The sequence below is a fragment of the Triticum urartu genome, chromosome 1A (genome assembly GCF_056163025.1).
Source record: "Triticum urartu cultivar PI428250 chromosome 1A, HENAU_Tu73, whole genome shotgun sequence".
In the NCBI taxonomy this organism is placed as follows: Eukaryota; Viridiplantae; Streptophyta; class Magnoliopsida; order Poales; family Poaceae; genus Triticum; species Triticum urartu.
This window is the reverse complement of record NC_141873.1, coordinates 299,604,052-299,676,140: the sequence shown is the minus strand read 5'-3', so window position 1 is coordinate 299,676,140 and position 72,089 is coordinate 299,604,052. Positions and strand designations below refer to the sequence as shown.

The window sequence follows — 72,089 nt, the reverse complement described above, 5'->3', positions numbered from 1 at the left end:
CGTTTGCTAGAGCTTTTCCAATGTCAAGTATCATTTCCTTAGACCATGAGATCGTGTAACTCCCGGATTCCGTAGGAGTGCTTTGGGTGTATCAAATGTCACAACGTAACTGGGTGACTATAAAGGTATACTACAGGTATCCCCGAAAGTATCTGTTGGGTTGACACGGATCGAGACTGGAATTTGTCACTCCGTATGATGGAGAGGTATCTCTGGGCCCACTCGGTAATGCATCATCATAATGAGCTCAATGTGACCAAGTGTTTGGTCATGGGATCATGCATTATGGTACGAGTAAAGTGACTTGCCGGTAACGAGATTGAACGAGGTATTGGGATACCGACGATCGAATCTCGGGCAAGTAACGTATCGATTGACAAAGCGAATTGAATACGGGATTGATTAAATCCTCGACATCGTGGTTCATCCAATGAGATCATCGTGGAACATGTGACAGCCAACATGGGTATCCAGATCCCGCTGTTGGTTATTGACCGGAGAGTCGTCTCGGTCATGTCTGCGTGTCTCCCGAACCCGTAGGGTCTACACACTTAAGGTTCAGTGACGCTAGGGTTGTAGAGATATTAGTATGCGGTAACCCGAAAGTTGTTCGGAGTCCCGGATGAGATCCCGGACGTCACGAGGAGTTCCGGAATGGTCTGGAGGTGAAGATTTATATATAGGAAGTCCGGTTTCGGCCATCGGGAAAGTTTTGGGGGTAATCGGTATTGTACCGGGACCACCGGAAGGGTCCCGGGGGTCCACCGGGTGGGGCCACCTATCTCGGAGGGCCCCATGGGCTGAAGTGGGAGGGGAACCAGCCCCTGGTGGGCTGGTGCGCCCCCCATGGGCCTCCCCCTGCGCCTAGGGTTGGAAACCCTAGGGGTGGGGGGCGCCCCACCTGACTTGGGGGGCAAGTCCCCCCTTGGCCGCCCCCCCCCCTTGGAGATGGGATCTCCTAGGGCCGGCGCCCCCCCTAGGGGCCCTATATATAGTGGGGGGAGAGGGCAGCCGCACCCAAGTCCCTGGCGCCTCCCTCTCCCCTCGTAACACCTCTCCCTCTCGTTGGAGCTTGGCGAAGCCCTACCGAGATCACCGCTGCTTCCACCACCACGCCGTCGTGCTGCTAGATCTCCATCAACCTCTCCTTCCCCTTGCTGGATCAAGAAGGAGGACACGTCTTCCCCAACCGTACGTGTGTTGAACACGGAGGTGCCGTCCATTCGGCGCTCGGTCATTGGTGATTTGGATCACGACGAGTACGACTCCATCAACCCCGTTCTCTTGAACGCTTCCGCTCGCGATATATAAGGGTATGTAGATGCACTCCCCTCTCCCTCGTTGCTAGATGACTCCATAGATTGATCTTGGTGATGCGTAGAAAATTTTAAAATTCTGCTACGTTCCCCAACAGTGGCATCATGAGCTAGGTCTATGCGTAGTTTCTATGCACGAGTAGAACACAAGATGTTGTGGGCGTCGATTTTGTCAATTTACTTGCCGTTACTAGTCTTATCTTGATTCGGCGGCATTGTGGGATGAAGCGGCCCGGACCGACCTTACACGTACGCTTACGTGAGACAGGTTCCACTGACTGACATGCACTAGTTGCATAAGGTGGCTAGTGGGTGTCTGTCTCTCCCACTTTAGTCAGATCGGATTCGATGAAAAGGGTCCTTATGAAGGGTAAATAGAAATTGGCATATCACGTTGTGGTTTTGGCGTAGGTAAGAAACGTTCTTGCTAAGAAACATATAGCAGCCACGTAAAAATTTGCAACAACAATTAGAGGACGTCTAACTTGTTTTTGCAGCATGTGTCGTGTGATGTGATATGCCCAAAAGGATGTGATGAATGATATATGTGATGTATGAGATTGATTATGTTCTTGTAATAGGAATCATGACTTGCATGTCGATGAGTATGACAACCGGCAGGAGCCATAGGAGTTGTCTTAATTTATTTATGACCTGCGTGTCAACATAAACGTCATGTAATTACTTTACTTTATTGCTAAACCGTTAGCCATAGTAGTAGAAGTAATAGATGATGAGACAACTTCATGAAGACACGATGATGGAGATCATGGTGTCATGCCGGTGACGATGATGATCATGGCGCCCCGAAGATGGAGATCAAAAGGAGCAAAATGATATTGGCCATATCATGTCACTATTTGATTGCATGTGATGTTTATCACGTTTTACATCTTATTTGCTTAGAACGACGGTAGCTTAAATAAGATGATCCCTCACAATAATTTCAAGAAAGTGTCCCCCCTAACTGTGCACCGTTGCGAAGGTTCGTTGTTTCGAAGCACCACGTGATGATCGGGTGTGATAGATTCTAACGTTCGAATACAACGGGTGTAAGCCAGATTTACACACGCAATACACTTAGGTTGACTTGACGAGCCTAGCATGTACAGACATGGCCTCGGAACACAGAAGACCAAAAGGTCGAACATGAGTCGTATAGAAGATACGATCAACATGAAGATGTTCACCGATGATGACTAGTCCGTCTCACGTGATGATCGGACACGGCCTAGTTGACTCGGATCATGTATCACTTAGATGACTAGAGGGATGTCTGTCTGAGTGGGAGTTCATTAAATAATTTGATTAGATGAACTTAATTATCATGAACTTAGTCTAAAAACCTTTGCAAAATGTCTTGTAGATCAAATGGCCAACGCTCATGTCAACCTCAACTTCAACGCGTTCCTAGAGAAAACCAAGCTGAAAGATGATGGCAGCAACTATACGGACTGGGTCCGGAACCTGAGGATCATCCTCATAGCTGCCAAGAAAGCATATGTCCTAGAAGCACCGCTAGGTGAAGCACCCATCCTAGAGAACCAAGACGTTATGAATGCTTGGCAGTCGTGTGCTGATGATTACTCCCTCGTTCAGTGCGGCATGCTTTACAACTTAGAACCGGGGCTCCAAAAGCGTTTTGAGCAACACGGAGCATATGAGATGTTCGAAGAGCTGAAAATGGTTTTCCAAGCTCATGCCCGGGTCGAGAGATATGAAGTCTCCGACAAGTTCTACAGTTGTAAGATGGAGGAAAATAGTTCTGTCAGTGAGCACATACTCAAAATGTCTGGGTTGCACAACCGCTTGTCCCAGCTGGACATTAACCTCCCGGATGAGGCGGTCATTGACAGAATCCTTCAGTCGCTCCCACCTAGCTACAAGAGCTTTGTGATGAACTACAATATCAAGGGGATGGTGAAAACTATTCCTGAAGTATTTTCAATGCTGAAATCAGCGGAGGTGGAAATCAAAAAGGAACATCAAGTGTTGACGGTCAATAAAACCACTAGTTTCAAGAAAGGCAAGGGTAAGAAGAACTTCAAGAAGGACGGAAAGGGAGTTGCCGCGGCTGGTAAATCAGTTGCCGGGAAGAAGCCAAAGAATGGACCCAAACCTAAGACTGAGTGCTTTTATTGCAAGGGAAAGGGACACTGGAAGCGGAACCGCCCCAAATACTTAGCGGACAAGAAGGCCGGCAACACTAAAGGTATATGTGATATACATGTAATTGATGTGTACCTTGCCAGTACTCGTAGTAGCTCCTGTGTATTTGATACCGGCGCGGTTGCTCATATTTGTAACTCAAAACAGGAGCTGCGGAATAAGCGGAGACTAGTGAAGGACGAGGTGACGATGCGCGTCGGGAATGGTTCCAAGGTCGATGTGATCGCCGTCGGCACGCTACCTCTACATTTACCTACGGGATTAGTTTTAAACCTCAATAATTGTTATTTAGTGCCAGCTTTGAGAATGAACATTGTATCTGGATCTCGTTTAATACGAGATAGCTACTCATTTAAATCTGAGAATAATGGTTGTTCTATTTATATGAGAGATATGTTTTATGGTCATGCCCCGCTGGTCAATGGTTTATCCTTAATGAATCTCAAACGTGATGTTACACATATTCATAGTGTGAATACCAAAAGATGTAAGATTGATAATGATAGTCCCACATATCTGTGGCACTGCTGCCTTAGTCACATCGGTGTCAAACGCATGAAGAAGCTCCATACAGATGGACTTTTGGAGTCTCTTGATTTTGAATCATTTGGCATGTGCGAACCATGCCTCATGGGTAAAATGACCAAGACTCCGTTCTCCGGAACAATGGATCGAGCAACCAACTTATTGGAAATTATACATACTGATGTGTGCGGTCCAATGAGCGTTGAGGCTCACGGTGGCTATCGTTATGTTCTCACTCTCACTGATGACTTAAGTAGATATGGGTATGTCTATTTGCTGAAACACAAGTCTGAGACCTTTGAAAAGTTCAAGGAATTTCAGAATGAGGTAGAGAATCAACGTGACCGAAAGATAAAATTCTTACGATCAGATCATGGGGGAGAATATTTAAGTCACTAATTTGGTACGCACTTAAGGAAATGTGGAATCGTTTCACAACTCACGCCGCCTGGAACACCTCAGCGTAACGATGTGTCCGAACGTCGTAATCGCACTCTATTGGATATGGTGCGATCTATGATGTCACTCACTGATTTACCGCTATCATTTTGGGGATACGCTCTAGAGACAGCTACATTCACTTTAAATAGGGCACCGTCTAAATCCGTTGAGACGACACCATATGAATTATGGTTTGGGAAGAAACCTAAGCTGTCATTTCTAAAAGTTTGGGGATGCGATGCTTATTTCAAGAAACTTCAACCTGAAAAGCTCGAACCCAAGTCAGAAAAATGCGTCTTCATAGGATACCCTAAGGAAACCATTGGGTATACCTTCTACCTCAGATCCGAAGGAAAGATCTTTGTTGCCAAGAACGGGTCCTTTCTGGAGAAAGAGTTTCTCTCGAGAGAAGTAAGTGGGAGGAAAGTAGAACTCGATGAAGTACTGCATCTTGAACCGAAAAATAGCGCAGCTCAGGAAGATGTTCCTGTGGTGCCTGCATTGACTAGAGAGGAAGTTAATGATGATGATCAAGGTACTTCGGATCAAGTTGCTACTGAACTTCAAAGGTCCACAAGGACATGTTCCACACCAGAATGGTATGGCAACCCTGTCCTGGAAATCATGTTGTTAGACAACGATGAACCTTCGAGCTATGAAGAAGCAATGGCGGGCCCAGATTCCAACAAATGGCTTGAAGCCATGCAATCCGAGATAGGATCCATGTATGAAAACAAAGTATGGACTTTGACAGACTTGCCCGATGATCGGCAAGCGATAGATAATAAATGGATCTTTAAGAAGAAGACGGACGCGAATGGTAATGTTACCATCTATAAGGCTCGACTTGTCGCTAAGGGTTATCGACAAGTTCAAGGGGTTGACTACGATGAGACCTTCTCACCCGTAGCGAAGCTGAAGTCCGTCCGAATCATGTTAGCAATTGCCGCATACTATGATTATGAGATATGGCAAATGGACGTCAAACGGCATTCCTTAACGGCTTTCTTAAGGAAGAATTGTATATGATGCAGCCGAAAGGTTTTGTCGATCCTAAGAATGCTAACAAGGTATGCAAGCTCCAGCGCTCCATCTATGGGCTGGTGCAAGCATCTCGGAGTTGGAACATTCACTTTAATGAAATGATCAAAGCGTTTGGGTTTATGTAGACTTATGGAGAAGCCTATGTTTACAAGAAAGTGAGTGGGAGCTCTGTAGCATTTCTCATATTATATGTGGATGACATACTTTTGATGGGAAATGATATAGAACTTTTGGACAGTATTAAGGCCTACTTGTGAAAGTGCGTTATATCGACTAGAGGGGGGTGAATAGGCGATTTTTATGAAAGTCTTCGAAACATGGAAGTTATGAAGACAAATGATAGAAATAAACCTATTACCATGCAGTGGAAGGTAGACTACACTAGGCAAGCCATAGTCAAGTATTCAATGAAGTGAAAGCACAATGACTTAATAGCAGCAATGTAGTAAGGATCAGGTAGGAAGATATTATGAAGCCATACAGAGCATGCAGTCACTCAGTGAAGACAAAAGATAGTGCAAACATACAATGACTTCACAAGGAGCAATAGTAAGTAAAGGGAAGGGAAGATGAAACCAGTGACTCGTTGAAGACAATGATTTGTTGGACCAGTTCCAGTTGCTATGACAACTGTACGTCTGGTTGGGGCGGCTAGGTATTTAAACCTTAGGACACACAGTCCCGGACACCCAGTCCTGAACACGCAGCTCAGGACACCCAGTCCTCACCGTATTCCCCTTGAGCTAAGGTCACACAGACCTCGCCCAATCACTCTGGTAAGTCTTCAAGGTAGACTCCCAAACCTTCACAGACTTCGTTCACCGGCAATCCACAATGTCTCTTGGATGCTCAGAACACGACGCCTAACCAGCTGGAGGATGCACAGTCCTCAAGTGTAATAAGTCTTCAGATCACACAGACAAGAAGACTTAAGTGATGCCCAATTCTCTCTGGCTCTGGGTGGTTAGGGCTTTATCCTCACAAGGAATTCTCTCTCAAAGGCTTCGAGGTGGGTTGCTCTCAAACGACAAAAGTCGTACTCTCAATCTGAGCAGCCAACCGTTTATGGTTGTGGGGGGTGGGCTATTTATAGCCACTTGGCAACCCGACCTGATTTGTCCGAAATGACCCTGGGTCACTAAGGAACTGACACGTGTTCCAACGGTCAGATTTTAAACTCACACGGCAACTTTACTTGGGCTACAAGCAAAGCTGACTTGTCCGACTCTAGACAAGATTCGCTCTCATAGTCTTCACTCGAAGACATAGGTTTTTGGTTAGGCATCACTTCAGTCAGTCTGACTGGTTCTCTTGGACCCCACTTAACAGTACGGTGGTTCCTATGACTCAACACAAAAGAAAAAGAACTACGAAAGATCTAAGTCTTCGAGCTCCATAGGCTTCATGTGGTGTCTTCTCTTGTCATAGTCTTCAAATGTGAATATCTTCATATACCACCTTTGACTTCAATGTCTTCATACATTTTTAGGGGTCATCTCTGGTAGGAAAACCGAATCAATGAGGGACTTCTACCTGTGTTATCCTGCAATTCTCACAAACACATTAGTCCCTCAACTAGGTTTGTCGTCAATACTCCAAAACCAACTAGGGGTGGCACTAGATGCACTTACAATCTCCCCCTTTTTGGTGATTGATGACAAACTAGTTGAAGTTTTCAACGGGGAATATAATCTGTGAAATTGTAAAGGATAAGGAATTGTCTTCATAAGTTGCAAGGGCTCCCCCTGAAGATGTGCATATAGGTAATTTGCTTTTGGAATGCAAATGCACATGGCAGGTTGTACTTGTGGAGATCCACTTCAACTTATGATGACAATCCACTATGCATGTGAAAGTATATGAAGATAATGACATGCATAATGGAAAATGGACGTCTGCAGAATGATCTAAGTGCGGAATTCATCGTCGCACATGCGGAATTTATCATCGCAAAACAAAGTGGCAGATAAGTAGCAGACGACCATCAAGTTTAAGTGTTACAACTCAAAGAACCAAATGTAGCAAAACGAGAGTTGTAAGCACGAAGCAAAATATAAAGCACCCGCCCATATGGACCCGCTTGAAGACTATCAACCTCATATGCTTCTCCCCTTTTGTCAGTAAGGACCAAAAAGGTTTGAAGACATAGAGCATCTACTCGTTCCCATGCGGAGTAGGTGAAGTAGCAGGGTCGTTGGTGGTGTTTGGCGGTGCTGAAGAGCTTGGAGCAGAGTTGACGCGTGCTGAAGGAGGTGGTGGTGAAGTAGCATCATCTTCATCCTCGATAACTCTGGCAGTCACTGTTGCAGCAGATGAAGAGAACTCAGAGTCTTCAAGGGGTGGAGTTCCTAGCAGCACAGCTCTTCGAGGAGGTGTGGAGTCAAACTTGAATCGCTCAGTGAAGCCATCCTCTTGGAGATCATCTTCAGAACACATCATCGTTAGCCCTTTCCATGTACAGCGACAGGTTTCATGGGCAACAAAAGCATTCTTGGTGGCAAGATTGCGAATGCGATTAACTTCCACCAAGAGGCTTTTCACCTGACGCTTCAGCCAGTCATGATGCCTATCCTGTTTCTGATGAAGAGCCACAAGAAGCTCTTGGTCGTTGAGAACACGAGTGCGCTTCTTGGGTCTTGGAGCAGTTGTACTATCAGTGGCTTCAGTAGACGCAGGGTGTGGTGCACGTGTAGTGCCAGTCAAAGGATACACCCGAGTGACTGCTTCAACTCCTTCAATGTTCTATGAGAAACTCTGATGCTCAGCATTCTGAAGACTTAGAGGTTCCTTTGCAGGCTCAGGATAGATGGCTTCAGTAGAGATATCCACATCAGGCAGAAAAATCCTATGATTGCGAGCAGATGGCTGATATGAGATATCGGAGTGAAGTTTAATTAGCCGCATTACCCATGGGGCGTAGAACTTCAAGCCAAACAGATCAGAGCCCGATGCAGCAAGTTGGCGGATGAATAAGTCCTGTGCATTGAAGCATTTTCCATGAAGAATATAGAAGACCAAAATCTTCATTGCACCCTCAAGCTTGGCATTTGGAGAGTGCCCTTTGATGGGCCAGAGAGTTCGCCTGATGATGTGATAGATGGTTCGTGGTAGATACTCAAGGTCTTCAACGAAGAACTCTGTTGGATAAGCAGCATCTTGGGGCAATGGCTTCATCATGCTGAGCATCTGACTCATATCAGGTTCTGGCCTCTTAAAGATGCTCTCAATAGCTTCACTATGCAGCTGACAGCCATGCTCGTAGAGATCGCCAGGAGTGGGCAAACCAGTGAGCTCAATGATGTCAAATGCATTGGCTTCGTGATGAACATTTCCGGTCATCCACTCCAGGACCCAAGTCTTCGGATCTCTGCTATTCCCACGGATGTGAAGTGTGGCACAGAATTGGAGCAGCAGCTCTTCATTCCAATGCTCTTGGTCAGTAACGAACGGCAGCAGTCCAACTTCCTTGAAGCAATCCAAAGCTTCTTCCAGACAGGGCAGACCAGCTATGGCTTTAATGTCAAGGCGCTTGTGTGGGAAGATGCGACCTTGGTTGTAAAGAATGCATGAGTAATAGCTTCGCTGCGGATAGCTCCAGAACCGATCAGATGATATCCTTTCCCTTGAGTAGGGGTTCCTGGAGCTATCGAAGAATGTGTTGTCTGCCCTGAAGCCATTGATATTGAAGGAGCCAGGTGCTGATGCAGGACCTGGGAACCTTGGCAATCTTGGGATTGGCTTCTGTACCTGAGGCCTGTGCTCAACATGATAGTCGAACTGGGGACCGGCAGCAGACTCAGGAACAGAAGTGACAGGATCAGTGGCTTCGCTGTCTTCTTCTTCTGTTGGGGAGGGCTCCACATTAGCTTCATTGGTGGTTGTGGCAGCCGCAAGATTTTCATCCTCCACTTGACGAGCTGGAGGGTCGGTCATAGACACGTTCTCCTTGAGAACTGCTTCTTGTTGGGACAGGGGAGTGGGGACTTGTGGGACTTCTTCTTCCGCGGCTGATGCAGCCGGATTGTCTTCAGCAGAGACTTGAGGCCTTGGACCTTTGTGAAGCCTGCGCAACGCGGGTGACGCCTGTGGAGTTGGAGTGGGCTGGGCCTCAAAGTATTCTTCCTCTTGTGGGCGATCCGCCCATGAAGCATCCTGTGCAATTGGCGTCAGTGGACGACCAATGCTGATGAGTTCACTGTTCTGAGGAAGGACTGCACCATCTTCTACATTGTCATGTTGACCAATGTCTTCAGCAGCGATGGGATCAGCTGCTGGAAAGTCCTCAGCTTCATGAGCCTCTGTGGAAGTAGGCTCATGGATGGTCAGTTGGCGTTCAGCTTCAGGATAGACCATAGAAATGGGTTCAACTATCAAGGGCTCTGTGGAAGCAGCCCGATCTTTCTTGGTCTTCCTCTTCTTCTTTGAGGGGGCAGTTGGAGAGGCTTCAGAATGTTTCCTCTTCCTGGCTTCAGCCTCAGCAGTCCTTGTCTTCTTGAGCTCTGAAGCTGTTGACCGGCTTTTTGGCTTCGAGCCAGTCATTTTAGTTTGGAAGACAATAGGAACTGCTTCCTGCCTTGGTGCGTCAGGTTCAGCCATAGCAGGCTTCTTCTTCTTCTTTGCGGCCATCCTGGGGTCGATGCCAGGACGCCCAAGGGCCTTGCGCTTCTCAGCCTCATTGTAGGCTTGTACACATCTGTCAACCAGAGTCTTCATGCGCTCACGCGAACCCTGAGCTTCTGCACGTTTCTTTACAAAGGCTTCCTTGAGCTCGTGCATCATACTCTTGAAGTTCTTCACTTCCTGCATGCTGAGCTTGGCCATATGCTTCTTGAACTGAGCCTTTTCATAGTCAATCTTTTGCTTCAGTTCAACAATGCGATGGTCAATAGCGAGTTCTGAAGCAATGGCGCCTTGGAAGGCGACACTGAGGCCAATTGGTAGCTGCAGATCTTCAAAGCTGATGTTTGGCGTGTCAAACCACTCGTCAATGAAGTTGTGGATGATGGTCACATCAAAGAGAGGCAGATCATTGAAGATTTCTGCTTCTTCTTTGCTCTTGATGAGTTGCTCAAGAGCGTCATCTGCTAGATCTTCATCACTTGACAGATCAATGTCGTCATTGCGCAGAATGGCAGCAGCAGTTAGCTCTTGTCCGGTGTGAGGCAGAGGCATCTTGACTTTCTAGGGCTTGGAGATGCGAGATAAGTCTTCGGACTGCACACTGTCTTTAGGAGGTGCAATTGCCAGTGGCTTCGCCCTTGAGATTTTTGGTGAGGGGGCAGGCTTTGAAGCTTTAGGCTTCTTCATCTTCTTTGTCTTCGGCACTACAGGAGCTTCTTCTGATTCAGCGTCAGCTGCAGGCTCATTCACTGCAGTCCCTTGAACTAAGATGCGGGTGATGAGGCCTTCAAGGTTGTAGAAAGGACCGATGACATTGGGTTCTGCATCTCGTGTGCCATCTGCCCTTGGTGCTGAGGGACCAGGGTTGAAGTCTAACCCCAAAGTCTTCTTGTTCTGCTTCGCTGAGTTCTGGGCAAACTGGAAGTTGCGCTTGAATAGATTGTCGTCACAACACCATAGTAGTGACGATGGGTGTGCATCAGCTGGCTGTGGCCCACGGACCATGCAGGGATAGAAGCCTTGAGCAATGGCTTCATCTCTGGACCTGGGTAGAAGATTCTTGTATTGGATGTCTCCCCACGGTCTCTTGATGGCATTTTTCTCAGCATATTCTTGGGTTACAAATCGGTATTTGAACCATTGTTCCGCCCAATATCTTCGAATCCATTGGATTCGGGTCTTGCGCTGATTGTAATCCTCTTCAGGATCTGTCTTGTACAGTTCTGAGAGTTCATCTGGCAGATCTCTGGATGTTTCTCCACGACGCGTTCTGCCACCCTTCCTTGCTGCTTTCTCTGAAGCCATAAACTTTAACTTGAAAGGCTTCAACATGTTCAAAGGCTTCAAAGGTTTTCGCTTGCTGGACCAATAGGAACTGGCTTCGGGAGAATTAATGTGATGCTGTAAGAATTCTGCAAATGAATGCAGACTATGAGAACCAAAGGATTCTCCCACGGACATGTACCTGTGACAGCATTAAGGTGCGAGGGAAGGGGAAGAGGTCATATGCATTCTCAGAAGATTCTGAAGATAAATCAGTTTAGAAGACATTGAGCTCATTTTGCGAAGACATTCACTCATAGATAAGGAGTTGGTTCCAGATTTGTACGAATCCACAGATCAGTACAAGTGAGGAATCTAACTACTTTGTGAAGCATAAGTGAATATACTAGGCATGTTATGAGATGCAGTATGAGAGAGATCTAACTTGTGTGAATAGAAACTGCTTGTGGTAGAAAGTGACAAATCCATAGGATCAACGGTGCTGTAAAAAGGAAGTTTTATTTACCACACTAAGAACTGCTAGACGAAGTGGAAGATGAGGCCGAGCAGTTCGATCTTCCGTGCCCTAACTTGGCGACGGAGGACACCTACGGCGACGGCGGAGAGGACAATGTCTGCGGTCGGCGTGAAGACGGCGTCAGAGAGGTTGCGGCAGCGAAGCGCTTCGTTGCCGGCGTCGTCGAGGGCTAGCGGTGGCGCTAGGGTTCGTGCGAGAGTGGAAGAAGAGATAATGACCGCTGTGAAGTGTATATTTATAGGTACATGGGCGGCACTGCGCTATTACACAGGTGCCCCTGGCGATTCGCATCTGAGGAACACGTGGCCATTATGCGGAATTTTGGGGTTTATTCCACGTCCCACGCACGCCTTGATTGTCGGGTGGTCGTTCCTACTTCATGTGGAGGAATGAGCATTGAAAACGGACCTAATGGTTGTCTCTGTATCTTCTGCTGACAAGGACGCAGAGAAGACATTCGACAGTTTCAATAGAATGCATATGATTTGGAGAGATAGAATTTGAGATAGAAAGCATAGAGAGGTTAGGGTCCGATCACATTCACTTAGTTCAAAAGATTCAACAATGAAGACATAGCTATAAGTGAATGCTGTAGAGGACAGAACACTAATATATATATAATCAACATAGTGAAGATAATCATGAAGATATGTTGAGATCGAAGCCAAACCAAATGTGAAGACATTGCAAGGTAACGTCATGAGTGAAACACTTCAAAATAGAACATTTGGTGGTGGCGTTACCCACCGTATAGGAAGTATTAGACCCAGACACGGCGCACAATTATCATGGCGCTCCGAAGTCAAATTCCACATTAATGTATTCACACTTAGAATGTATGTCTTCATTGATTGAAGATATACTTTACTTTGTGTGTTGCACATCTAAGTCATCAATATGCATAAGGGTTAGGATGTGTGCCTGATCACAGGACATTTGAGGATTTCAGGATATTTAGCTCACACCGTAACTTGCAAAATATCTTCTCATCCAAGGGATTGGTGAAGATATCTGCCAATTGCTCTTCAGTGTTGACGTGTATGATATCAATATCTTCCTTCACAACATGATCTCTGAGAAAGTGATGACGAATTTCAATGTGCTTGTCTTCGAGTGCTGAACTGGGTTGTTGGCGATCTTGATGGCGCTTTCGTTGTCGCAGTAAAGTGGCACTTGCTTCAGATGAATGCCATAGTCCTTGAGTGTTTGCTTCATCCACAGAAGCTGAGCGCAGCAAGATCCAGCAGCAATGTATTCAGATTCAGCAGTGGAGAGAGATACACAGTTCTGCTTCTTTGAAGACCAACATACAAGTGATCGTCCCAGAAAGTGACATGTGCCTGATGTAGACTTGCGATCAACTTTGTCACCAGCATAATTAGCATCCGAGAATCCAACCAGATCAAACTCTAAGCCCTTTGGATACCATAATCCTAGAGTTGGGGTGTGAGCCAAATATTGAAGAATTCGCTTCACAGCTAAGTGATGTGACTCCTTTGGTGCCGCTTGAAATCGAGCACACATGCAAACACTAAGCATAATATCTGGCCTAGATGCACATAGATAAAGTAAAGAACCAATCATGGAGCGGTATACCTTTTGATCGAACTCTTTACCATTGTCGTCGGGACCCAGATGATGTTTGGCTGGCATTGGTGTTGTGAAGCCTTTGTAGTCTTGCATACCGAACTTCTTCATGCAATCTTTGAGATACTTCTCTTGAGATATGAAGATGCCGTTGCGTTGTTGTCGTATTTGAAGACCGAGGAAGAACTTCAGCTCTCCCATCATGGACATCTGATATTGCTCTTGCATCATATATCCAAACTCTTCACTGTACTTCTGATTGGTGCAGCCGAAGATAATGTCATCCACATATATTTGGCACACAAACAGTTCACCATCATATGTCTTCGTGAAGAGAGTGGGGTCTAGGGAACCAGGTATGAAGCCTTTGCTCTTCAGGAAGTATTTGAGTGTGTCATACCAGGCCCGAGGGGCTTGTTTGAGGCCATACAGTGCCTTGTTGAGCTTGTATACCATGTCAGGATGTTTTGGATCTTCAAAGCCAGGCGGTTGTGCAACATACACTTCTTCTTCAACCTTGCCATTGAGAAAAGCACTCTTCACATCCATTTGATATAGAAGTATGTTGTGATGATTTGCATAGGCCAGCAGTATGCGTATGGCTTCAAGTCTAGCCACAGGAGCAAATGTTTCATCGAAGTCAATGCCTTCCACTTGAGTATATCCTTGAGCAATGAGATGAGCTTTGTTTCTGACAACTTGACCATGCTCATCTTGCTTGTTGCGGTATATCCATTTGGTGCCTATTATATTGTGCTTCCGTGGATCAGGACGCTTAACTAGTTCCCATACATTATTCAGCTCAAACTGTTGAAGCTCTTCTTGCATAGCTTGAATCCATTCAGGTTCCATGAAGGCTTCTTCAACTTTCTTGGGTTCTGTTATTGAGACGAATGCGAAGTGCCCACAGAAATTTGCTAGCTGAGTTGCCCTTGAACGAGTGAGTGGACCGGGTGCATTGATGCTATCAATTATTCTTTCAATCTGCACTTCATTGGCAACGCGAGGATGTACAGGGCGAAGACTTTGCTCTTGCTGATCATTGTCGTTGTTAGAAGGAATGTCTTTAGGCTGAGCATTGTCTTCATGTTGATCAGGTGCTGAGATGATAAGTTCTTCTTCAGGATGAGCTTCAGAAGGTATAATTTCTCCAGTTCCCATTAGCTTGATTGATTCACTGGATGGAACTTCATCTAGCACATTTGGCAGTTGCTCTCTTTGTGAACCATTGGTCTCATCGAACTGCACATCCACTGTTTCAACCACTTTGTAATGAAAGAGATTGAAGACTCTGTAGGAGTGCGAATCCTTTCTATATCCAAGCATAAAACCCTCATGTGCTTTTGGTGCAAACTTTGAGGTGTGATGTGGGTCCTTGATCCAGCACCTTGCGCCAAATACTCTGAAGTAACTGACATTTGGCTTCTTGCCAGTAAGGAGCTCATAAGATGTCTAGTTCAGAAGCTTGTGAAGATAAACATGATTGATTGTATGGCATGCAGTATCAATGGCTTCAGGCCAGAATTTTCTTGGGGTCTTGTATTCATCTAGCATCGTTCTGGCCATCTCAATGAGTGTTCTGTTCTTGCGTTCGACGACGCCATTCTGCTGTGGCATGTACGGGGCTGAGAATTCATGTGTGATGCCCAAGGTATCAAGATATGTATCAAGGCCAGTGTTCTTGAATTCAGTGCCATTGTCACTTCTAATGTGCTTTATCTTGGCGCCATAATTGTTCATAGCTCAATTGGCGAAGCGTCTGAAGACATCCTGCACTTCAGTCTTGTAAAGGATTATGTGCACCCAAGTGTATCTAGAGTAATCATCAACAATAACGAAGCCATAGAGGCATGCAGTAGTAGTAAGAGTTGAGTAATGAGTGGGACCGAAAAGATCCATGTGAAGTAGTTCGAAGGGTCGAGTAGTGGTCATGATTGTCTTCGAAGGATGTTTGGCCCTCGTCATCTTCCCTGCTTCATAGGCACCGCATAAGTGGTCTTTCTTGAACTTGACGCCCTCGATGCCTATGACATGCTTCTTCTTCGCAAGGGTGTGGAGGTTCCTCATGCCAGCATGCCCAAGCCTCCGATGCCAGAGCCAGCATTCTGAAGCTTTTGCTAGAAGACATACGGCAAGCTGTGGTCCTGCTGAGAAATCTACTACATACAGATCATCTTTTCGATACCCTTCAAACACTAGAGACTTGTCATATTCCATTAGTACAAGGCAACGATATTTTCCAAATATTACGATCATGTTCAAATTGCAAAGCATTGAGACAGACATTAAGTTGAAGCCAAGGGATTCAACAAACATGACTTTGTCCATGTGTTGATCCCTTGAGATTGCAACTCTACCTAGACCCAATACCTTACTTTTACCAGTGTCAGCAAATGTGATGTGGCTCTTGTCGGATGGATGTAAGGTTGAGTCCATAAGAAGACTTCTTTTGCCAGTCATGTGATTTGTACACCCACTATCAATAATCCATTCTGAAGACGCTGGTGTCGTACCCTACAGTGCAGTTAGGGGGATAGGCTTCACCAAGAGCATTGTGAAGCAAAAACATTTGACGAACCAATGGGTTATGAAAGCTTAGATCCAGATTAGGACTAATAGGGAGAGTAGCAAGCGATTCAGGAACGAAGTACATAGTAAGACCATTCGGGCATTTGATCTTGCGCCCTACAAGATGTTTAAGGTCCCCAGCAATGGCGTCAGACGATTTTGGTTTTCTGCTGGAGACCTTTCCCTGCAAAAGAGAGTTAAGCTTTCTTAGCCACCCACATCTTCAAGGGTGGCTGAGAAGCAATAAGTCTAAGTGCAGCATCTGAGAATTTTAGCTTTGGAGCCCTAGCAAACAGTCTTGCAGGCGGACAATAGTACTCATAAGAATAAGAAGAATAGTTCTTGGTCTTATGAACATGGCGGTTTGATGAACCGCTCTCATATTCATATGCCTGAGTATGGTTTCCCTGCAAAACATTTGCGTTAGTGCGACTCAGGTGAGTCCTCTGTCTGTATGAAGCCTTTGGACCGTATGAAGCCTTTGGTCTAAGGTTTGTCTTCTTCACGTGAGGTGTCATGATGACATTCACAGGAAGATTCTCCAAACACCTTTTCGGAACCCAGATCTTCTTCATAGGCGGTCCATTCCTGCAGTTAGTACCAATGTACCTGGCAAACACTTCACCATTCTGATTCTTAAACAGTATATAGTTTGCATCAAAGGATTCATCAATGATAATGGGGTTAGCACAGGTGAAGCCAGATAGATTGGATGGGTCTGCTGAAGGTTCCTTTGCAGCAACCCACATGGTTTTGGGGTACTGCTCAGGTTTCCAGTAAGAGCCATCAGCATTCATTTTCCTTACGAACCCAACACCCTCTTTCCTCGGGTTTCGGTTCAGAATCTGCTTTTTGAGGACATCACATAGTGTCTGATGCCCTTTAAGACTTTTGTACATCCCTGTTTCAAGCAATGTCTTCAACCTAGCATTCTCATCAGCAATAGCAGTGGTATCCTCAACAGAGGGGTTAGTTACCACATCAACAGTTGAAGATATTGCAACAGTAGTAGCAGTAGAACATTCAGCAACAGAAGTAGCATTATCACTCTCAATGCATTTAAGACATGGTGGTTCAAATCCTTCCTGAGCGGGACTGATCTGTTTTGAGTGAAGTGACTCGTTTTCCTTTTGAAGATCTTCATGAACCGCTCTCAATTTCTCAAGATCTTGCTTCCTTTGAAGATAATCATAGGAAAGCTTTTCATGAGTTGTTGAGAGAGTTTCATGACGACTTTCAAGTTCCTGATACTTAACGTGAAGATTTTTTATGTCTTCAATTAAGGATTCAGATCGAGTCATTTCAGCACCTAACAGATCATCGCTTCTGTCTAACAGTTTTTGAATATGTTCCATAGCTTTCTGCTGTTCAGTTGCAATTTTAGCAAGTGTTTTGTAGCTGGGTTTTGAATCACAGTCAGAGTCATCGTCACTAGATGTTTGATAGTGAGTAGTGCGTGTGTTTACCTTGGCACCGCGAGCCATGAAGCAATAGGTAGAAGCGGAGTAGTCCTTGTCATTTGCATCGGTGTCAGTGACGAGGTCATTGTCTTCAGTATTGAAGATGGACTTGGCAACGTATGTTGTAGCCAGACTTGCGACGCCTGAATCGGACTCCTCCTCAGACTCCACCTCTGCCTCCTCAGAAGCGGACTCCTCCTCCGAGTCCATTTCCTTGCCAACAAACGCACGTGCCTTGCCAGATGAGCTCTTCTTGTGTGATGAAGACTTTGAGGAAGACTTGGATGAAGACTTTGAGTATTTCTTCTTCTTCTTGTCATTAGAGTCATATTCCTTGCTCTTCTTCTTCTTTTTGTTCTCATTGTCCCACTGTGGACACTCAGAGATGAAGTGGCCAGGTTTCTTGCACTTGTGACATGTTTTCTTCTTGTAGTCGTGAGTAGAAGCTTCGTCATTCCTTGAGCTTGATCGGGAAGACTTTCTGAAGCCTTTCTTCTTGGTGAATTTTTGGAACTTCTTCACAAGCATAGCAAGTTCTCTTCCAATGTCTTCAGGATCATCAGAACTGCTGTCAGATTCTTCTTCAGATGAGGAGACATCTTTTGCCTTCATGGCACGAGTTCGCCCATAGTTTGGACCGTAGATATCTCTTTTCTCAAAAAGCTGAAACTCATGTGTGTTGAGCCTCTCAAGTATGTCAGATGGATCGAGTGTCTTGAAATCAGGACGTTCTTGAATCATCAGGGCTAGGATGTCAAACGAACTATCAAGTGATCTCAGTAGTGTCTTGATGACTTCATGTTTGGTGATCTCAGTAGCGCCGAGGGCTTGAAGCTCATTTGTGATGTCAGTGAGTCGGTCAAAAGTGTGCTGGACATTCTCATTGTCATTTCGCTTGAAGCGGTTGAAGAGGTTGCGAAGGACACTGATTCTCTGATCTCTCTGGGTTGAGATGCCTTCATTGACCTTGGAGAGCCAGTCCCAGACCAGCTTAGATGTCTTCAAAGCACACACACGGCCATACTATCCTTTGGTCAGGTGACCACAGATGATATTCTTGGCAGTAGAGTCCAATTGAACAAATTTCTTGATGTCAGCAGCAGTGACACCTTCTCCAGCCTTGGGAACACCGTTTTCGACGACATACCATAGGTCGACATCAATGGCTTCAAGATGCATGTGCATCTTATTCTTCCAGTAGGGATATTCAGTTCCATCGAAGACGGGGCATGCAGTGGAGACTTTAATTATCCCTGCAGTCGACATAGCTAAAACTCCAGGTGGTTAAACCGAATCACATAGAACAAGGGAGCACCTTGCTCTGATACCAATTGAAAGTGCGTTATATCGACTAGAGGGGGGTGAATAGGCGATTTTTATGAAAGTCTTCAAAACGTGGAAGTTATGAAGACAAACGATAGAAATAAACGTATTACCATGCAGCGGAAGGTAGACTACACTAGGCAAGCCATAGTCAAGTGTTCAATGAAGTGAAAGCACAATGACTTAATAGCAGCAATGTAGTAAGGATCGGGTAGGAAGATATTATGAAGCCATACCGAGCATGCAGTCACTCAATGAAGACAAAAGATAGTGCAAACATACAATGACTTCACAAGGAGCAACAGTAAGTAAAGGGAAGGGAAGATGAAATCAGTGACTCGTTGAAGACAATGATTTGTTGGACCAGTTCCAGTTGCTGTGACAACTGTACGTCTGGTTGGGGCGGCTAGGTATTTAAACCTTAGGACACACAGTCCCGGACACCCAGTCCTGAACACGCAGCTCAGGACACCCAGTCCTCACCGTATTCCCCTTGAGCTAAGGTCACACAGACCTCGCCCAATCACTCTGGTAAGTCTTCAAGGTAGACTCCCAAACCTTCACAGACTTCGTTCATCGGCAATCCACAATGTCTCTTGGATGCTCAGAACGCGACGCCTAACCGGCTGGAGGATGCACAGTCCTCAAGTGTAATAAGTCTTCAGATCACACAGACAAGAAGACTTAAGTGATGCCCAATTCTCTCTGGCTCTGGGTGGTTAGGGCTTTATCCTCGCAAGGAATTCTCTCTCAAAGGCTTCGAGGTGGGTTGCTCTCAAACGACAAAAGCCATACTCTCAATCTGAGCAGCCAACCGTTTATGGTTGTGGGGGTGGGATATTTATAACCACTTGGCAACCCGACCCGATTTGTCCGAAATGACCCTAGGTCACTAAGGAACTGACACGTGTTCCAATGGTCAGATTTCAAACTCACATGACAACTTTACTTGGGCTACAAGCAAAGCTGACTTATCCGACTCTGGACAAGATTCGCTCTCATAGTCTTCACTCGAAGACATAGGTTTTTGGTTAGGCATCACTTCAGTCAGTCTGACTGGTTCTCTTGGACCCCACTTAACAGTACGGTGGTTCCTATGACTCAACACAAAAGAAAAAGAACTACGAAAGATCTAAGTCTTCGAGCTCCATAGGCTTCATGTGGTGTCTTCTCTTGTCATAGTCTTCGAATGTGAATATCTTCATATACCACCTTTGACTTCAATGTCTTCATACATTTTTAGGGGTCATCTCTGGTAGGAAAACCGAATCAATGAGGGACTTCTACCTGTGTTATCCTGCAATTCTCACAAACACATTAGTCCCTCAACTAGGTTTGTCGTCAATACTCCAAAACCAACTAGGGGTGGCACTAGATGCACTTACAACTTGAATAAGTGTTTTTCAATGAAGGACCTTGGAGAAGCTGCTTACATATTAGGCATCAAGATCTATAGAGATAGATCGAGACGCCTCATTGGTCTTTCACAAAGCACATACCTTGATAAGATATTGAAGAAGTTCAATATGGATCAGTCCAAGAAGGTGTTATTGCCTATGTTGCAAGGTGTGAAATTGAGCTCAGCTCAATGTCCGACCACGGCAGAAGATAGAGAAAAGATGAGTGTCGTCCCCTATGCCTCAGCCATAGGGTCTATCATGTATGCCATGTTGTGTACCAGACCTGATGTAAACCTTGCCATGAGTTTGGTAGGAAGGTACCAAAGTAATCCCGGCATGGAACACTGGACAACGGTCAAGAACATCCTGAAGTACCTGAAAAGGACTAAGGATATGTTTCTCGTATATGGAGGTGACGAGGAGCTCGTCGTAAAGGGTTACGTCGACGCTAGCTTCGACACAGATCTGGATGACTCTAAGTCACAAACTGGATACGTGTATATTTTGAATGGTGGGGCAGTAAGCTGGTGCAGTTGCAAGCAAAGCGTCGTGACGGGATCTACATGTGAAGTGGAGTACATGGTAGCCTCGGGGGCCGCGCATGAAGCAATCTGGATGAAGGAGTTCATCACCGACCTAGGAGTCATACCCAATGCGTCGGGGCCGATCACTCTCTTCTGTGACAACACTGGAGCTATTGCCCTTGCCAAGGAGCCCGGGTTTCACAAGAAGACCAGGCACATCAAGCGTCGCTTCAACTCCATTCATGAAAATGTTCAAGAGGGAGACATAGATATTTGCAAAGTACATACGGATCTGAATGTCGCAGATCCGTTGACTAAACCTCTTCCGCGAGCAAAACATGATCAACACTAGGACTCTATGGGTGTTCTATTCATCACAATGTAACTAGATTATTGACTCCAGTGCAAGTGGGAGACTGTTGGAAATATTCCCTAGAGGCAATAATAACATGATTATTATTATATTTCCTTGTTCATGATAATTGTCTATTATTCATGCTATAATTGTGTTATCCAGAAATCATAATACTGTAGGGTTTCGTAGTAATTTCAAAAAGTTTCCTACGCTCACGCAAGATCATGGTGATGCATAGCAACGAGAGGGGAGAGTATGATCTACGCACCCTTGTAGATCGACAACGGAAGCATTTGGTTGATGTAGTCGTACGTCTTCACGGCCCGACCGATCAAGCACCGGAACTAGGACACCTCCGAGTTCTAGCACACGTTCAGCTCGATGACGATCCCCGGACTCTGATCCAGCAAAGTGTCAGGGAAGAGTTCCGTCAGCACGACGGCGTGGTGACGATCTTGATGTACTACTGCAGCAGGGCTTCGCCTAAGCACCGCTACAATATTATCGACGACTATGGTGGAAGGGGGCACCGCACGCGGCTAAGAATATGATCACGTGGATCAACTTGTGTTTCTCTGGGGTGCCCCTGCCTCCGTATAGAAAGGCTCAAGGGGGGGTGCGGCCGGCCTAGGAGAGGCGCGCCAGGAGGAGTCCTACTCCCTCTGGGAGTAGGATTCCCCCCCCCCCCAATCCTAGTTGGAATAGGATTCGCGGAGGGGGGAAAAGAGAGAGGGGGGCCGGCCCCCTCTCCTTGTCCTATTCGGACCAAGGGAGGGGAGGGGCGCGCGGCCCATCTTGGGCTGCCCCTTCTCTTTTCCACTAAGTCCCACTTACGCCCATATAGCTCCCGGGGGGTTCCGGTAACCTCCCGGTACTCCGGTAAAATCCCGATTTCACCCGGAACACTTTCGATATCCAAACATAGGCTTCCAACATATCAATATTTATGTCTCGACCATTTTGAGACTCCTCGTCATGTCCATGATCACATCCGGGACTCCGAACAACCTTCGGTACATCAAAATGTATAAACTCATAATATAACTATCATCGTAACCTTAAGCGTGCGGACCCTACGGGTTCGAGAACAATGTAGACATGACCGGGACACGTCTCCAGTCAATAACCAATAGCGGAACCTGGATTCTCATATTTGCTCCTACATATTCTACGAAGATCTTTTATCGGTCAGACCGCATAACAACATACGTTGTTCCCTTTGTCATCGGTATGTTACTTGCCCGATATTCGATCGTCGGTATCCCATACCTAGTTCAATCTCGTTACTGGCAAGTCTCTTTACTCGTTCTGTAGTACATCATCCTGCAACTAAATCATTAGTTGCAATGCTTGCAAGGCTTAAGTGATGTGCATTACCGAGAGGGCCCAGAGATACCTCTCCGACAATCGGAGTGACAAATCCTAATCTCGAAATACGCCAACCCAACATGTACCTTTGGAGACACCTGTAGAGCTCCTTTATAATCACCCAGTTATGTTGTGACGTTTGGTAGCACACAAAGTGTTCCTCTGGCAAACGGGAGTTGCATAATCTCATAGTCATAGGAACATGTATAAGTCATGAAGAAAGCAATAGCAACATACTAAACGATCAGGTGCTAAGCTAATGGAATGGGTCATGTCAATCAGATCATTCAACTAATGATGTGATCTTGTTAATCAAATGACAACTCTTTGTCCATGGTTAGGAAACATAACCATCTTTGATTAACAAGCTAGTCTAGTAGAGGCATACTAGTGACACTCTGTTTGTCTATGTATTCACACATGTATTATGTTTCCGGTTAATACAATTCTAGCATGAATAATAAACTTTTATCATGATATAAGGAAATAAATAATAACTTTATTATTGCCTCCAGGGCATATTTCCTTCAGTCTCCCACTTGCACTAGAGTCAATAATCTAGATTACATAGTAATGATTCTAACACCCATGGAGCCTTGGTGCTGATCATGTTTTGCTCGTGGAAGAGGCTTAGTCAACGGGTCTGCAACATTCAGATCCGTATGTATCTTGCAAATCTCTATGTCTCCCACCTGGACTAGATCCCGGATGGAATTGAAGCGTCGCTTGATGTGCTTGGTTCTCTTGTGAAATCTGGATTCCTTCGCCAAGGCAATTGCACCAGTATTGTCACAAAAGATTTTCATTGGACCCGATGCACTAGGTATGACACCTAGATCGGATATGAACTCCTTCATCCAGACTCCTTCATTTGCTTCTTCCGAAGCAGCTATGTATTCTGCTTCACACGTAGATCCCGCCACGACGCTTTGTTTAGAACTGCACCAACTGACAGCTCCACCGTTTAATGTAAACACGTATCCGGTTTGCGATTTAGAATCGTCCGGATCAGTGTCAAAGCTTGCATCAACGTAACCGTTTACGATGAGCTCTTTGTCACCTCCATATACGAGAAACATATCCTTAGTCCTTTTCAGGTACTTCAGGATGTTCTTGACCGCTGTCCAGTGATCCACTCCTGGATTACTTTGGTACCTCCCTGCTAGACTTATAGCAAGGCACACATCAGGTCTGGTACACAGCATTGCATACATGATGGAGCCTATGGCTGAAGCATAGGGAACATCTTTCATCTTCTCTCTATCTTCTGCAGTGGTCGGGCATTGAGTCTGACTCAACTTCACACCTTGTAACACAGGCAAGAACCCTTTCTTTGCTTGATCCATTTTGAACTTCTTCAAAATCTTGTCAAGGTATGTGTTTTGTGAAAGTCCAATTAAACGTCTTGATCTATCTCTATAGATCTTTATGCCTAATATGTAAGCAGCTTCACCGAGGTCTTTCATTGAAAAACTTTTATTCAAGTATCCCTTTATGCTATCCAGAAATTCTATATCATTTCCGATCAGTAATATGTCATCCACATATAATATCAGAAATGCTACAGAGCTCCCACTCACTTTCTTGTAAACACAGGCTTCTCCAAAAGTCTGTATAAAACCAAATGCTTTGATCACACTATCAAAGCGTTTATTCCAACTCCGAGAGGCTTGCACCAGTCCATAAATGGATCGCTGGAGCTTGCACACTTTGTTAGCTCCCTTTGGATCGACAAAACCCTCCGGTTGCATCATATACAACTCTTCTTCCAGAAATCCATTCAGGAATGCAGTTTTGACATCCATCTACCAAATTTCATAATCATAAAATGCTGCAATTGCTAACATGATTCGGACAGACTTAAGCATCGCTACGGGTGAGAAGGTCTCATCGTAGTCAATCCCTTGAACTTGCCGAAACCCTTTTGCGACAAGTCGAGCTTTGTAGACAGTAATATTACCGTCGGCGTCAGTCTTCTTCTTGAAGATCCATTTATTCTCAATTGCTTGCCGATCATTGGGCAAGTCAACCAAAGTCCACACTTTGTTCTCATACATGGATCCCATCTCAGATTTCATGGCTTCAAGCCATTTTGCGGAATCTGGGCTCTCCATCGCTTCTTCATAGTTCGTAGGTTCATCATGATCTAGTAGCATGACTTCCAGAACAGGATTACCGTACCACTCTGGTGCGGATCTTACTTTGGTTGATCTATGAGGTTCAGCAGTATCTTGTTCTGAAGTTTCATGATCATTATCATTAGCTTCCTCACTAATTGGTGTAGGTGTCACAGAAACAGTTTTCTGTGATGCACTACTTTCCAATAAGGGAGCAGGTACAGTTACCTCGTCAAGTTCTACTTTCCTCCCACTCACTTCTTACGAGAGAAACTCCTTCTCTAGAAAGTTTCCGAACTTAGCAACAAAAGTCTTGCGTTCGGATCTGTGATAGAATGTGTATCCAATAGTCTCCTTTGGATATCCTATGAAGACACATTTCTCTGATTTGGGTTCGAGCTTATCAGGTTGAAGCTTTTTCACATAAGCATCGCAGCCCCAAACTTTCAGAAACGACAACTTTGGTTTCTTGCCAAACCATAGTTCATAAGGCGTCGTCTCAACGGATTTTGATGGTGCCCTATTTAACATGAATGCGGCCGTCTCCAAAGCATAACCCCAAAATGATAGTGGTAAATCAGTAAGAGACATCATAGATCGCACCATATCTAGTAAAGTACGATTACGACGTTCGGACACACCATTACGCTATGGTGTTCCGGGTGGCGTGAGTTGCGAAACTATTCCGCATTGTTTCAAATGTACACCAAACTCGTAACTCAAATATTCTCCTCCACGATCAGATCGTAGAAACTTTATTTTCTTGTTACGATGATTTTCAACTTCACTCTGAAATTCTTTGAACTTTTCAAATGTCTCAGACTTATGTTTCATTAAGTAGATATACCCATATCTGCTTAAGTCATCTGTGAAGGTGAGAAAATAACAATATCCACCACGAGCTTCAATATTCATCGGACCACATACATCTGTATGTATGATTTACAACAAATCTGTTGCTCTCTCCATAGTACCGGAGAACGGTGTTTTAGTCATCTTGCCCATGAGGCACGGTTCGCAAGTACCAAGTGATTCATAATCAAGTGGTTCCAAAAGTCCATCAGTATGGAGTTTCTTCATGCACTTTACACCGATATGACCTAAACGGCAGTGCCACAAATAAGTTGCACTATCATTATCAACTCTGCATCTTTTGGTTTCAACATTATGAATATGTGTGTTACTACTATCGAGATTCAATAAGAATAGACCACTCTTCAAGGGTGCATGACCATAAAAGATATTACTCATATAAATAGAACAACCATTATTCTCTGATTTAAATGAATAACCATCTCGCATCAAACAAGATCCAGATATAATGTTCATGCTTAACGCTGGCACCAAATAACAATTATTTAGGTCTAATATTAATCCCGAAGGTAGATGTAGAGGTAGCGTGCCGACTGCGATCACATCGACTTTGGAACCATTTCCCACGCGCATCGTCACCTCGTCCTTAGCCAATCTTCGCTTAATCCGTAGTCCCTGTTTCAAGTTGCAAATATTAGCAACAGAACCAGTATCAAATACCCAGGTACTACTGCGAGCATTAGTAAGGTACACATCAATAACATGTATATCACATATACCTTTGTTCACCTTGCCATCCTTCTTATCCGCCAAATACTTGGGGCAGTTCCGCTTCCAGTGACCAGTCTGCTTGCAGTAGAAGCACTCAGTTTCAGGCTTAGGTCCAGACTTGGGTTTCTTCTCTTGAGCAGCAACTTGCTTGTCGTTCTTCTTGAAGTTCCCCTTCTTCTTCCCTTTGCCCTTTTTCTTGAAACTAGTGGTCTTGTTGACCATCAACACTTGATGCTCCTTTTTGATTTCTACCTCCGCAGCTTTCAGCATTGCGAAGAGCTCGGGAATAGTCTTATTCATCCCTTGCAATTATAGTTCATCACGAAGCTCTTGTAGCTTGGTGGCAGTGATTGGAGAATTCTGTCAATGACGCAATCATCTGGAAGATTAACTCCCATTTGAATCAAGTGATTATTATACCCAGACATTTTGAGTATATGCTCACTGACAGAACTGTTCTCCTCCATCTTGCAGCTATAGAACTTATTGGAGACTTCATATCTCTCAATTCGGGCATTTGCTTGAAATATTAACTTCAACTCCTGGAACATCTCATATGCTCCATGACGTTCAAAACGTCGTTGAAGTCCCGGTTCTAAGCCGTAAAGCATGGCACACTGAACTATCGAGTAGTCATCAGCTTCGCTGTGCCAGACGTTCACAACATCTGGTGTTGCTCCAGCAGTAGGCCTGGCACCCAGCGGTGCTTCCAGGACGTAATTCTTCTATGCAGCAATGAGGATAATCCTCAAGTTACGGACCCAGTCCATGTAATTGCTACCATCATCTTTCAACTTTGCTTTCTCAAGGAACGCATTAAAATTCAATGGAACAACAGCACGGGCCATTTATCTACAATCATACATAAACAAGCAAGATACTATCAGGTACTAAGTTCATGATAAATTTAGGTTCAATTAATCATATTACTTAAAGAACTCCCACTTAGATAGATATCCCTCTAATCCTCTAAGTGATTACGTGATCCAAATCAACTAAACCATGTCCGATCATCACGTGAGATGGAGTAGTTTCATTGGTGAACATCACTATGTTGATCATATCTACTATATGATTCACGCTCGACCTTTCGGTCTCCGTGTTCCGAGGCCATATCTGTATATGCTTGGCTCGTCAAGTATAACCTGAGTATTCCGCGTGTGCAACTGTTTTGCACCCGTTGTATTTGAACATAGAGCCTATCACACTCGATCATCACGTGGTGTCTCAGCACGAAGAACTTTCGCAACAGTGCATACTCAGGGAGAACACTTCTTGATAATTTAGTGAGAGATCATCTTATAATGCTACTGTCAATCAAAGCAAGATAAGATGCATAAAAGATAAACATCACATGCAATCAATATAAGTGATATGATATGGCCATCTTCATCTTGTGCTTGTGATCTCCATCTCCGAAGCACCGTCATGATCACCATCGTCACCGGCGCGACACTTTGATCTCCATCGTAGCATCGTTGTCGTCTCGCCAATCTTATGCTTCCACGACTATCGCTACCGCTTAGTGATAAAGTAAAGCATTACAGCGTGATTGCATTGCATACAATAAAGCGACAACCATATGGCTCCTGCCGGTTGCCGATAACTCGGTTACAAAACATGATCATCTCATACAATAAAATTTAGCATCATGTCTTGACCATATCACATCACAACATGCCCTGCAAAAACAAGTTAGACGTCCTCTACTTTGTTGTTGCATGTTTTACGTGGCTGCTACGGGCTTAAGCAAGAACCAATCTTACCTACGCATCAAAACCACAACGATAGTTTGTCAAATTGGTGTTGTTTTAACCTTCGCAAGGACCGGGCGTAGCCACACTCAGTTCAACTAAAGTTGGAGAAACTGTCACCCACAAGCCACCTATGTGCAAAGCACGTCAGGAGAACCGGTCTCGCGTAAGCGTACGCGTAATGTCGGTCCGGGCCGCTTCGTCCAACAATACCGCTGAACCAAAGTATGACATGCTGGTAAGCAGTATGACTTATATCGCCCACAACTCACTTGTGTTCTACTCGTGCAAATAACATCAACATATAAAACCTAGGCTCGGATGCCACTGTTGGGTTTCGTAGTAATTTCAAAAAATTTCCTACGCTCACGCAAGATCATGGTGATGCATAGCAACGAGAGGGGAGAGTATGATCTACGTACCCTTGTAGATCGACAACGGAAGCGTTTGGTTGATGTAGTCGTACGTCTTCACGGCCCGACCGATCAAGCACCGAAACTACGGCACCTCCGAGTTCTAGCACACGTTCAGCTCGATGACGATCGCCGGACTCCGATCCAGCAAAGTGTCAGGGAAGAGTTCCGTCAGCACAACGGCGTGGTGACGATCTTGATGTACTACTGCAGCAGGGCTTCGCCTAAGCACCGCTACAATATTATCGAGGACTATGGTGGAAGGGGGCACCGCACACGGCTAAGAATATGATCACGTGGATCAACTTATGTTTCTCTGGGGTGCCCCTGCCTCCGTATATAAAGGCTCAAGGGGGGGGTGTGGCCGGCCTAGGAGAGGCACGCCAGGAGGAGTCCTACTCCCTCTGGGAGTAGGATCCCCCCCCCCAATCCTAGTTGGAATAGGATTCGCGGAGGGGGGAAAAGAGAGAGGGGGCCGGCCCCCTCTCCTTGTCCTATTCGGACCAAGGGAGGGGAGGGGCGCGCGGCCCATCTTGGGCTGCCCCTTCTCTTTTCCACTAAGGCCCACTTAGGCCCATATAGCTCCCGAGGGGTTCCGGTAACCTCCCGGTACTCCGGTAAAATCCCGATTTCACCCGGAACACTTCCGATATCCAAACATAGGCTTCCAATATATCAATCTTTATGTCTCGACCATTTCGAGACTCCTCGTCATGTCCGTGATCACATCCGGGACTCCGAACAACCTTTGGTACATCAAAATGTATAAACTCATAATATAACTGTCATCGTAACCTTAAGCGTGCGGACCCTACGGGTTCGAGAACAATGTAGACATGACCGAGACACGTCTCCGGTCAATAACCAATAGCGGAACCTGGATGCTCATATTTGCTCCTACATATTCTACGAAGATCTTTTATCGGTCAGACCGCATAACAACATATGTTGTTCCCTTTGTCATCGGTATGTTACTTGCCCAAGATTCGATCGTCGGTATCCCATACCTAGTTCAATCTCGTTACTGGCAAGTCTCTTTACTCGTTCTGTAATACATCATCCCGCAACTAACTCATTAGTTGCAATGCTTGCAAGGCTTAAGTGATGTGCATTACCGAGAGGGCCCAGAGATACCTCTCCGACAATCGGAGTGACAAATCCTAATCTTGAAATACACCAACCCAACATGTACCTTTGGAGACACCTGTAGAGCTCCTTTATAATCACCCAGTTACGTTGTGACATTTGGTAGCACACAAAGTGTTCCTCTGGCAAACGGGAGTTGCATAATCTCATAGTCATAGGAACATGTATAAGTCATGAAGAAAGCAATAGCAACATACTAAACGATCGGGTGATAAGCTAATGGAATGGGTCATGTCAATCAGATCATTCAACTAATGATGTGATCCTGTTAATCAAATGACAACTCTTTGTCCATGGTTAGGAAACATAACCATCTTTGATTAACAAGCTAGTCTAGTAGAGGCATACTAGTGACACTCTGTTTGTCTATGTACTCACACATGTATTATGTTTCCGGTTAATACAATTCTAGCATGAATAATAAACTTTTATCATGATATAAGGAAATAAATAATAACTTTATTATTGCCTCTAGGGCATATTTCCTTCAAATACATGTGTGAATACATAGACCATAACATGTCCCTAGTGAGCCTCTAGTTAACTAGTTCGTTGATCAACAGATAGTCATGGTTTCCTGACTATGGACATTGGATGTCATTGATAACGGGATCACATCATTAGGAGAATGATGTGATGGACAAGACCCAATCCTAAGCATAGCACAAGATCGTGTAGTTCGTTTGCTAGAGCTTTTCCAATGTCAAGTATCATTTCCTTAGACCATGAGATCGTGTAACTCCCGGATACCGTAGGAGTGCTTTGGGTGTACCAAACATCACAACGTAACTGGGTGACTATAAAGGTATACTATAGGTATTCCCGAAAGTATCTGTTGGGTTGACACGGATCGAGACTAGAATTTGTCACTCCGTATGACGGAGAGGTATCTCTGGGCTCACTCGGTAATGCATCATCATAATGAGCTCAGTGTGACCAAGTGTTTGGTCACGGGATCATGCATTACAATATGAGTAAAGTGACTTGCCAGTAACGAGATTGAACGAGGTATTGGGATACCGACGATCGAATCTCGGGCAAGTAACGTACCGATTGACAAAGGGAATTCAATACGGGATTGATTGAATCCTCGACATCGTGGTTCATCCGATGAGATCATCGTGGAACATGTGGGAGCCAACATGGGTATCCAGATCCCGCTGTTGGTTATTGACCGGAGGGTCGTCTCGGTCATGTCTGCGTGTCTCCCGAACCCGTAGGGTCTACACACTTAAGGTTCGGTGACACTAGAGTTGTAGAGATATTAGTATGCGGTAACCCGAAAGTTGTTCGGAGTCCCGGATGAGATCCCGGACGTCACGAGGATTTCCAGAATGGTCCAGAGGTGAAGATTTATATATAGGAAGTCTAGTTTCGGCCATCTGGAAATTTCGGGGGTAATCGGTATTGTACCGGGACCACCGGAAGGGTCCCGGGGGTCCACCGGGTGGGGCCACCTATCCCGGAGGGCCCCATGGGCTGAAGTGGGAGGGGAACCAGCCCCTGGTGGGCTGGTGCGCCCCCATGGGCCTCCCCATGCGCCTAGGGTTGGAAACCCTAGGGGTGGGGGGCGCCCCACCTGACTTGGGGGGCAAGTCCCCCCTTGGCCGCCGCCCCCCCTCCCCTTGGAGATGGGATCTCCTAGGGCCGGCACCCCCCTAGGGGCCCTATATATAGTGGGGGAGGGAGGGCAGCCGCACCCAAGTCCCTGGTGCCTCCCTCTCCCCTCGTAACACCTCTCCCTCTCGTTGGAGCTTGGTGAAGCCCTACCGAGATCACCGCTGCTTCCACCACCACGCCGTCGTGCTGCTGGATCTTCATCAACCTCTCCTTCCCCTTGCTGGATCAAGAAGGAGGAGACGTCTTCCCCAACCGTACGTGTGTTGAACGCGGAGGTGCCGTCCGTTCGGCGCTCGGTCATCGGTGATTTGGATCACGACGAGTACGACTCCATCAACCCCGTTCTCTTGAACGCTTCTGCTCACGATCTACAAGGGTATGTAGATGCACTCCCCTCTCCCTCGTTGCTAGATGACTCCGTAGATTGATCTTGGTGATGCGTAGAAAATTTTAAAATTCTGCTACGTTCCCCAACAAAAAGGATTGGGCCATCTTGCTGCACCTTATTTACTTTTATTACTTGTTACCCGTTACAAATTACCTTATCACAAAACTATCTGTTACCGATAATTTCAGTGCTTGCAGAAAATACTTTACTGAAAACTGCTTATCATTTCCTTCTGCTCTTCGTTGGGTTCGACACTCTTACTTATCGAAAGGACTACGATAGATCCCTTATACTTGTGGGTCATCAGCGTCTCCTCGCCGTCCGCCGCGTCCCCACCTATAGGCCACCAAACCGCCACCTGTCGTCTTATTTATGACGACCACTGACAGCGGGCCCATGCGTTAGCCAGTGAAAGCGTCCTTTTTTAACCACGCGTGCGCCGAGGGCCGGCCTCATCCACTTCTCCCGTCCACATCTGGCCCCCACCACTCCCTTTGCTTCCTCGCCGGTGACCGTAAACCCTAGCGCGCCCATGGGCCTCTTCGACAGCAACAATGGCAAGGGCAAGGGCAAAGGCACCCCCGGCGCCTCGTCCTCCCATGCTCCCCCTCCTCATCCGGCGGCGCCGCGTTTCCGCCTTGATCGCCGGCGCCTGCACATCCCGGTGCACCAAGCGCGGTGGCACTGGGAGTACAGGCAGCCGCTGTCGTACCCCGATGTCACGTTGCCGCACCATTGGCATCTGCATCCGCTGCGGATCCCGGTGCCGGCGGTTCCGCGAAGCCAGCGGGCGCACGACGACGAGGTGCGCAGGCGCCGCGCGCAGCTCATGCCGGAGAAGCGTCGGCTGCCAGAGTACGCCGCCGACCCCCCAAACTGGGAGGCGTGGTTCTCCCTCGAACCCGAGGAGCAACGATGCTCGGGTGTCGACGTCGTCTCGCCACCGTTCCCGCCGCCGCCCCCGCAGGTAGAGCCGGAGGACATGGAGGCGGAGGCGGAGTACCAAGCCGCCCTCGAGGAGGCCCTGCAGCACGTGCTAGAGGCTAGCCGCCTCGAGAAGGATGCGCACTGGGATGGGCTGGAGCAAGCCCATGCCCTGTCGACGGTGGGGGACTCCGTCCACACCCCGCTCTTCGTGCCGCCACCGCCACCATCGCTGCCCGTCCATCCCAAGCCGGAGCCGGAGCCGACGCGGAAGCGCTCCCCGCCTCCACCCATTTGGCCGGAGGAGGCCTACTCGTGGACGGGTCAGTACCGTGAGTGGGTGAGCGCGCCTCCCATCCACTTCGCCGCGACGCCGGAGCAGGAGGCGGCCCACCTCAAGCGCTGGCAGGAGCACTGGCTCCGCCAGGAGCAGGCCGACGGTGAGGAGCAGATGCGCTACGAGGCCATGCTCCAACGTGACACAGAGGCGCTCCGGCTCGAGGAGGAGGAGGAGCGCGCACGACGGGCCGCAATGCCGCCACCCCAGCAGACGCCGGAGGAGGCTGCCCTGGCAGCGTATCGGGCGGCGTTCAGGTAGGCTGGCCTTACTTCGGTCTTCATCGACCTCACCGACGACGGCGGCATCGACGGCAAGGGCAAGGGCAAGGCCAACGACGTCTAGGGCAGCGTGCGGTGCGGCAGCAGGCGGGCACAAACTTTTTAAATGTTTTATTTAATGTTTAATTAGATTTAAGTGGACTTTTGCCGGCGTTTGACCGGCCACTTATGTTTAATTGTGTTTATTACGTTTATATTTCCACGCCGGCACATTTGGGCCGGCCTCCCCGTTGGGCGGTCAAACCGACCCATTTTAAAATGCGGACGCGCACGTCCGCCCGACCGACCAAAACGGACAAAACGCGCGTCCGTTTTGGTCGCCCCGTTGGAGTTGCTCTAACGTATCAAGGCCTCCCCATGTATATATGTCCGCTTGGTTGCGGGATCTGCTAGAGATGCTCTAAGATCATGATTTTAGCGTCGGCTCGCCCCCAGGTAGCTTTTTGGCCCAGTTTCGGCGAAAAACAGCCCGATATCAGCGCAAATTGACCCATATTCTCCGTGGTTTGGCGCAAGTTTAACTAAAGTAATTTTTTTATCACATAGTTCATCACAAAAAATCAATAGAAATCAAATAGTTCAACAAATAGTTCAATACAAATTATATAGTTCAAGAAATAAAAACTCATATTTCATCACATGTCAAGCTAGGCGTTGCCCTTGAGCCTCCATAGGTGCTCCACCAGATCTTGCTGTTGTTGTTGATGCACCTGTGGGTCTCGGATCTCCTGACGCATATTAAGGAAGGAAGACCAGGTTGACGGTAGCTGGTGATCAACTTGTGCAAGAGGACCCTGCCTGTAATATGGTTCAGTGTCAAACACTGACTTTTCCTGCTCGCTCTCAATGATCATATTGTGCAAGATGACACAAGTCATGATCCCCACATTTGATCTTTCGACCAGGTCTGAACGGGGTACCAGACAACAGTAAATCAAGATTGGAGCATACCAAATGCCCGCTCGACATCCTTCCTGCAAGCCTCCTGAACCTTCGCAAAGTGAGAGTTCTTGCCTCCTGGCACAGGGTTTGAGATAGTCTTCACAAATGTAGACCATCTCGGATAGATGCCATCAACTAGATAGTATGCCTTGTTGTAGTGCCGGCCATTGACCTCGAAGTTCACCGGAGGAGGATGACCTTCAACAAGCTTAGCAAAGACAGGGGAGCACTGCAACACGTTGATGTCATTGTGAGTTCTTGGCATACCAAAGAAGGAGTGCCAAATCCAGAGGTCATGTGTGGCCAATGCCTCAAGTACCACACTACAACCGCCTTTAGTGCCTTTGTACATCCCCTGCCAAGCAAATGGACAGTTCTTCCATTTTCAATGCATGCAGTCGATGCTTCCAAGCATCCCAGAAAATCTTCTTGTTGCATTCTATGCTAGGATCCGAGCAGTGTCTTCAACATTGGGTGATCGCAAGTATTGCGGTCCAAACACCGCCACCACTGCCTTGCAGAACTTGTAGAAACACTCAGTGGTTGTGGACTCGGCCATGCGCCCATAGTCGTCGAGTGAATCACCGGGAGCTCCGTATGCAAGCATCCTCATAGTTGTCGTGCACTTTCTGGATTGAGGTGAATCCAAGTTTGCCGGTGCAATTCTTCTTGCACTTGAAGTAGCTGTCGAACTCCCAGATGGAATTCATAATCCTAAAGAAAAGTTTTCGACTCATCCGATAACGATGCCGAAATACTTTCTCGTCGTGGAATGGACCGCCAGTGAAATAGTCAGAGTAGAGCATGCAATAGCCTTTCAGACGATGTCGGTTCTTTACTTTCAGCCGCCCTGGCGCCGAGCCACCTCGCCGCGGCTTTTCATTGCTCGCGAGCAGGCCGGCGAGGGCGGCGAGGACCATGAGATGCTCCTCGTCCTGGATGTCGGCATCAGTTTCCTCCTCCAGCAACGCCGTGAGCACCTCATCGTCGTCCGAGTCCATCGTCGAGCAAGCAAATCGCCAAACACCTGACGGACGCGGTGGGCACAGAGCCGCCGGTATGCCGCCCTGCGCGGCCGGAGCGCCGGAGAACTCGCCTGGAAGGTGGTGGAGAGGTTGCCGCGGCGGAACCTTCTCTCTTTTCCGGCGAGGAATGGCCTATCTAGCAGTGTTGGGCGATGGGCGGCGCCAGGATCAGCGGGGGTGGGGGTGAATTTGGATGATTGCCTTGACTTTTCGCCTAACAGTGTGACTCAGGCGTGTTTTCCCCTACTGCCGGAGCCCTCGAGCGCCCCCCAGTGCGCTGGATTCGGCCTGGGATCGCCGAGCTCAAAAACGGGCCAAGCCGGCGGATTTCGACATCTTGAGAGCATGATTGGGGGTTTTCGACGCCGGCGTGAAAAAAGTCGCCTTGAGGGGTCTGTTGAAGGGACGGAGATGCTCTTAGCTGTGTAAAAGGGTTGCGGAAGAACATGTGGATGTTTGGGCTGCTTTAGATGAGGCCGGTTAGTCGACTTCATGAGAGAAATTAAACCCAGTGCTCTACGTTAGATGATTTCCTGCAAGAATTCAAAGTACTTAGCATTTTGTTTACTTTTGAGAAAGCTAAACTATCAACGAAATGATGCCACTTTCCAATCGCAAAAAGGCAAACAATACAGTGCTAGGAAAAGAATTCTATAGGACAGATCTCACCTGCTAACCGTGAGACCTGGTCTCATATAATTTTTTTTCGTGCTAGTATAAACCAAAAGTTAATCGATAAAGGTCAATTCCATTTCGGTTTTCCACCCATCATCTCCGGTACTTCCATATCCCTTCCTCCTTCCTTGTAGCCGCTAGCACGATTTTTCCTCCTTGGTTTCAATCCGTGACACAGGCAAGCAAGCTCCGCTTGATGGCGCGTATCTTCTTGAGGCACTTCTTGGCGCGGTCGATGGCCATGTCCGCCCGGTCCTTCACCCCGGAAGCCGCATTCTTCCTCCGGCGCTTCCCCTGCTCGCGGTCGACCGCGCCGCCGCCGCCGCACCACTTCCTCTTGTTGGTCGAGGACTCTGCAGGTTGCGCATGCAATGCAAGACCGCCATTAATGGTGACCGCGGATGCTTGCGCAAGATTATTATCAGGGGAGGATGGCACGCATAGAACGCGCAGACGCACTGTATACGTACCTTGAGTGAACATAAGGTCCGCCGGCGCAGCAGGGTGGGAGGAGGAGGAGGGGGAGGAGCAGCCGGCGGGGGCGCCGCCGTCCAGGCAGGCGAGCGCGAACGCGTCGTCGTCGTCCCAGCCGGGCTCGGCGACGAGGCGCCTGAGCTCGTCCTTGAGCGGGCCGAGGCGGCCCGGGTGCGTGGCCTCCAGCTTCGCCAGCTCCTCCGCCGCCACCGCGGCCATCCACGCCCACTGCCCCGGTGCCGACGCCATCGCCGGCCGCGTCCAAGCTCCCAAAGCGAATACAAAGCGCGGCAGCGGACGAGAGGCAGAGACTGGAAGCGACGCGACGCGCGGCTAGGGGCGGGGAGGCGAGTTTGACCGAGGTTTGATTGACGCGGACGCGCGCGCGCGCTGCAGGCGCGCCGCTGCAAGTTCACACGGCACGCCAATCCCTGCCCTGCCCTGCTCTGTCTCCTCGGTTCCAGCGGCTTTTCGAGTCCTGGTCCTGCCCGTTGGTTCTTTCTGGCTTCGTGTTTTGTACCTACGCGAGTTTTAGGGACTTCAATGGGCCCACATGAGGGCAGAGGGGAGTAGCACGTCTGCACGTCTCGCTGACCCCGCTGCTGTCCGGGATGGATGGCAAGAAAACGCTAAAATCACCAATGCTATAAATAAAGACTTGAAGAGAGTTAGGGCATCTACAATGCTAGACGCTTGTGAAGGCGCTAACGGAGAATAGAAATACATGTTAAAGAATTAGAAAAGTGTCTAAGCGCCCGACTTTCTAACGGCAAGCGCTAATTACATGACCTAAACTGAACTACTGGGCGCTTCGTGCACGAAGGAAAATGCCCAAGCACTCGACGGTCTTGCGCCGGTGCCACACCTAAAGCCGGGATTCAAGTGCTAACCGCCCTATTAGCCAGGAGTCTAATCCTGGCGCCCGTGCTAAGCACCGGGCATTGGAGATGCCCCCACACCATATTGCTCGTCTTTTTTTTTTGCGGGTGAGTTAATGAACCTTTTCATAGTAATATTGCTAGTGAAGGTCTGTTTGGTTCAAAATAATTTAACAGAATTTCTAAGCATTCAATTTCTAGAGAAGAAAATTGAATTCGTTTTTAGGATTGGAAATAATATGTTTTTCTCCATTGCTGAAGAATATATGTCCTTGAGAATATTGCTGAAAAATATAACATGATTTTACATCTAACTATGTAATTTTGCAAGTCCCGTGATAAATTGTTTTATCTTTGCTTGCATTGCATTCCTTGCTTTAGGAAAGAAAAGCATTGACTTTTCTAAATCTAACGCCTTAGCTAGGAAAAAGAGACGAGCAATATGTACATCTACTCACCCGCAAAAAAATAATATCTACATCTACTAAAGAGCTAATTCAATGTTGTAACAGTAAGTTGTTTAAACTTTTGACTATTTTCTCTTTTGGACTACTAGCGACACAACAACTCTTGCTATTCCGGACGGATCACTCGATTGTTGGGAAAGCCATCTCGGAGGTTGCTCACTTAGTTGCTCTCGTTTCGCCTCGTTGTTGTAAGGCCCCCACAATTCGTCGGGGTGGGGGAAATAGAACCAGTCATGGACCGACTTCAGTAGGGCAATCTTAAAGTAATCTGATGCAGGCCGGAGCTGGAGGTTGACACCTCCAAGGTCGCAGGTGTTGTCACAATTCTTCTAGGGGTTTACCCGGAAGTAATAGTGAAATAGCTTGAAGTTCTGGGTCGTCCCGATATTCCACTCGGAAAGAGTGATGAAGTTTGCGATGTGTAGAATGACGTTGGGTGTCATATGATGCAACTGACACTTGTAGAAAAACTGAAGCCCACACACGAAGCTGTGTAATGGGAAGGCCAAGACTCAACAGAAGAACTACTAGTGCACCACCCGCTTCGGCCACGACCTCAAACGCGACCTCCCTCGCCTCACGCCATCGATGAATCACTGGGGTGGAGAAAAGATAAAGAAAGCAATGACTCGACGAGCACGAGCTTGCGTCAATGGCATCCCAAAGGAGGAGGGAGAAGCACTGGTGAGATCTGCAAGAGGAACTGGGGGAGTGGGTGAAGTGCTTCTGTTCTTGGCAAACCCAATAGATGGCCTTGGCAAATCGACACTTGTCCCCTTTCCTCTGTGGTTTAGCACTACGCTAAATATGGATGCGGAGATCCAGGCATTATCATCATGACACCATGGTCAAAGCGAAATTGACTGGCCATCTCCCTATCTTCACTACAATGATGACGGGACCTAACGAGGCAAGTGGCAGTGGCGCCTCGGTTCCTGCGACAAGCGGTAAATGCTACTTCTTGAGCTTGCATTGGTTTTTTCCTTGAAGAGGAAAGAGTGATGCAGCAAAGTAGAGATAAATATTTCCCTCAGTTAAGAACAAGGTATCAATCCAGTAGGAGGAACACACAAGTCTCCAATGATAGCACCTACACAGACTAACAAATACATGCACCCAACGCAAAAAATGGGTTGTCAATCCCTTCACGGTTACTTACAAGGATGAGATCTGATACAAATAGGTATAAAAGATAAATAAAAGTGCAAAATAAAGTAAAGGTAAATAAATTGCAACAAGGTATTTTTGGGTTTTGGTTTTATAGATCTAAACATAATATGATAAGAATAGACCCCGGGGCATAGTTTTCTCTAGAGGCTTCTCTCTTGAAAGAACGCATACGGTGGGTAAACAAATTACTGTTGAGCAACTGATAGAAAAACGAATAATTATGACAACATCTAAAGCAATGATCATGAATATAGGCATCACGTCCGTGACAAGTAGACCGACTCCTGCCTGCATCTACTATTATTACTCCACACATCGGCCGATATCCAGCATGCATCTAGTCTATTAAGTTAACAAGAACGGAGTAATGCCTTAAGCAAGATCATGATGTAGAGGGATAGATCCAATCAACATGAATAAACCCCACCTTTTTTATCCTTAATGGCAACAATACAAATACGTGTCTTGTCCCCTTCTGTCACTGGGATTGAGCACCGCAAGATTGAACCCATTCCAAAGCACATCTCCCATTGTAAAAAAAACCAATCTAGTTGGCCAAATCAAATCAATAGATTGGAGAGAAATACAAATCTATCTTAATCATGGACAAAAGAGTTCAGAGAAGACTCAAATAGTATTCACAAATAACCTGATCATAAACCCACAATTCATCGGATCTCAATAAACGCACTGCAAAAGAAGATTACATCGAATAGATCTCCAAGAACATCGAGGAGAACATTGTATTGAAGATCAAAGAGATAGAAGAATCCATCTAGTTACTAATTATGGACCTGTAGGTCTGTGGTAAACTACTCACACATCATCGGAAGGGCAACAAGGTTGATGTAGAGGCCCTCCGTGATTGAATCCCCCTCCGGCAGAGTACCGGAACATGCCCCAGATGGGATCTCACGAGAACAGAAACTTGCAGCGGCGGAAAAATATTCTTGGTGTGCCCTCTGGTATATGGGGAATATTTGGGTATTTACGGAGTTGAGATTAGGGTTGGAGGAGCATCAGGGGGCCCACAAGCCCGGGGGCGCCCCCTAGGGCGCGCCTCCCGAGCTTGCCACAAACTGGTGGCCCCTCTGACCCCCTCCCGGAGGTTTGTAGGTGTCTTCTGGTCCAAGAAAATCCTTAAAAAGTTTCATTTCGTTTGGACTCCGTTTGGTATTGATTTTCTGTAAAAGACAAAAACAAGGAAAAACAACAACTGGCACTTGGCACTAGGTTAATAGGTTTGTCCCCAAAAATCATATAAAAACATAATAATGCATATAATATATCCAAGATGGATAATATAATCGCATGGAACAATAAAAAATTATAGATACGTTGGAGACGTAGTAATGATTTGAAGCTGCAAAGACACAACACTAGAGGTTGCGCAGCTGTGAGGCCGTGACGCCACGAAGTCGAAAGCTATGAAGTCGCAAATACATACCATTAGGAACCGTGTATACTGGAAGATTTTTTAAGTCGGGTCACAAGAAGTTGGACTGCACATGCCATTTGGCACGAAAAGAGCCTGCCTGGATTTGTTTTCAGGGGGGGCAAGACTCCAAAACTCCTCACAAGCTCAGGGGCTGATACGTCTTCGTCGTATCTACTTTTTCTAACGCTTTTCCTCTTGCCTTGGACTCTAATTTGCATGATTTGAATGAAACTAACCCCGGACTGACGTCGTTTTCAGCAGAACTACCATGGTGTTGTTTTTTGTGCAGAAATAAAAATTCTCGGAATGGAACAAAACTTTGTGAGGATTTTTTATACAATATATGAGAATTTCTAGAGCCAAGAACCACCGGAGGGGGACACCTGGGTGGGCACAACCCACCATGGTGCGCCCCCCTCCAGGCGCGCCTAGGTGGGTTGTCCCCACCTGGTGGCCCTGCACACCCTGAAACCTATGCTATAAAATCCTATTTTTTCAGAAAAAAATCAGGGAGAAAAAATTATCGCGTTCCATGAGACGGAGCTGTCGTCACTTCCTGTTCTTCATCGGGAGGCCAGATCTGGAGTCCTTTTGGGGCTCCGGAGAGGGGGATCTTCGATCTTCGTCATCACCAACCCTACTCCGTTGCCAATTCCATGATGCTCCCCACCGGGAGTGAGTAATTCCTTCGTAGACTCGCTAGTCGGTGAGGAGTTGTATGAGATTCATCATGTAATCTAGTTAGTTTTGTTAGGGCTTGATCCCTAGTATCCACTATGTTCTGAGATTGATGTTGCTATGACTTTGCCATGCTTAATGCTTGCCACTTTGGGCCCGGGTGCCATGATTTCTGATCTGAACCATTTATGTTGTCACCATTATATCCATGTTCTAGATCCGATCTTGCAAGTTATAGTCACCTACTACGTGTTATGATCCGACAACCCCAGAGTGACAATAGTCAGGACCACTCCCGGTGATGACCGTAGTTTGAGGAGTTCATGTATTCATCGTGCGTTAATGCTTTGTTCCGGTTCTCTATTAAAAGGAGGCCTTAATATCCCTTAGTTTCCAATAGGATCCCGCTGCCACGGGAGGGTAGGATAAAAGATGTCATGCAAGTTCTTTCCATCAACACGTATGACTATTTACGGAATACATGCCTACATTATATTTATGAACTGGCGCTAGTACCGTATCACCCTAGGTTGTAACTATCACATGATGAATATCATCCAACAAATCATCGATCCAATGCCTATGAATTTCTATTATATTGTTCTTGCTAAGTTACTACTGCTATCGTTACTGTTGCACTTGCTACAAAATTAGTGCTATCACTATTACCGTTACTATTGTTGCTGCTGCTATTATCAAAACTATCATACTACTTTGCTACTGATCATTTTGTTGCAGATAATTAATCTCCAGATGTGGTTGAATTGACAACTCGGCTGCTAATACTTACAAATATTCTTCGGCTCCCCTTGTGACGAATCTATAAATTTGGGTTGAATACTCTACCTTTGAAAACTGTTGCGATCCCCTATACTTGTGGGTTATCAAGACCTTTTTCTGGCGCCGTTGCCGGGGAGCATAGCTATATTTGTTGAGTCACTTGGGATTATTAGCAATTTATCACTATGAAGAATCTAAAGGATGCTAAGACTAAGATTTTTCCCTCTAAGACGAGGGGAGGTAAGGAACTGCCATCTAGCTCTGCTTTAGATTCACCTTCTTGATGATAAGGATTATGAATTCTCTGTCGACCCAGAGTTAATTACTTTGGTTGAATCTGATCCTTTTCATGGTCATGAAACTGAAACTATTGTGGCACATCTTACTAAGTGGAATGACATAGCCACCCTTTTTGCTCATGATGAGGAAACTGGCTATTACTATATCCTCAAATTATTTCCGTTCTCATTAAAGGGTGATGCTAAAGCTTGGTACAGTACTCTTGCTCCTGGTTGTGTGCTAGTCCCCAAGATATGATTTATTACTTCTCTGGAAAATATTTTCCCGCTCATAAGAAACAAGTTGTCTTACAGGAAATATTTAACTTTGCGCAAATTGAAGAACATAGTCTCCCACAAGCTTGGGGAGGCTTCTCCAGTTTCTTAATGCTTTGCCTGATCATCCTCTTAAGAAAAATGAAATACTTGATATCTTCTATAATGGACTAACCGATGCTTCTAGGGATTTCCTAGATAGTTGTGTTGGTTGTGTTTTCAAGGAACGAACTATTGGGTATGCTGAAGAATTATTGAATAACATATTAAAAAATTATGATGATTGGACTCTCCCTGAACCACGTACTAAACCCACTCCGAAGAAGAGGTGTATTTTATGAAGGAAATATGCCCTACAGGCAATAATAAAGTTGTTATTTATATTTCCTTATATCATGATAAATGTTTATTATTCATGCTAGAATTGTATTAACCGGAAACTTAGTACATGTGTGAATACATAGACAAACAAAGTGTCACTAGTATGCCTCTACTTGACTAGCTCGTTGAATGAAAGATGGTTAAGTTTCCTAACCATAGACATGAGTTGTCATTTGATTAATGGGATCACATCATTAGAGAATGATGTGATTGACTTGACCCATTCCGTTAGCTTAGCATTTGATCGTTTAGTATATTGCTACTGCTTTCTTCATGACTTTATACATGTTCCTATGACTATGAGATTATGCAACTCCCGAATACCGGAGGAACACTTTGTGTGCTACCAAACGTCACAATGTAACTGGGTGATTATAAAGGTGCTCTACATGTGTCTCCGATGGTACTTGTTGAGTTGGCATAGATCGAGATTAGGATTTGTCACTCTGATTGTTAGAGAGGTATCTTTGGGCCCTCTCGGTAATGCACATCACTATAAGCCTTGCAAGCAATGCAACTAATGAGTTAGTTGAGGGATGATGTATTATGGAACGAGTAAAGAGACTTGCCGATAATGAGACTGAACTAGGTATTGAGATACCGACGATCGAATCTCGGGCAAGTAACATACCGATGACAAAGGGAACAATGTATGTTGTTATGTGGTTTGACCAATAAAGATCTTCGTAGAATATGTCGGAACCAATATGAGCATCCAGGTTCCACTATTGGTTATTGACCGGAGATGAGTCTCGGTCATGTCTACATAGTTATCGAACCCGTAGGGTCCGCACGCTTAACGTTCGGTGACGATCGATATTATGAGTTTATGTGTTTTGATGTACCGAAGATAGTTCGGAGTCCCGGATGTGATCACAGACATGATGAGGAGTCTCGAAATGGCTGAGACATGAAGATTGATATATTGGACGGCTATATCCAGACACCGGAAGGGTTTCGGGTGATCTCGGAGAAAACCGGAGTGCCGGAGGGGTTACCGGAACCCCCCAGGGGCTAATGGGCCTTGATGGGCCCTAGTGGAGAGAGAGAGGGGCCGGCCAGGGCAGGCCGTGCCCCCTCCCCTTGAGTCCGAATAGGACAAGGAAGGGGGGCGGTGCCCCCCTTGCCTTTCCCCTCTCCCACTCCTTCCTTCCCCCTCCTAGTGGGACTAGGAAAGGGGAGTCCTACTCCCACTAGGAGGAGGACTCCTCCTCTTGGCGCACCCTCCTAGGGTCGGCCGGCCTCCCCCCTTTGCTCCTTTATATACGGGGGCAGGGGGCACCCCATGTACACACAAGTTGATCATTGATCTTTTAGCCGTGTGCGGTGCCCCCCTCCACCATAATCCACCTCGGTCATATCGTAGCGGTGCTTAGGCGAAGCCCTGCATCGGTAGCTTCATCAACATCGTCATCATGTCGTCGTGCTGACGGAACTCTCCCTCAAAGCTCTACTGGATCGTGAGTTCGTGGGACGTCACCGAGCTGAACGTGTGCAGACCGCGGAGGTGCTGTACGTTCGGTACTAGGATCGGTCGATCGTGAAGACGTACGACTACATCAACCGCGTTGTCATAACGCTTCCACTTAGTGTCTACGAGGGTACATGGACGACACTCTCCCCTCTCATTGCTATGCATCACCATGATCTTGCGTGTGCGTAGGAAATTTTTTAAATTACTACGTTCCCCAACATTTTATATCTCAATCCTGAAGATATGCAAGAGGCAAAGAAATCTATGAAGGAAAAAGGTATTAAAGCTGAGGATGTCAAAATTTTACCTCCTATTGAAGAAATACATGGGCTTGACACACCACCACTGCCTAAGGTGGTAGAGGTAAATTATTTAATAAAATTCAATGATAATGACAATCCTCATAATATGCACCCTAGCCAATGCCTTTATGAGTTTGAAAATTACATTTGAAAGCAAGATCACTTCAATGCAAATGTTATGAAACAATTGAAATACAAATCTAATATGATTGCTCGCTTGAGTGACTTGTTATTTCGAATCTCAAATGATGTTAGAGGTGTGGGGAAGCATGCTTCTATGGTTCAAACCCAGTTAGAACAAGTTGATAAATCTCAAAGAGAGTTGCTTCATGAAATGAACAATAACATACATGACTTTGTTGTTAGAGTAGCAACTAGAGGAGGTAAAATGACTCAGGAACCACTTTATCCTGAGGGACACCCAAAAAGAATTGAACAAGACTCTCAAAGAGTTAACGCTGATGCACGTAGTCCTTCTAAAAAGAAAGAAGAAGAAAAATGATAGGACTTTGCATGCCTCTAGTGAACGTGAAGTAGAAAACCTCCTGATAATGATAATGAAGTTTCTATCTCTGATGCTGAAACTCAACCTGGTAGTGAACACTTACCTTCTGATAATGAAAAAGATAATGATGAGGTGCATGAAGACACTCAAACAAATAATAAAGAATCAGACAATGATGTTGAGATAGAACCTGCAGTTGATCTTGATAACCCACAACCTAAGAATAAAAGATATGATAAAGGAGACCTTGTTGCTAGAAAACATGGTAAGTAAAGAGAACCATGGGTTCAAAACCTACGCCCTTTCCACCTAAACCAACTAAAAAGAAAGATGATGAAGAATTTGAACGCTTTGCTGAAATGTGAGGCCAGTCTTTTTGCGTACTTGCTTGACTGATATCCTTAAAATGCCTCCTTTATGCAAAGTACATGAAAGACATCATCACCAATAAGAGGAAAATACTGGAAGCTGAAATCTCCACGCTTGCTAATTATACTTTTAAAGATGGAGTACCTAAAAAACTTGGAGATCCAAGAATACCAACTATACCTTGCTCCATCAAAAGAAATTATGTGAAAGCTGTTTTATGTGATTTGGGAGCTGGTGTTAGTGTTATGCCTTTCTCCTTATATAAAAGACTTGATTTGAATAAACTCACACCTACTGAAATATCTTTGCAAATAGCTGATAAATCAATAGCCATACCTATCGGTATCTGGGAGGATGTGCCCGTTGTTGTTGCTAATGTTACTATTTTGACTGACTTTGTTATACTTGAGATGCCCGAGGACGATAACACATCGATTATCCTTGGTAGACCCTTCTTGAATACTGCAAGGTTTTTTTATTGATTGCAATAAAAGCAAGGTCACTTTTCATATCAGTGGTAATGAGCATACGGTGCACTTTCCGAAGAAACAATTCCAAGTGAATGGAATTAATGTTATTGAAAAATTTCCAACAATCACTATTGGAAGTTTTCAACTACCTCTACCTACTGCCAAAAAGAAATATGAAATGCTTATTGTCGGGGACATTCAAATTCCCATTGAGGTAACTTAGTGATTTACGAAAGTTCTTCAGTTTCATGCTAATCAAAAGTGGTTGTTAATAATACTTGATCAACCTTATTTTTGAGAGGTATGAAATTGATGAATTTAGTGAGCACTACCTTCTACCCCTACCTTTTGTTATCTTTTTTATTAGTTAAATAAAATAAAATGCCATGGTTTGTCTGTTTTCTGAATTTCTTGTGGAATAAAAAATGACCCAAAAATAAAAGTTCTCAGAATGCTTTGAAAATTTAATACTTTTTTTTCTGAATATTTAAGAATTTTTGGTGCAAATAACATCAGAGGGAGGTGCACCAGGTGGGCACAACACACCTGAGCGCGCCAGGACCCACATGGGTGCGCCAGGACCCCCAGGCGCGCCCTGGTGGGTTGTGGTCCCCACGTGGGCCCCCTCACTTATCTCTTCATCCCACATCACCACCTACCTCCACAAAAAAATCACCGTTACTATCTCTCTCTCGCGCGCGCGTTCTTGCTCTCAAACCCACGGATTTCGATCTCTTTTCTCGAAGCTCCGTTTCTGAAACTTTTTCAGGGATTGTTGCTTGGTATGTGACTCCTCCATTTGTCCAATTAGTTTTTGCTTTAGTGGTTTATATTTTGAATATTTAGCTACTCTTGCTGCCGCTGTACATGAGCTTGCATGTTGAATTCTTAGAGTTCTATGTGGTTTGAATGCTTGATATGGCCTCTATATATCCCTATGAGTAGTTGCTATCAATCTTGTAAAGTTTTGTTGATAAATTTTTGTCACCCAAAAATTTTCAGAAAATTGTACGCGAATGATGAACCTTTTTGGAAGGAGTTCTTCAAGGAGGAGATCCTCGGGGGCATCCTCTAGTGACAGCTCCGCTCGTCGGTCTTATGTTGAACCAAGTGAAAGTTCCATACGAGATGCCGCCGCCAAAACATGCCTATGGCCATGCGATGATTATATGGTGAGTGTGGGCATTAAGGAGGAATTTTATCAATATGTTCACAATGCCGATCTCGGTCCCTACATTTCAGATAAGTGCAATCAACACCACACTCTCACTGAATCATTTGCCAAAGGATTTAAATTCCATCCCCATGAGTCTAGGGTGTCATTTAAACTGTATGAAAATCCTTTTACCATATCACGAGAGAGATTTGCTCAACATTGCAAAATCCCATTCTAGGGTTCGCTAGACAAACCACCAAGGTCCGAGTTTCAAGCGTTCTTGACTAGTCTTTGCAACGGTGAGACTAGGGGAGTGACGCAAGGTAGAATAAAGAGTATTCATTTTCCCGCAATTCAGTACTTCGCATGGGAAATGTATTGTAGGCAAAAAAGATTGTAGTACACTTTGTGCTCCAGACTTGAGCCTCATACGCACCGCTCTCACCGGTGACAGAAGCTATAATCTTGGAGCGATTGTTGCATGCAGATTGCAACACAATGCTAATAGTGGTTATTTTTATGGTGGAATTTATGCCACATGCTTAGCAAGAGAGCTGGGTGTTGCACCTTTACCCTATGACCCTATTTTACCCACGTAGTATTTAGACTTTGATGCTATGAAATGCCATAAGATCCTTAAAGGCGAACCCCATAATTTCACCTATAAATTGTTGTTTAATCAAGATTCTGTTGTGCACACATATTTGCATGCGCCTGCTCTCTTTGATTATCACAACAGAGGAAGATACTTTGTTCTTGAGAGCGAGGCCTGAGCTCATAACGTGGCGGTTGTGGCTGCACGGTAGGCTGAGGCATCCGCACCGAGAGCCTCTGTGAGCTACCACCCCAACTACTATGCAGGCTACTGACTGATTACCAAGTTAGGCCAAAAGCCTAAGCTTGGGGGAGTACGTATTTCTACCGACTTTACATTCATGTTCACACATTTCATTTGTTGGTGTTCACACTTTTTCATTGTATTATCCATGTTAGATTTATTTTCTTGCTTTCTTCTTGTGTGTTTGAAAAACTTTGAGAAAATCCAAAAACATTTCCTGTTTCTTTTTTCTTTTTCTTTCGAGAGTAGTTAGTTGTAGAACTAAAAATAAAACCCAAAAAGATTTCCTTGTTCTTCTTTTGCTGGTTGGGAGCTTACCCGTGTAAATAGTTTTTCTCGTTTTAATTTTTCCTTTTATTTGCTTGTTCAAGAAAACTAAAAACTTCAAAAATATCTCATTGTGTTTCTCTGAATTTCTTTTCTTTTTATTTGAGTCATACCGAGGAGAAGACCATGATGAAAATGTTGAGTGGCTCTCATTTGCATAATTGCTGATCTAACAAAGAACCCATTTTACCTTGTCTTCTCCCGTTGAATAAAATGTTTGCAGACTCCAGTTTAGTCCACGACACTCTTGCACTATTATTATTTTCACATCGTTCGGTCGTGCAAGTGAAAGGCAATAATGCCGATATTTGATGAACTGGCCGTGGCAGAGAGAAACGGGTATGAACTTGACTTGTTCTCTTTTTGTAAATATGTTTAACCTAGTATCCATGATTCATCCCATTATGATTAAACATGTTTGCAATGACAATTAGAGATTATAGTTTCTCATGCCATGCATAAGTAGCTAGGAGTGGATAATGATTTATCTTGGATATCAACATTGCGTTAAAATGATTGTGATGTAGTATGATGATATGGTAGCCTCCTTTGAATGTTCGAGTGGCTTGACTTGGCACGTGTTCATGCATATAGTTGAATCAAAACCAACATAGCCTCTATGATATTTATGTTCATGGTGTTCATATCCTACTCATGCTAGTGTCCAATGTTACTTATGCATAATGCATGTTCATGACCGTTTTTGCTCTCTAGCTGGCTGCTTCTCAACCTATTTGCTAGCCTTCGCCTGTACTAAGTGGGATTTCTGCTTGTACATCAAAGACCTTGAACTCAAGTTATTCCAAATGAGTCCATCATATCTACCTATATGCGGTATTACCCTGCCGCCCTAAGTAAATTTGCATGTGCCATCTCTAAAAACTTCAAATAAATATCCCTTTTGTGTGCCTGGATCATCCATGGAGCGACAGGAGATAGTCGGTATCTTCCATGCTAAGCAGGTTATTCTCAGGTTGAGTGTTTATTCACTCGCCATTGCATGAGAAAAGGGCGGTAATAGTGATTCCCAGTCCCAAACTGCAAACAGAAAAAGCTTACAAAAAAAGTCCTACGGAGTCATAACATTTACTTTATTGCTTGGGCACCGCCACTAGCGTGTTTAGCATGGAAGATATAGATAACTGATGGTCATGAAGTAAACAAGAAGGGTGCATTTCTCAAAATTTCATTTACCTCTGTTTTAAAAACTTGAGCTCTAGCACCTCTTCAAATCACTACTTTCCTCTGCGAAGGGACTATCTATTTACTTTTATGTTGTGTCATCACCTTCTAAAATAAGCGCCAGAACCTCAGAGCACTGCTGTCATGCTGATGCATTGTGTGTAGCTAATGTTGGGTGCATAATGACTGGATCTTTTCTACCATGAATTACAATGTTTAGTCGCTGCTTGAACTTTGGAGGTGCTCTGCATTTATGTTTTGCGGTCTCAGAAAGGGCTAGCGAGATACCACTATTGTCATATTATATCATGGTTGTTTTGACAATGTGTTGCTGTTTGAGATATTTTATTATTGCTCGCTAGCTGATTATGTCATTGATATGAGTTAATATACTTTCTAAGAGTTATTGACGACATGGTTAGTTATATTACTGGCTGAAACCTGGGTGATGTGTAAGCTTATTTATGCAAACTAGAGCAAAAGAGTTTGTAAAAGTTTTCTTTTTCATTTTCATTTTATCAACTGAATTGCTTGAGGACAAGCAAAGGTTTAAGCTTGGGGGAGTTTGATACGTCTTCGTCGTATCTACTTTTCCTAACGCTTTTCCTCTTGTTTTGAACTCTAATTTGCATGATTTGAATGAAACTAACCCCGGACTGACGTTGTTTTCAGCAGAACTACCATGGTGTTGTTTTTTGTGCAGAAATATAAGTTCTCGTAATGGAACAAAACTTTGCGAGGATTTTTTATACAATATATGAGAATTTCTGGAGCCAAGAACAACCGAAGGGGGGCACCTGGGTGGGCACAACCCACCAGGGCGCGCTCCCCTCCTGGTGTGCCCAGGTGGGTTGTCCCCACCTGGTGGCCCCGCAGACCCTGAAACCTATGCTATAAAATCCTATTTTTCCAGAAACAAAATCAGGGAGAAAAAATTATCGCATTCCACGAGACAGAGTCGCCGTCACCTCCTGTTCTTCATCAGGAGGCCAGATCTGGAGTCCGTTCGGGGCTCCGGGGAGGGGGATCTTCGATCTTCGTCATCACCAACCCTTCTCCATCGCCAATTCCATGATGCTCCCCACCGGGAGTGAGTAATTCCTTTGTAGGCTCGCTAGTCGGTGAGGGGTTGCATGAGATTCATCATGTAATCTAGTTAGTTTTGTTAGGGCTTGATCCCTAGTATGCACTGTGTTCTGAGATTGATGTTCCTATGACTTTGCCATGCTTAATGCTTGTCACTTTGGGCCCGGGTGCCATGATTTCAGATCTGAACCATTTATGTTATCACCATTATATCCATGTTCTAGATCTGATCTTGCAAGTTATAGTCACCTACTATGTGCTATGATCCAGTAACCTCGGAGTGACAATAGTCGGGACCACTCCCGGTGATGACCGTAGTTTGAGGAGTTCATGTATTCACCGTGTGTTAATGCTTTGTTCCGGTTCTCTATTAAAAGGATGCCTTAATATCCCTTGGTTTCCAATAGGACCTCGCTGCCACGGGAAGGTAGGACAAAGATGTCATGCAAGTTCTTTCCATAAGCACGCATGACTATTTACGGAATACATGCCTACATTATATTTATGAACTGGAGCTAGTGCCGTATTGCCCTAGGTTATAATTGTCACATGATGAATATCATCCAACAAATCATAGATCCAATGCCTACGGATTTCTATGATATTGTTCTTGCTAAGTTACTACTGCTATCGTTACTGTTCACTTGCTACAAAATTACTGCTATCACTGTTACCATTACTATTGATGTTGCTACTATTATCAAAACTATCATACCACTTTGCTACTGATCACTTTGTTGCAGATAATTAATCTTCGGGTGTGGTTGAATTGACAACTCGACTGCTAATACTTACAAATATTCTTTGGCTCCCCTTGTGTCGAATCTACAAAATTTGGGTTGAATACTCTACCCTTGAAAACTATTGCGACCCCCTATACTTGTGGGTTATCAGGGGCTACCGACGATATTATACCGAGGGTGGCCCATCGATCGGGATGCCCGATACTAGGCGGGCCTCGGGCCCCAAGAGGCACAGCAGCAGCCTTGTCCCGGTGATCGCTCCAAGGCCTCGACTTGAAGATGAAGTGTGTTTGTGGCATGCAAGCCAAGTCCTCGTGGAAAGGTCGATTAGGATTTCTATAAACCCTTGCCCTCATCACCCCTTTATAAGGTGAGGCTAGGAGTAGTTGGAGGCATCCATGCCAATACACAGACTATAGCATTCCTCATCCTCAACTCATAACCTCCTCGCATGAGGTGCTGTGACATCACAAAACAAAGGAGGACTAGGGTATTACCTCGACCATGATGACCCGAACCTGGGTCAAACACTGTGCGAACTCCCCTCTGGTACTTCCAAATCAGGTCTTGATCAAGGCCTGGGAATCTGTGCCTCTTGATGCGGGCACCGACACTGACCAAACTGGCAAGCGGTATTGGCAAAGGATAGAGGACCAGTTCTTTGGAATGATGGCAAAGTATCCCTCAAGGACGCCATGCACCTATGGGTCACTTCAAGGTCGTTGGGATGTGATCAAGCCGATTTGTAGCCATTGGAGTGGTTGCTTGGAGCAAGTCCGCAATGCACCTCCAAGTGGTACCGTTGAAGTCGATTATGTGAGTTTGTTTTCACATACCATGTAGTGCAAATGATTTGTAGCCATTGGAGTGGTTGCATGTGACATACTTTGACATTGTTTTCATTTTGTAGGACAAAATTGCACAAGAAAGATACAAGGACATGGAAGCTTCCAATGGCATGTCATTTACACTAGAGCATTGTTGGAAATTGCTTCAAAATAGTGAGAAGTGAAAGTTGATAGACAAAGAATCCCCACTGAAGAGAGGTTCACTCACCAAGATGGATGATGAAGAAGATGATGATGCCCCAAGAAACAAGAACAAGCCCGATGGAAACAAGAGGCATCAAGCTTGTGGGACAAGATAGATGCCATGGTGCAACCAAACGAGTTGATGATGGCCAATACACTGGAGGCAAATAAGGAGTTGGCCAACAAGAAGGTGCAAGAGAAGCAAGAAAAGTGGCAATTAATCAAGGAGTAGGGGTTGCACAAGGTCGCCATTGAGGAGAGAAGAGACCTTGCCGAGGAGAACAAGGCCTTGGCCAAGCTTCTTCAAGAGGAGAACAAGATCATGACGATGCAAAACAGTGACATGGACGACATCACCAAAGAATGGGAAGATATTGCAAGGAGGGAGATCTTCAAGAGAAGGAAGCAAGCGGCGACGGGTGCTACCTCTTGAGCTTGCGTTGGATTTCCCCGAAGAGGGAAGGATGATGCAGCAGAGTAGCGTAAGTATTTCCCTCAGTTTTTGAGAACCAAGGTATCAATCCAGTAGGAGGCCACGCTCAAGTCCCCCGTACCTGCACAAAACGATAGCTACTCGCAACCAACGCGATTAGGGGTTGTCAATCCCTTCAGGTCACTTAGGAGAGTGAGATCTGATAGATATAATATTTTTGGTATAGAGATGCAAAGTGAGAAGTAAAAGGCAAAGTAAAAAAGCAAAGCAAGATTAAAGTAATGTAGATTGATATGATGAGAATAGACCCGGGGGCCATAGGTTTCACTAGTGGCTTCTCTCAAGAGCATAAGTATTCTACGGTGGGTGAACAAATTACTGTTGAGCAATTGACAGAATTGAGCATAGTTATGAGAATATCTAGGCATGATCATGTATATAGGCATCACGTCCGTGACAAGTAGACCGAAACGATTATGCATCTACTACTATTACTCCACTCATCGACCGCTATCCAGCATGCATCTAGAGTATTAAGTTAAAAATAGAGTAACACTTTAAGCAAGATGACATGATGTAGAGAGATACATTCATGCAATATGAAATAAACCCCATCTTGTTATCCTTGATGGCAACGATGCAATACGTGCCTTGCTGCCCCTTCTGTCACTAGGAAAGGACACTGCAAGATCGAACCCAAAGCTAAGCACTTCTCCCATGGCAAGAACTACCAATCTAATTGGCCAAACCAAGCAAATTCAACAAAATAGCTATCACATAACATATTCTCAACACGATCCACATGCATGCGAAGTTGACACTCTTCCGAAATAGTGGGATTATCATTAACTAAAGTGATGATTTCTCCAAACCCACTTTTATCAAAAACTTCATAAGATTGAACATTCTCCAAATATGTGGGATCTAAAGTTGACACTCTTCCGAACCCACTTTCAATATTATTGCAAACGATATTATCAATCTCATATTCATCATCATGGGGCTTAAATAAAGTTTCAAGATGATAAGAAGAATCACCCCGATCATGATCATTGCAACAAGTAGTAGACATAGAAAAACTAGCATCCCCAAGCTTAGGGTTTTGCATCTTATTAGCACAATTGACATCATAATAATTTATAATAGAATCATTGCAATCATGCTTTTTATTCAAAGATCTATCGTGAGTCACTTTACGGATTTCAGGCAAAACCTTATAAAGATAATCTAGTGCATCGAAATCACTAGGAATTAGTTCATCATAAGTGGATCTCTTAAAAAGATTGGCAAGTGGATGAGGATCCATAGATCTTAGCTTCTCTGTTTAGGAATAAATACTCAACTATTTCAACCAAACGAGCAAACGAGCCAAGTAAGACATCAAGGCAAACGGAAAAGAGAGGGTGAATAAAACGGCAAGGGTGAAGTGGGGGAGAGGAAAACGAGAGGCAAATGGCAAATAATGTAATGCGAGAGATAGGGATAGTGATGGGTACTTGGTATGTTGACTTTTTGCGTAGACTCCCCGGCAACGGCGCCAGAAATTCTTCTTGCTACCTCTTGAGCTTGCGTTGGATTTCCCCGAAGAGGAAAGGATGATGCAGCAGAGTAGCGTAAGTATTTCCCTCAGTTTTTGAGAACCAAGGTATCAATCCAGTAGGAGGCCACGCTCAAGTCCCTCGTACCTACACAAAACGATAGCTACTCGCAACCAACGCGATTAGGGGTTGTCAATCCCTTCACAGTCACTTACGAGAGTGAGATCTGATAGATATAATATTTTTGGTATTTTTGGTATAGAGATGCAAAGTGAAAAGTAAAAGGCAAAGTAAAAAGCAAAGCAAGATTAAAGTAATGGAAATTGATATGATGAGAATAGACCCGGGGGGCATAGGTTTCACTAGTGGCTTCTCTCAAGAGCATAAGTATTCTACGGTGGGTGAACAAATTACTGTTGAGCAATTGACAGAATTGAGCATAGTTATGAGAAAATCTAGGCATGATCATGTATATAGGCATCACATCCGTGACAAGTAGACCGAAACGATTCTGCATCTACTACTATTACTCCACTCATCGACTGCTATCCAGCATGCATCTAGAGTATTAAGTTAAAAACAGAGTAACGCTTTAAGCAAGATGACATGATATAGAGAGATAAATTCATGCAATATGAAATAAACCCCATCTTTTTATCCTCGATGGCAACGATGCAATACGTGCCTTGCCGCCCCTTCTGTCACTGGGAAAGGACACCGCAAGATCGAACCCAAAGCTAAGCACTTCTCCCATGGCAAGAACTACCAATCTAGTTGGCCAAACCAAACGGATAATTCGAAGAGACTTGCAAAGATAACCAATCATACATAAAAGAATTCAGAGAAGATTCAAACATTATTCATAGATAGACTTGATCATAAACCCACAATTCACCGGTCTCAACAAACACACCGCAAAAAGAAGATTACATCGAATAGATCTGCACGAGAGAGGGGGAGAACTTTGTATTGAGATCCAAAAAGAGAGAAGAAGCCATCTAGCTACTAACTATGGACCCGAAGGTCTGAGGTAAACTACTCACACTTTATCGGAGAGGCTATGGTGATGTAGAAGACCTCCGTGATGACGGCCCTCTCCGGCAGAGCTCCGGAACAGGCCCCAAGATGGGATCTCGTGGATACAGAAAGTTGTGGCGGTGGAATTAGGTTTTTGGCTCCTTTTCTGATCGTTTGGGGGTACGTAGGTATATATAGGAGGAAGGAGTACGTCGGTGGAGCACCGAGGGGCCCACGAGGCAGGGGGCGTGCCCTAGGGGGGGGCTCCCCCCACCCTCGTGACCGCCTCTTTGACTCCTTGGAGTAGGGTCCAAGTCTCCTGGATCACGTTCGGTGAGAAAATCACGTTCCCGAAGTTTTTATTCCGTTTGGACTCGGTTTGATATTCTGTTTCTCCGAAACATTGAAGTAGGCAAAAACAACAATTCTGGGCTGGGCCTCCGGTTAATAGGTTAGTCCCAAAAATAATATAAAAGTGGAAAATAAAGCCCAATATAGTCCAAAACAGTAGATAATATAGCATGGAGCAATCAAAAATTATAGATACATTGGAGACGTATCAACGGGTGGTGGCTTCTGTGGTGGTGGAGAGTGATGATGATGATAATGATGATGGTCATGGAGGTGGTGGTGGCTGATGACCCACAAGTATCAGGGATCAATCATAGTCCTTTCGATAAGTAAGAGTGTCGAACCCAACGAGGAGTAGAAGGAAATGACAAGTGGTTTTTAGCAAGGTATTGTCTGCAAGTGCTGAAATTATCAGTAACAGATAGTTTGATATCAAGGTAATGTGTAACGAGGAACAAGTAGTAATGGTAACAAAGGTGCAGCAAGGTAGCCCAATCCTTTTTGTAGTAAAGGACATGCCGTAACGATCTCTTATAATAAGAAAAGTGTTCTTGAGGACACACGAAAATTTCATCTAGTCACTTTCATCGTGTTTGTTTGATTCACGTTCGCTACTTTGATAATTTGATATGTGGGTGGATTGGTGCTTGGGTGTTGTTCTTATTTGAACAAGCCTCCCACTTATGATTAACCCCTCTCGCAAGCATCCGCAACTACGAAATAAGAATTAAGATAAATCTAACCATAGCATGAAACATATGGATCCAAATCAGCCCCTTACGGAATATCGCATAAATTAGGGTTTAAGCTTCTGTCACTCTAGCAACCCATCATCTAATTACTACCCCACAGTGTCTTCCCTTAGTCCCAAAGATGGTGAACTATCATGTAGTCGACGTTCACACGACACCACTAAGGGAAACAACAACATACATATCATCAAAATATCGAACGAATACCAAATTCACATGATTACTTATGACAAGACTTCTCTCATGTCCTCAAGAACAAAAGTAACTACTCATAAATCATATTCATGTTCAAGATCAGAGGGGTATTGTATATCATAAAGGATCTGAACATATGATCTTCCACTAAATAAACCAACTAGCATCAACTACAAGATATAATCAACACTACTAGCAACCCACATGTACCAATCCGAGGTTTCAAGACAAAGATTGAATACAGGAGATGAACTAGGGTTTGAGATGAGATGGTGCTGGTGAAGATGTTGATGAAGATTGGTCCTCCCACGATGAGAGGGTTGTTGGTGATTGATATGTGATACGTCTCCGTCATATCTATAATTTTTGATTGTTCCATGCCAATATTCTACAACTTTCATATACTTTTGGCAACTTTTTATACTATTTTTGGGACTAACATATTGATCCAGTGCCCAGTGCTAGTTCCTGTCTGTTGCATGTTTTTGGTTTCGCAGAATATCCATATCAAACGGAGTCCAAACAGGATAAAAACGTACGGAGACACTTTTTGGAATATTTGGAAAATTGTGGAAGAAAAATCAATGCGAGACGGTGCCTGAGGTGGCCACGAGGCAGGGGCGCGCCTACCCCCCTAGGCGCGCCCCTACCCCCGTGAGCCACCCGTAAGGCGGTTGACGCTTTTATTTTGCCGCAAGAAAGCTAATTTTCGGAAGAAAAAAATCATGGCGAACGTTTCAGGCCAATCAGAGTTACGGATCTCCATATATACACGAAATGGTGAAACAGAGCCAGGACAGAACGCAGAAACAGAGAGAGACAGAGAGACAGATCCAATCTCGGAGGGGCTCTCGCCCCTCCCACGCCATGGAGGCCAAGGACCAGAGGGGAAACCCTTCTCCCATCTAGGGAGGAGGTCAAGGAAGAAGAAGAAGAAGAAGAAGGGGGGGCCCTCTCCCCCTTGCTTCCGGTGGCGCCGGAGTGCCACCGGGGGCCATCATCATCACCGTCATCTTCACCAACAACTTCACCGCCTTCACCACCAACTCTTCCCCCATCTATGCAGCGGTGTAACCTCTCTCTTACCCACTGTAATATCTACTTAAACATGGTGCTCAACGCTATATATTATTTCCCTATGATGTATGGCTATCCTATGATGTTTGAGTAGATACATTTTGTCCTAATGGCTATTTGATGATCAAGATTGGTTTGAGTTGCATGTTTTATTATTGGTGCTGTCCTATGGTGCTCTCCGTGTCGCGCAAGCGTGAGGGATTCCCGCTGTAGGGTGTTGCAATATGTTTATGATTTGCTTATGGTGGGTGGCGTGAGTGAACAGAAGCACAGACCCGAGTAAGTAGGTTGTTTGCGTATGGGATAAAGAGGACTTGATGCTTTAATGCTATGGTTGGGTTTTACCTTAATGAATCTTTAGTAGTTGTGGATGCTTGCTAGAGTTCCAATCATAAGTGCATATGATCCAAGTAGAGAAAGTATGTTAGCTTATGCCTCTCCCTCAAATAAAATTGCAATAATGATTACCGGTCTAGTTATCGATTGCCTAGGGACAAATAACTTTCTCGTAACAACAAGCTCTTTACTAAACCTAACTTACTTGTGTCTTTATCTAAACAGCCCCTACTTTTTATTTACTTGCTCTTTATTATCTTGCATACCTATCCAACAACACCTACAAAGTACTTCTAGTTTCATACTTGTTCTAGGTAAAGCGAACGTCAAGCGTGCGTAGAGTTGTATCGGTGGTTGATAGAACTTGAGGGATTATTTGTTCTGCCTTTAGCTCCTCGTTGGGTTCGACACTCTTACTTATCGAAAATTTTTGCGCTCCCCTATACTTGTGGGTTATCAAGACCTTTTTCTGGCGCCGTTACCGGGGAGCAATAGCGTGGGGTGAATATTCTTGTGTGTCCTTGTTTGCTTTATCACTAAGTAATTTTTATTTGTTGTTATTAGTTGTTCTCTATCTTTAGTTATGGATATGGAACACAAAATACCAAAAAAATTAGGTGTACTTGCTACTCATGGAGATGAGGAACCTCCTAAAACCCTCGATGCTCAATATGTGAAAAATATTATGTACCACTTTGATAATCCTGAGAAAACCTCATTCAATCTGGTAATGGGAGTAATGTTGGATCAACGTGAATACTTTAGGGATTATCGCTTGACACAAAAAGGGAAATTATTATGGGATCAAATTTATATATTGAAGTGGTATGCTCGGCAAGTATGCTTGAGTTATGATATTACTTGTTGCTATAGGATGAAGGCTCCACACCTTCCCTTTTCATGTGAATTTAATGATAATGAAACCTTGGCTTCTTATGCTAGAGGTATATATGATTACTATGATGTGGAACAAATAGAAGAATTTGTTGCTTTTAAGGGTGCTTATGAAATTGAATCTTTGTTTGAAAAGAATGAAGCTTATGATGATGATGATGTTTATAGGCCTGAAAGCTATCTTAAAATATTTCTACGATAATTATGGATATAATTCCTATATTAATGCGCTTATTGAGAAAGTCTCCGCTGTCCAAGAAGAGACTAATATTTTGCAGGAATCTATGGAAGAAGAAGTTGATGAAACTTCGAGCTCATTGGATGAAAAAGATGGGGAAGAGAGCGAAGAACAAAAGGAGGAAGAGCGGATTGATCACCCGTGCCCACCTTCTAGTGAGAGTAACTCTTCAACTCATACATTGTTTAATTCCCCTTCGTGCTTACCGAAGGATGATTGCTATGATGACTGTTATGATCCCTTGGATTCTTTTGAAATATCCCTTTTTGATGATGCTTGCTATGCTTGTGGCCAAGATGCCAATACGAATTATGCTTATGGAGATGAACTTGCTATAGTTCCTTATGTTAAACATGAAATTGTTGCTATTGCACCCACGCACGATAGTCCTATTATCCTTTTGAATTCTCTCGACTACACTATATCGGAGAAGTTTGCACTTATTAAGGATTATATTGATGGGTTGCCTTATACCTTTACGCATGATGATTTTGATAGATATAATATGCATGTGCTTTCTGCTCCTAATTGCAATTATTATGAGAGAGGAACTATATCTCCACCTCTCTATGTTTTCAATATGATAAAATTGCAAGAAACTATTTATACTATGCATTGGCCATTACTATGTGTGCATGAATTGTTCTTTTATGACATGCCAATGCATAGGAAGAGAGTTAGACTTCGTTGTTACATGATATATGTTACTTTGTGCTCACTACTAAATTATAAATCAATGTTAATTAAAATTGGCTCTGATATACCTTGGGATCCGGGTGGATTCATTACTTGAGCACCATATGCCTAGCTTAATGGCTTTAAAGAAAGCGCTGCCAGGGAGACAACCCGGAAGTTTTAGAGAGTCATTTATTTCTGTTGAGTGCTTTCATATAGTTTAAAAACAACAAAAATAAAGAGGGGAACCGAAAATAATTTTCTAAAAGAAAAGTGAAAGTGAGAGAGACGAGCATTGTGAAAGTGGGGGACGTCCTTGAACTTTGTTCATGCCTATGGGAACTTTGTGAATCTTAATTACAGAAACTTTTAAGTAAAAATAATTATCCCCTTGTACAATTCCATTGTATTATAAAAATAATGTGCCAAGGTTTTCCTTTAGGATGTTTACATTTGCTTGATGGTTTGTACGGTGCAGGACAGAAACTTTAGCTGTAGTGCGTGATTTTACATTTTTAGCTGGAACGTCAAATGGTTCTGATTCTTTTTGCACCATCTTCCTATACAAATTATTTATTTTTCCTAATTTTGTCAGAATTTTTCAAGTATCAGAAGTATGGTTGATACGTCTCCAACATATCTATAATTTTTGATTCCTCCATGCTATATTATCTACTGTTTTGGGCAATATTGGGCTTTATTATCCACTTCTATATTATTTTTGGGACTAACCTATTAACCGGAGGCCCAGCCCAAATTTGCTGTTTTATGCCTATTTCAGTGTTTCGAAGAAAAGGAATATCAAACGGAGTCGAAATGGAACGAAATCAACTGGAGAAGTTATTTTGGAAGGAAAGCCACCAGATAGACTTGGACTCTACGTTAGAAGATACGGGAGCTGGCCACGAGGGTGGGGGGCGTGCCCACCCCCCTAGGGCGCGCCCCCTGCCTCGTGGGGCCCCCGTGGCTCCTCTGACGTCCTCCCTGCACCCATATATATCCACGTACCCTAAAACTTCCAGAACGCAACATAGATCGGGAGTTCCGCCACCAGAAGCCTCCGTAGCCACCAAAAACCAATCGGGACCCAGTTCCGGCACCCTGCTAGAGGGGCGAACCCTCACCGGTGACCATCTTCATCATCTCGGTGCTCTCCATGACGAGGAGGGAGTAGTTCACCCTCGAGGATGAGGGTATGTACCAGTAGTTATGTGTTTGATCTCTCTCTCTCTCTCTCGTGTTCTTGAGATGATACGATCTTGATGTATCGCGAGCTTTGCTATTATAGTTGGATCCTATGTTTCTCCTCCCCCTCTTCTCTCTTGTAATGAATTGAGTTTCCCCTTTGAAGTTATCTTATCGGATTGAGTCTTTATAGATTTGAGAACACTTGATGTATGTCTTGGTGATCAACTTGCGGGTTTCGTGACATTGGGAACCTATGCATAGGGGTTGGCACACGTTTTCGTCGTGATTCTCCGGTAGGAACTTTGGGGCACTCTTTGAGGTCCTTTGTGTTGGTTGAATAGATGAATCTGAGATTGTGTGATGCATATCATATAATCATGCCCACGGATACTTGAGGTGACATTGGAGTATCTAGGTGACATTAGGGTTTTGGTTGATTTGTATCTTAAGGTGTTATTCTAGTATGAACTCTAGGGCTGTTTGTGACACTTAAAGGAATAGCCCAACGGATTGATTGGAAAGAATAACTTTGAGGTGGTTTCGTACCCTACCATAATCTCTTCGTTCGTTCTCCGCTAGTAGTGACTTTTGAGTGACTCTTTGTTGCATGTTGAGGGATAGTTATGTGATCCAATTATGTTAGTATTGTTGAGGGAACTTACACTAGCGAAAGTATGAACCCTAGGCCTTATTTCCTATCATTGCAATACCGTTTACGCTCACTTTTATCACTTGCTACCTTGCTGTTTTTATTATTTAAGATTACAACTATCTTTATCTACTATCCATATACCACTTGTTTCACCATCTCTTCGCCGAACTAGTGCACCTATACAATTTACCATTGTATTGGGTGTGTTGGGGACACAAGAGACTCTTTGTTATTTGATTGCAGGGTTGCTTGAGAGAGACCATCTTCATCCTACGCCTCCTATGGATTGATAAACCTTAGGTCATCCACTTGAGGGAGATTTGCTACTGTCCTACAAACCTCTGCACTTGGAGGCCCAACAATGTCTACAAGAAGAAGGTTGTGTAGTAGACATCAATGGTGAATGTTCAGATTATTACAGACTGTTCTGTTTTAGACAGATTCTGTTTTTGATGCATATTTTGCTTGTTTTGATGAAACTATCAATTTATATCAGTGGATTAAGCCATGAAAAATTTATATTACAGTAGACACAATGCAAAAACAAAATATGAATTGGTTTGCAACAGTACTTAGAGTAGTGATTTGCTTTATTATACTAACGGACCTTACCGAGTTTTCTATTGAAGTTTTGTGTGGATGAAGTGTTCGATGATTGAGAAGGTTTCAATGTGAGAAGAAGGAAGAGAGGCAAGAGCTCAAGCTTGGGGATGCCCGAGGCACCCCAAGTAAATATTCTAGGAGAATCAAGCGTCTAATCTTGGGGATGCTGGGAAGGCATCCCCTCTTTCTTCAACAAGTATCGGTATGTTTTCGGATTCGTTTCGTTCATGCGATATGTGCAATCTTGGAGCGTCTTTTGCATTTAGTTTTCATTTTTTTTCTTTTATGCACCATGCTGCTATGAGATAGTCCTTGGTTGATTTATATAATGCTCTATGCACTTCACTTATATCTTTTGAGTATGGCTTTATAGAATGCTTCATGTGCTTCACTTATATCATTTGAAGTTTGGATTTCCTGTTTCTCTTTATATAGACAACCGCCATTTGTAGAATGCTCTTTTGCTTCACTTATATTTGTTAGAGCATGGGCATATCTTTTGTAGAAAGAATTAAACTCTCTTGCTTCACTTATATCTATTTAGAGAGATGACAGGAATTGGTCATTCACATGGTTAGTCATAAAATCCTACATAAAACTTGTAGATCGCTGAATATGATATGTTTGATTCCTTGCAATAGTTTTGCGATATAAAGATGGTGATATTAGAGTCATGCTAGTGGGTGGTTCTGAATTGTATAAATACTTGTGTTGAGGTTTGTGATTCCCGTAGCATGCACGTATGGTGAACTGTTATGTAACGAAGTTGGAGCATGAGGTATTTATTGATTGTCTTCCTTATGAGTGGCGGTCGGGGACGAGCGATGGTCTTTTCCTACCAATCTATCCCCCTAGGAGCATGCGCGTAGTACTTTGTTTCGATGACTAATAGATTTTTGCAATAAGTATGTGAGTTCTTTATGACTAATGTTGAGTCCATGGATTAGACGCACTCTCACCCTTCCATCATTGCTAGCCTCTCTAGTACCGCGCAACTTTCGCCGGTACCATAAACCCACCATATACCTTCCTCAAAACAGCCACCATACCTACCTATCATGGCATTTCCATAGCCATTCCGAGATATATTGCCATGCAACTTTCATCGTCATCATATACATGACTTGAGCATTCATTGTCATATTGCTTTGCATGATCGTAAGATAGCTAGCATGATGTTTTCATGGCTTGCCCGTTTTTTGATGTCATTGCTATGCTAGATCATTGCACATCCCGGTACACTGCCAGAGGCATTCATATAGAGTCATATCTTTGTTCTAGATATCGAGTTGTAATATTGAGTTGTAAGTAAATTAAAGTTAGATGATCATCATTATTAGAACATTGTCCCATGTGAGGTTATAAAAATAAAAGTGGCCAAAGAAGCCCTCAAAAAAAAGAGAGAGGCCAAAGAAGCCTACAAAAAAATGAGAGAAAAAGAGAGAAGGGGCAATGTTACTATCCTTTTACCACACTTGTGCTTCAGAATAGCACCGTGTTCTTCATATAGAGAGTCTCTTGAGTGATCACTTTCATATACTAGTGGGAATTTTCATTATAGAACTTGGCTTGTATATTCCAACGATGGGCTTCCTCAAATGCCCTAGGTCTTCATGAGCAAGCAAGTTGGATGCACACCCACTTAGTTTCAGTTTGAGCTTTCATATACTTATAGCTCTAGTGCATCCGTTGCATGGAAATCCCTACTCACTCACATTGATATCTATTGATGGGCATCTCCATAGCCCATTGATACGCCTAGTTGATGTGAGACTATCTTCTCCTTTTTGTCTTCTCCACAACCACCATTCTACTCCACCTATAGTGCTATGTCCATGGCTCACGCTCATGTATTGCGTGAAAGTTGAAAAGGTTTGAGAACGTCAAAAGTATGAAACAATTGCTTGGCTTGTCATCTGGGTTGTGCATGATGTGAGTATTTTGTGTGGTGAAGATGGAGCATAGCCAGACTATATGATTTTGTAGGGATAACTTTCTTTGGCCTTATTATTTTGAAAAGACATGATTGCTTTATTAGTAGGCTTGAAGTATTATTGTTTTTATGTCAAATGATAGACTATTGCTTTGAGTCAGTCGTGTCTTAATATTCATGCCATGATTAGACACATGATCAAGATTATGCTAGGTAGCATTCCACATCAAAAATTATCTTTTTTATCATTTACCTACTCGAGGACGAGCAGGAATTAAGCTTGGGGATGCTGATACATCTCCGTCGTATCTATAATTTTTGATTGTTCCATGCCAATATTCTACAACTTTCATATACTTTTGGCAACTTTTTATACTATTTTTGGGACTAACATATTGATCCAGTGCCCAGTGCCAGTTCTTGTCTGTTGCATGTTTTTGGTTTCGCAGAATATCCATATCAAATGGAGTCCAAACGGGATAAAAATGGACGGAGACACTTTTTGGAATATTTGGAAAATTCTGGAAGAAAAATCCACGCGAGACGGTGCCCGAGGTGGTCACGAGGCAGGGGAGCGCGCCTGCCCCCCCTGGGCGTGCCCCTACCCTTGTGAGCCACCCGTAAGGCGGTTGACGCTCTTCTTTTGCCGCAAGAAAGCTAATTTTCGGAAAAAAAATCACGGCGAAGGTTTTAGGCCAATCGGAGTTACGGATCTCCATATATACACGAAACGGTGAAACAGAGCCAGGACAGAACGCAGAAACAGAGAGAGACAGAGAGATAGATCTAATCTCGGAGGGGCTCTCGCCCCTCCCACGCCATGGAGGCCAAGGAACAGAGGGGAAACCCTTCTCCCATCTAGGGAGGAGGTCAAGGAAGAAGAAGAAGAAGGGGGCTCTCTCCCCCTTGCTCCCGGTGGCGCCGGAGTGCCACCGGGGGCCATCATCATCACCGTCATCTTCACCAACAACTTCACCGCCTTCACCACCAACTCTTCCCCCCTCTATGAAGAAGTGTAACCTCTCTCTTACCCGCTGTAGTCTCTACTTAAACATGGTGCTCAATGCTATATATTATTTCCCTATGATGTATGGCTATCCTATGATGTTTGAGTAGATCTGTTTTGTCCTAATGGCTATTTGATGATCAAGATTGGTTTGAGTTGCATGTTTTATTATTGGTGCTGTCCTATGGTGCTCTCCGTGTCGTGCAAGTGTGAGGGATTCCCGCTGTAGGGTGTTGCAATATGTTTATGATTTGCTTATGGTGGGTGGCGTGAGTGAACAGAAGCACAGACTCGAGTAAGTAGGTTGTTTGCGTATGGGATAAAGAGGACTTGATGCTTTAATGCTATGGTTGGGTTTTACCTTAATGAATCTTTAGTTGTTGCGGATGCTTGCTAGAGTTCCAATCATAAGTGAATATGATCCAAGTAGAGTAAGTATGTTAGCTTATGCCTCTCCCTCAAATAAAATTGCAATAATGATTACCGGTCTAGCTATCGATTGCCCAGTGACAAATAACTTTCTCGTAACAACAAGCTCTTTACTAAACCTAACTTAGTTGTGTCTTTATCTAAACAGCCCCTACTTTTTATTTACTTGCTCTTTATTATCTTCCATACCTATCCAACAACACCTACAAAGTACTTCTACTTTCATACTTGTTCTAGGTAAAGCGAACGTCAAGCGTGCGTAGAGTTGTATCGGTGGTCGATAGAACTTGAGGGATTATTTGTTCCGCCTTTAGCTCCTCGTTGGGTTCGACACTCTTACTTATCGAAAACTGTTGCGATCCCCTATACTTGTGGGTTATCAATACGTCTCCAACGTATCTATAATTTTTTTATTGTTTCATGCTATTATATTATGTGTTTTGGATGTTTTATATGCATTAATATGCTATTTTGTATTATTTTTGGGACTAACTTATTAACCCAAAGCCTAGTGCCAGTTTCTGTTTTTTCCTTGTTTTTGAGTTTAACAGAAAAGGAATATCAAACAGAGTCCAAACGGAATAAAACTTTATGATGATTTTTCTTGGACCAGAAGACACACGTAGGACTTGAAGACGAAGGTAGAAGAGTCCCGAGAGCTCCACAAGCCCTCAGGGCGTGCCCTAGGGGTGCGCCCCTAGCTTGTGGGTCCCACGAGACTCCTCCAACCCTAATCTTTGGCCTATAAATTCCCAAATATTCCCAAATGACCAGAAGTGTCCACAAAAATAGTTTTCCGCCGCCGTAACCTTATGTACTCATGAGATCCAATCTAGGGACCTTTTTCCGCACCCTGCCAGTGGGGATTTGATCATGGAGGGCTTCTACATCAACTCTATTGTCCTTCCGATGAAGCGTGAGTAATTTACCACAAACCTACGAGTCCATAGCTAGTAGCTAGATGGATTCTTCTCTCTTTTTGATCCTCAATACCATGTTCTCCTCGATGTTCTTGGAGATCTATCCGATGTGATCTTCTTTTGCAGCGTGTTTGTTGAGATCCGATGAATTGTGAATTTATGATCAATTCTGAATTCTTATATCCATGATTTGATATCTTTGTATTTCTCTTTGAATTATTGGTTTGGTTTGGCCAACTAGATTTGGAGAGGTGCTTAGTTTTGGGTTCAATCTTGCGGTGTCCTCACCCAGTGACAAAGTAGGGGTAGCGAGGCACGTATTTGTATTGTTGCCATCAAGGGTAAAAAGATGGAGTTTTCATCAGATTGCTTGAGTTTATCCCTCTACATCATGTCATCTTACTTAAGGCGTTATTCCGTTCTTATGAACTTAATACTCTAGATGCATGCTGGATAGCGGTCGATGTGTGGAGTAATAGTAGTAGATGCAGGCAGGAGTCGGTCTACTAGGCATAGAGTGATGCCTATATGCATAAGAATTGCCTTGGATATCGTCATAACTTTGCGCTTTTCTATCAATTGCTCGACAGTAGTTTGTTCACCCACCATATTATTTTCCTTCAAGAGAGAAGCCTCTAGTGAAACTTATGGTCCCCTGGTCTATTTTCCATCATATATTTTCAGATCTATAAACCAAGAAACCCAAAAATATCTTGTTGCGATTTATTTACTTTTATTTTGTTTTATGTTTTAGTAATCTTTTATATCTATCTCTATCATATTTCACCTTTGCAAGTGACCATGAAGGGATTTACTACCCCTTTATCACGTTGGGTGCAAGTGTTTGATTGTTTGCGCAGGTGCATAGATTGGGGACTTGCTTGTATCTCCTACTGGATTGATACCTTGGTTCTTAACTGAGGGAAATACTTATCTCTACTTTGCTGCATCACCCTTTCCTCTTCAAGGGAAAAACCAACGCAATGCTGGGGAGATATGCATCAAGCCTACCAAGTGCCCATCGTAAACTCTCATCTCTTGCATTACATTATTTGTCATTTACCTCTCGTTTTCCGCTACTACCTCTTGAGCAATGCGTTGGCTTTCTCTTGAAGAGGAAAGGGTGATGCAGTAAAGTAGTGTAAGTATTTCCCTCATTTTTTTAGAACCAAGGTATCAATCCAGTAGGAGATCACGCTCGAGTCCCACACACCTACACAAACAAATAAGAACCTCGCAACCAACGCGATAAAGGGGTTGTAAATCCCTTCACGGTCACTTACGAGAGTGAGATCTAATAGAAATGATAAGATAACATTTTGGTATTTTTATGATAAAGAGAAATAAAGATGCAAAGTAAAATAAACGGAAATAGAAATAGCTAAGTGTTGGAAGATTAATATGATGGAAGATAGACCCGGGGGCCATATGTTTCACTAGTGGCTTCTCTCAAGAGCATAAGTATTACGGTGGGTAAACGAATTACTGTCGAGCAATTGATAGAATTGAGCATAGTTATGAGAATATCTAGGTATGATCATGTATATAGGCATCACATCTGTGACAAGTAGACCGAAACGATTCTGCATCTACTACTATTACTCCACACATCGACCGCTATCCAGCATGCATCTAGAGTATTAAGTTCATAAGAACAGAGTAATGCTTTAAGTAAGATGACATGATGTAGAGGGATAAACTCATGCAATATGATATAAACCCCATATTTTTATCCTCGATGGCAACAATACAATACGTGCCTTGCTGCCCCTGCTGTCACTGGGAAAGGACACTGCAAGATTGAACCCAAAGCTAAGCACTTCTCCATTGAAAGAAAGATCAATATAGTAGGTCAAACCAAACTGATAATTCGAAGAGACTTGCAAAGATAAACCAATCATACATAAAAGAATTCAAAGGAGATTCAAATATTATTCATAGATAAACTTGATCATAAACCCACAATTCATCGGATCTCGACAAACACACCGCAAAAGAAGATTACATCGAATAGATCTGCAAGAAGATCGAGGAGAACTTTGTATTGAGATCGAAAGAGAGAGAAGAAGCCATCTAGCTAATAACTATGGGCCCGTAGGTCTGAAGTAAACTACTCACACATCACCGGAGAGGCCATGGAGTTGACGTAGAGGTCCTCCGTGATCAATGCCCCCTCTGGCGGAGCTTCGGAAAAGGCCCCAAGATGGGATCTCTCAGGTACAGAAGGTTGTAGCGATGGAATTAGGTTTTCGTGGTGCTCCTGGATGTTTGGGGGGTACGTGGACTTATATAGGAGGAAGAAGTAGGTCAATGGAGCAACGAGGGGCTCACGAGAGTGGAGGGCGCGCCCCCTGCCTCGTGCCCTCCTTGATCGTTTCTTGATGCCCACTCCAAGTCTCCTAAATCACGTTTGTTGAGAAAATCACGTTCCCGAAGGTTTCATTTCGTTTGGACTCCATTTGATATTCCTTTTCGGCGAAACTCTAAAATAGGAAAAAAAACAACAATTTGGGTTGGGCCTCCGGTTAGTAGGTTAGTCCCAAAAATGATATAAAAGTGTAAAATAAAGCCCATTAACATCCAAAATAGATAATATAATAGCATGGAGCAATCAAAACTTATAGATACGTTGGAGACGTATCAAGCATCCCCAAGCTTAATTCATGCTCGTCCTCAAGTAGGTAAATGATAAAAGAAGAATTTTTGATGTGGAATGCTTTCTAACATACTTCTCAAGTAATTTTTCTTTATTGTGGCATGAATGTTCAGATCCGAAAGATTCAAGATAAAAGTTTAATATTGACATAAAAAATAGTAATACTTCAAGCATACTAACTAAGCAATTATGTCTTCTCAAAATAACATGGCCAAAGAATGTTATCCCTACAAAATCATATAGTCTGGCTATGCTCTATTTTCACCACACAAAATATTTAAATTGTGCACAGCCCCGATGACAAGCCAAGCAATTGTTTCATACTTTTGATGTTCTCAAACTATTTTAATCTTCACGCAATATATGAGCGTGAGCCATGGATATAGCACTATATGTGGAATAGAATGGTGGTTGTGGAGAAGACAAAAAAGGAGAAGATAATCTCACATCAACTAGGCGTATCAACGGGCTATGGAGATGCCCCTCAATAGATATCAATGTGAGTGAGTAGGGATTGCCATGCAACAGATGCGCTAGAGCTATAAGTATATGAAAGCTCAACAAAAGAAACTAAGTGGGTGTGCATCCAACTTGCTTGCTCATGAAGACCTAGGGCATTTTAAGGAAGCCCATAATTGGAATATACAAGCCAAGTTCTATAATGAAAAATTCCCACTAGTATATGAAAGTGATATCATAGGAGACTCTCTATCATGAAGATTATGGTGCTACTTTGAAGCACAGGTGTGGAAAAAGGATAGTAGCATTGTCCCTTCTCTCTTTTTCTCTCATTTTTTATTTGGGCCTTCCCCCTTTTTTATGGCCTTTTTTCGTCCGGAGTCTCATCCCGACTTGTGGGGGAATCATAGTCTCCATCATCCTTTCCTCACTTGGGACAATGCTCTAAGAATGATGATCATCACACTTTATTTACTTACAACTCAATACTTAGAACAAAATATGACTCTATGTGAATGCCTCCGGCGGTGTACCAAGATGTGCAATGATGCATGAGTGACATGTATGAAGAATTATGAACGGTGGCTTTGCCGCAAATACGATGTCAACTACATGATCATGCAAGAAATATGACAATGATGAAGCGTGTCATAATAACGGAACGGTGGAAAGTTGCATGGCAATGTATCTCGGGATGGCTATGGAAATGCCATAATAGGTAGGTATGGTGGCTGTTTTGAGGAAGGTATATGATGGGTTTAAGGTACCAGCGAAAGTTGCGCGATACTGGAGAGGCTAGCAATGGTGGATGGGTGAGTGTGCGTATAATCCATGGACTCAACATTAGTCATAAAGAACTCACATACTTATTGCAAAAATCTATTAGTTATCAAAACAAAGTATTACGCACATGCTCCTAGGGGGATAGATTGGTAGGAAAAGACCATCGCTCGTCCTCGACCGCTACTCATAAGGAAGACAATCAATAAATAAATCATGCTCCGACTTCATCACATAACAGTTCACCATACGTGCATGCTATGGGAATCACAAACTTCAACACAAGTATTCCTCAAATTCACAACTACTCAACTAGCATGACTCTAATATCATTATCTCCATATCTCAAAAAAATTATCAAGTATCAAACTTCTCATAGTATTCAATGCACTTCTATGAAAGTTTTTATATTATTCCTAAAAGCAAATTTCCATGTTGTTCTAAAGGACTCTCAAAATAATATAAGTGAAACATGAGAGATCAATTATTTCTATAAAATAAAACCACCACCGTGCTCTAAAAGATATAAGTGAAGCGCTAGAGCAAAAACTATATAGCTCAAAAGATATAAGTGAAGCACATAGAGTATTCTAATAAATTTCAAATCATGCGAGTCTCTCTCAAAAGGTGTGTACAGTAAGGATGATTGTGGTAAACTAAGAATCAAAGACTCAAATCATATAAGACGCTCCAAGAAAAACACATATCATGTGGTGAATAAAAATATAGTTCCAAGTAAAGTTACTGATAGACGAAGACGAAAGAGGGGATGCCTTCCGGGGCATCACCAAGCTTAGGCTTTTTGGTGTCCTTGAATTTTAACTTGGGGTGCCATGGGCATCCCCAAGCTTAGGCTCTTGCCACTCCTTGTTCCATAATCCATCAAATCTTTACCCAAAACTTGAAAACTTCACAACACAAAACTTAAATAGAAAATCTCGTGAGCTCCGTTAGCGAAAGAAAACAAAACACCACTTCAAGGTACTATAATGAACTCATTCTTGATTTATATTGGTGTTAAACCTACTGTGTTCCAACTTATCTATGGTTTATAAACTTTTTTACTAGCCATAGATTCATCAAAATAAGCAAACGACACACGAAAAACAGAATCCTCAAAAACAGAACAGTCTGTAGTAATCTGTAGCTAACGCAAACTTCTGGAACCCCAATAATTCTGAAATAAATTGCTGGATGTGAGTAATTTATCTATTAATCATATTAAAAAATAATTACTAAATATCACTTTCCAAATAAAAATGGCAGCGATTCTCGTGAGCGCTAAAGTTTCTGTTTTTTACAGCAAGATCAAAAAGACTTCCCCCAAGTCTTCCCAATGGTTCTACTTGGCACAAACACTAATTAAACACAAAAAACACAACCAAAACAGAGGCTAGATAAATTATTTATTTATTACTAAACAGGAGCAAAAAGCAAGGAATAAAAATAAAATTGGGTTGCCTCCTAACAAGCGCTATCGTTTGACGCCCCTAGCTAGGCATAAAAGCAAGGATAGATCTAGCTATTGCCATCTTTGGTAGGCAATCCATAAGTGGCTCTCATAATAGATTCATATGGTAATTTAATTTTCTTTCTAGGGAAGTGTTCCATGCCTTTTTTCTTAACGGAAATTATAATCTAATATTCCCTTCCTTCATATCAATAATTGCACCAATCGTTCTAATGAAAGGTCTACCAAGAATAATAGGACATGAAGGATTGCAATCTATGTCAAGAACGATGAAATCTATGGGAACATATTTCCTATTTGCAACAATAAAAACATCATTAATTATTCCCATAGGTTTCTTAATAGTGGAATCCGCAAGGTGCAAGTTTAAAGAACAATCATCAAAATCACGGAAACCTAGCAAATCACACAAAGTTTTTGGAATCGTGGAAACACTAGCACCCAAATCACACAAAGCATAGCACTCGTGATCTTTA

General features: G+C 44.1%; 1 protein-coding gene across 1 annotated transcript; it reads right to left on the bottom strand.

Moving 5' to 3' along the window:
• Positions 1-35,617: 35,617 nt before the first annotated feature.
• Positions 35,618-36,649, bottom strand: LOC125532721 (uncharacterized). Its single transcript, XM_048696668.2, has 2 exons — positions 36,178-36,649; positions 35,618-36,060 (listed from the first exon to the last, which is right to left on the bottom strand). The coding sequence occupies exons 1-2, from the start codon at positions 36,428-36,430 to the stop codon at positions 35,870-35,872; spliced, it is 444 nt and encodes a 147-aa protein (XP_048552625.1). The 5' UTR covers positions 36,431-36,649; the 3' UTR covers positions 35,618-35,869.
• Between the last annotated feature and the right edge of the window lie 35,440 nt (positions 36,650-72,089).

Coding starts and splice junctions, on each gene's coding strand:
- LOC125532721 (XM_048696668.2), bottom strand. CDS start 36,430: ATGGCGTCGGCACCGGGGCAGTGGGCGTGGATGGCCGCGGTGGCGGCG. Junction 36,061..36,177: donor GGACCTTATGTTCACTCAAG/GTACGTATACAG, acceptor CGCAACCTGCAG/AGTCCTCGACCAACAAGAGG.